At 42.0% G+C, this 50,614-nt stretch overlaps 1 protein-coding gene and 1 pseudogene across 1 annotated transcript; one reads left to right on the top strand and one right to left on the bottom strand.

The window, feature by feature from the left end:
* Positions 1 to 10,558: 10,558 nt before the first annotated feature.
* SLC25A43 (solute carrier family 25 member 43) lies at positions 10,559 to 39,928 on the bottom strand. The gene is given in 4 exon segments (XM_019667833.1): positions 10,559 to 10,780; positions 11,455 to 11,596; positions 36,183 to 36,337; positions 39,676 to 39,928. Coding segments are annotated over 4 exon segments (738 nt in total). The 5' UTR covers positions 39,920 to 39,928; the 3' UTR covers positions 10,559 to 10,583.
* LOC109396197 (peptidyl-prolyl cis-trans isomerase A pseudogene) lies at positions 28,556 to 29,258 on the top strand (annotated as a pseudogene).
* Positions 39,929 to 50,614: the final 10,686 nt, after the last annotated feature.

The following is a 50,614-nucleotide window of genomic DNA, read 5'->3' as shown; positions in this document are numbered from 1 at the left end:
GCCGGTCGCCTGTTTTAGTAACTAAAGTTTAATTGGAGGCCCCAGGCCTGGGATTAGGGTGAGACAGGGACATGCAGCTGCGGGGAACTGGGGGGCCGGGGAGCCTGTCTTTATTTTAAATTTCGATCATTTGTTCATCATGGATTTTTGCATTACTTTTGCCTTCTTAAAATAGTGCATTAAAAATCATTGATTACTAAGTTATTTGGCACCCACTTAAATTTTGCACCAAGGCAAGTGCCGCACCCTAGACCTGGAGCTTTGCCAGTAGGACCAGAGGAAATTGGGGGAACAGCAGAGCTGGGACACTTGTCCACGTGCTCCAGATCGCGGTTTGCAAATCTGCCAGAGGTGGGGAAATTATTTTAGCCAGAAGCCAAATATTGATGTTGTATAGGGAAGGTTAAGAGGCTGTGAACTATTGTAGGTTGGCATTTGGCTCCCAGGACTCCAGGTAAAGTAGACTCTGGATTGATTAGATTCCTGAACTCCAGAAACATTTAGAGGAATCAATAGAATTAGATTGATGGCCATTGTGTCAATGGACAAGTGCTTACTGAGCCCTTTAATCCCTGCACAGTGTAAGCATTTGCCACACATGTCCTTAAAAATCTACTTATTAGTATGAATGCACTCTCTCAGGTTCAGAACAGGAGCCAAGAGTGTAATCACAAAGCCTGTCTAATCACAACATTTTTAGTGTTTCTAAAAATAAGGATAACTGTTGAAAACTGCAATTGTAGCTGAACCCTAGGTGCCCAGTATGCTGAAGACAGAGGGGGCATGTCTCTCACTTTCCTGCCCTCTTCCACCTTCTCCAGATCTTCCTGTTAAAGGACCCAATTCTAGGATTCCTCAAGGATTGTCAGGTCCTTCCTCTAAGTATACTTAGCAATTTGTTTGTTAGTCTTCCCAAGAAACCTAGCATACACCACAAGTGTGCAAAGAAGAGCAAGTTTGAATCCAGTTTTGTTGATCCTGGGGGGTATCTTTGACCTGTGTTCATAAGAGGCTGCTACTTTTCACATTAGCTGATTGTAACAGTGATACGGTTGGATACAGAAATGACCTTGCTATACAGCTCCAGAAAATGATACAGTATATGCTCTGAAAGTGATAGTCACTCCCCTACTACCAGGGAGAGAAGTAACAGCTAAAGCAAAAATCTACAGAGCATTTTATTTAGAGGGAGGTGGTTTTTAGAACGCATTTCAAAATAAAATTCAAAACCTGTCTAATTTGAACCTTGACATTCTGATTAATGCATTTTTGTTCAAATGTTAATTACTCTTTGAAATGCCTGGCTATCACTTATCCTTTTTCTACCTCTCAAGGCCACATCTGCTGCTCCCTTTGAGCATGATGTCCCTATTGTATTCTATTCCAGATTCCTTTTACAGTTTCAAGCAATGCCACATTTATTGCTCTGCCAGATTTCTATCTCGCCACAAAAAAAGATGATCAAATAATTACATAGAATTTGTGGCTTCGCAGTCTTTGGGTATCAAAGTGTAGTTTTCCTGAAGATGAAATACAAGATGCATCATTTAAAAGCAATTTCATGCCATGATTTGGTGTTTTTCCAAATCTGCTGTGAGTTGGAGCTCTCCTAGTTGCTTTTGACCAGGTATACTTCAAGGAGTCAGATGTTCTCAGAAATGTCAAGGTTATGAAAAACAAAGAAAGACTGCGAAACTGTCAAAAATTAAAGGAGACGAAGGAGAATGAGAGCTTAATGCAGTGTGTGATCCTGGTTTGGATCCTGGACCAGAAAGAGGAAATTGGTGGTATTATTGATGAAATATCTGTAGACAGTAGTATTCTACCACTACTATTCTTAGTTACAGTGGTTAGGTAAGATGTTAACATTTGGAGAGCTAAGTGAAGGATATATGGAAATTCTTTATACTGGTTTTCTTTTTGGCAAAATTTTTATGTTTGAAGGTTAAAAAAATAAAGAAGAAAAAAACCAGTAGCTAAAGCCCAGGAAAATAGAGACTAATATTAATGATAATTATGTTGATACTGATATATGGCTAGTCAATTCATTAAAAATGAATGCCTCCAGTGAAGCAGAGTGGGGGCTCTCTCTGTGTTAGTAACTACTGTGTTTTTGGAAGCTATGCAGACCACAAGTGTAATTAAGAAAGAAGAACTAAAGTTCAGGCAGTGCCTAGTAATTCTCAAGAAAAAACAAGGAAGAGGTCAGAAATGATTCTTAAGGCCTCAGCTATCTATGTACCAATACCCAGAATATGGGTAATAAAGTGAATGCAAAACGTTAATACAAGCAAGAAAACACAATTGTATAGGTGTTATTCAAACTTGATGGAAGGGGACTTCTGACTGGCATCTGGAAAAGAAAGGGTAAACCTGTTTAGAGAGATACCATATAAAAGGAGAGCAGAGCAGTATTATATCAAGAAGGTATAATCAGTAAATCATTGACTGGAGGGTGAAAAGCATTCAGTGAAAATGAAAGGGTGAAATTAAAGTCATTGTAGTTGTGGGAGACTGACTAGGTAGATAAAAGCTCTGAGTAGTATTTCATAGAACCATCACATAGGTGAGAAATGGTAAATTTCTGCTGAAAGTTTCATTATTCTGATAGCAACACACTGAACTAATGCTTGACTCTCTTGCTGCTAATTATAGTTCTCAGAGGACTGAAGAAGCAGAGAGGTAAATTGCTAAACTGGGCTTAATCCTGATAATAAATAAGGAAGACCTGGTTAGAAAAATAAAAGTGAGAAGACTCTTGGGGAAACTGACCATGTCATTTGGATCAGTTATGCAAAAGAAGGCTAGGCATGGTCAGATAGGTTAACTAATGTGTGTGTGTGTGTGTGTGTGTGNGAGAGAGAGAGAGAGAGAGAGAGAGAGAGAGAGAGAGAGAGAGAGAGAGAGAGAGAGAGAGAGGGAGAGAGAGAGAAAGAGCAAAAGGATCAGAGAAAAAATAAATATGATCTCCTTGCCAAACACCAAAAGAGAAAGTTAGCTCAGGGATCAAGAGATTCCAAAGATTCAGACCTATGTACAACTTGGAAAAATTCCAATGAGAAATTAAAAAGGGAGAGTGATCTAATAAACTAAAATGTCCTTAAAGATTATTCTCTGATTAGCTCAGATTTTAAAAGTACATATGTAGATGACAGAAAGAGGGCTAGGCTTTCAAAGAGGAAGACAAAAATGTATCACAGACCCCTAGAAACTGAGTCAGAAGGCTAAGGCAGGCCAGAATAAACCCAGGCTTACAAAATAGGAAGGACCACAATAAAGGGTTCTAATGCTCTATTTAGTGCAGGACATTTAAAGATGAAGAGCTAAAGCTTAACGGTAGCATGTGTGCAAACTGGGGATCTTAGTTGACTGTGAGTTGTCAATGCCAAAAAATGCTAATGAGTCTCGAGTTGGGCCAAAAGATTGATGGTGAACAGCTCAGGACTTTCAGTTCCACTTGGGCCTCTGCTGGCCAACCCATAGAGCTTTATGCTTACTTCTGGACGCCATGTTTAAGAGGACATTAACAAACTGGAACATTCAAAGGAGGCAGTTAGGAATGGGAAGTGCCTGTAAATCACATCATATGAGAAATGGCTGAATGAACGAGAGATATTTAACTGGGAAAGAGCTTTGCATGAAGGAGGGATATCCTAACTGTCTTCATAATTGAAGGACTGTCAGTTAGAAGAGAATTAGACATTCTATATGGAATCAACACCAGTTGGTAGAACTTTCATGAGGATAGACTTCAGCTGAACAAGAAATAACTTTCTAAAATATCAGCTACTTAAAGGTAAAATGGGTTGCTTTGAGATGTGGGGAACTTGTCACTGGAAATATTAAGATTTCAAGTGGAATGGTCACCTGTTAGGGACTTCAGAGGAGATAAAAGCTGTGTTGGCTGGGAAGAGTTCTATACTCTTCCAATTCTAAGATTCTATGGCTCTATGCTTTTCTGTTTATAAGACGAATTGGATGTGAGCATCTGAGTTTGGGAATCTGGGACAAAATAAGAAGAGAGAGGCAATCTAGGTCAGTGGTCAACAGGGTAGGTGGGCTCTGGAGCCAGACTGCTTGACTTCAAATACTGGCTCTGCCACTTGCTGTCAGGCCTTGGGTAAGTTACTTAATCTCTTCAAACTTCAGGTGTAAAATGGGAATGACAATAGTACCCATACATTGAAGTACTATAGGGACAATTAAATGAGGTAATATATGTGTAAACAGGGTCTGGTACATAGTAAGCATTCAATACATGTTAGATGTTATTATTTTTTTTACTTTAAAATACATTTATTATATTTTGTATATAATACAAATATGTTTTAAATATTTTCAGCAAAACGTGAAGATTTATCTTATTCAATTTATGAGTTATCTACCAGCTTAATTGTCAAAGCCAGCCTTCATTATCAAACCAATTGCCAATCAGATGTGCTTTTAGATGTTATTAATAGTTAGAAAAATACTAACTTATGTTGACTGACTCTGAGTTTTAATGACCAAATCACTCCACCACTGCTGAAGCAGGGCCAGTTTGCCATCCCTGGCAAGGGCTGCATCTATAATCTAGTGACCATATTAGAGACCATATAAGCAGGATTTGAGTCTCTAAGAGGTTCCCAGATCAAGCATTCTCCGTTTTCAGACCTGTCTTGCATTCGCAATATGGAAGACCTTAACATCACACTTGTGTTTGCAGTGTAATTACTGAGGAGAAAACAGTGCTCATCGTTCGTGGGCCAATTTTGCTGTCTCTAGTCTCTCACTTCAGTTTCCAGAACAATCTTGCTCACATCCAGTTTTTTTTTGTTTGTTTGCTGTTTTGAAAAATTTTATTGGGGAACAGCCATGGTCATTGGTTACACATTGCTTTCATGCTACAATGGCATAGTTGACCCTTTTAGGGAAGGCACAGCTCACTGTGGCCCATGCAGGGATCGAACCAGCAACCTTGGTGCTATCAGCACCAAGCTCTAACCAACTGAACTAACTGGTCATCCCTGCTCACATCCAGTTTTTTTATCACATCACCTTATGCTACTCGAGAAACCAATGACTCCTCTTTGTTTAGAGGACCGAACCTAAGCTCTTCAGTTTAGCATTTGAAGCCCTTTTCTCACTCCCTCCTGCAAGGATTTCATTTCTGGCCCCTCTGGGTAGGCTTAGAAAGCATTTGATGGATTCCATCCCTGGGGTAAGCGCTTTTAAACAAAACAACAGTCTTACTGAGGTATAATTATCACAAAATAAAACTGTGCATATTTAAAGTGTGCAATTGGTAAGTTTTTACATACTATATACCTATGAAATCATCACCACAATTGAGATTGTGAAGATCAATCACTACCCTAAATTTTCTTGTGCCCCATTGTAATCCCTCCCTCTCTCCCCAAGCAACCCCTGATCTGCTTTTTGTCACTATACTTTGTATTTCCTAGAATTTTATATAAATGGAATCAAAGTATGTACCCCTTTTTTTGGGGGGGTTGACTTCTTTTACTTGAGATATATATATATATATATATATATATATATTAGATTCATCTATGCTTTTTGTGTATCAGTCTACTATTTTCAAATGCTAAGCAGTTCCATTGTGTGGATAGATCACATTTTGTTTATCCACTCATCAGTTGATAGACATTTGGGTGATTTTCACTTTTTGCCTATTATAAATGATGCTGCTATAAACATGGCTATACAAATTTTATGTGAACATAGGTTTCATGTCTGTGGTGTATATATCTAGGAGTGGAATTGCTGGGCCATATGGTAGCTCTGCGTTGAGCCATTTGAGGAATTGCCACACTGTAAAATGTACCATTTTGCATCCCCAACAGCAAGGTACAGGAGTTTCAGTTCCTCCATATCTTGAGGCCTTTCTTTAGCCACCATCTGCTCAATGTCATTTTTTTGTTGCTTGCCCCTCCTCCAGGAGTTTCTTCCCATCTACTCCTTTGGTGGTCTCATTCAGTCTCTTGGCTTTAAATGCCATCTATCTGCTGATGACACCCAAATTTCTGTCTCTAGCCACCACTCTCCCCTGAGCTCCAGACTAGTCCCCGTTTGCCTAGGACAGTTCTGATTTATGCTTATTATCCTGACATTATTATTAATAATGTTTTTATATGTTAGTTTTCTATTGCTGCTGTAACACATTACTGCAAACGCAGTAGCTTAAGCAACACAAATTTATTATCTTACAATTATGGAGATCATAAGTCTGATGTAGATCTCATTGGGCTAAAATCAAGTTGTCTGGCCAGACTGCATCCCTTTGTGGAGTTTGTTGGGGAAAGTCTGTTTCCTGGCTCATTCAGGTTGTTGGCTGAATTCAGTTCCTTGTGGTTTTAAGACTGAAGTCCCCATTTCCTTGCTGGCAGTCAGCTGAGGGTTATTCTCAGCTTCTAAAGGCCACCCCTATTATTTGGCTCCTGAGTACCTTTGTCTTCAAAGCCAGCAACAGTGAGTTAAGTTCTTATCATGCCCCATTTCTTCTGCCTCTTGTTCTGTCCCCAAGTCTCTCTGAACCACTCTTCCACCTTCCTTTTCCACTTTTAAGGACTCTTGTGATTAGATTGGGCCCACCCCGATAATCCAGGATAATCTCTCCATCTCAGTATCCTTAACCTTAATCATATCTGCAAAGTCCCTTTTGCCAGGTAAGGTAAATTTTCACAGGTTCTAGGGATTAGGGTGTGGACACCCTTGGGAGGGTGTCATTATTCTGTCTACCACAACTGGTTTGGACAAGTACACAGACCTCCTATGCTCCAGACAACTGTCTACTTGGATGTCTGATTGGTCATTTCAAATTTAACATGTCCAAAAGAGACCTTTTAATTCCTTTCCCACCAAAACTCTGGCCCTCACTAATTTTCCCCACATTAGCAAACAGCAACATCATCTACCTCATTAATCAAGTCAAAAGCCAAAACCTAGGTGCCGTTTTGATTCCATCCTTTTATTCCCTACATTCAATCGCTCAGCAAAACCTGCTGAGTCCAACTCTAGAATATGTCTTGAACCCATTCATTCTTTTTCATCTTTATTGCTACCACTCTAGTCCAAGCCATCATGTCTTACTTGGACTTTGTAATAGTCTCTTAACTGATCCTCCCACTCACAGCCTCATTTCCCTCCAATCTATTATCCATACAGCAACCAGAGAGAAATTTTAAAAATGAAAATCAGATTGTATTGCTTCTCTGCATAAAACCCTCCAATGATTCCTCGCTGCATTTAAAAGTAAAATCGAACTTCTTATTACAGCTCAAATGACCACATATGATCTGGCCCTTTATCCAACCTCATCTCATACACTCTCTCACTCACTCACCACACTTGGGCTACACTCACCTTTTTTCCATACACTGTCTTTTCCCACTACCAGCACCACTTTGGCACCTTTTGTTTTCTCTGCCAGGAATTCTCTTCCTAGTTCTTTGCATGGTTGGCTCATTCTCACCCCCCAGGCTCATCTCAACTGTCACCTCTCAGAGTGGCCTCCCCTGGCTCCATGATTTAAAATATTGGGTTGTCGGAAAAGTCATGACGCCTTTTTGCAATGAAAAACATGGAAAAAATACATCATGACTTTTCCGACAACCCAATATTTCCCTCACTCCCACATATTTCTCTAATAAAGCACCCTGTGTATTTCCCTCATAACATTACAATCTATAATTAGCTAACTTGTTGATTCATTTATTTATTGACTGCTGCTTTCACTAGAATGTGAGCTCCACGAGGGCAAGGACCTTATCTGACTTATATGATTTATGTCTAGAGTGCCCCATAGTTGAATAAATGTATGAAGCCAGTCTTCTTAATCTATCCCAAACATGTTATTCTTGCTTCCATCTCTGTGACACTGAATGTGCCCTGCCTTCAATCTGCAATGCCTTCCAACTTATTCTTGACCAACTAATATCCTCTCACTTCCTTCAAAATTCAGTTCAAGTCTCATTAACTCCCAAACTCCCTGCTCGTTACTGTCCTCTCTCACCTGATGATCCCATTAATCATTGGTACATGGAGCCCCTTAGCAATCTTGTAAACAGCTGTTATTATATTATCATGCCTTTGCTTGTATCACTTTGTAATCATAGTCATTTCATGTATGTAGGTAAGTTTTGTTCCTTAAGACTGTAAATTAATTACTCCTGGGTCAATACCGCCTCACACTTTATCACCCTCCTAAAGTACTTAGTCCAATTTGGTGCATGTTGCCAGCCATAAAGTAGAACACTCCCTTCATACCTCTGAGAAAATGCAAATACATAACTGGAAGTTCATTTCAGGAGCAGAACTAGAGTTTTAAAGGGTTGTTTTGAAATTAGAAAAATGAGGCATATGCTTTTCCCTATTTATTTTAGTTTAAATTTTTTTTTTAAAACTGCAGCTCAGAAAACATTCCCGTGTGTGGCTGTAGCAAGAGCTTAGCTATCTATCTCCTAATACCTGTGTAAGAATACACAGAAGATATGGGTATGATATAAGTAACCTGAGGTTAGGATTTTAGATTTAGTAAAAAAATTAAAATAATTTTGCAGCTTTCATAACTTTCAAAAAGTTGTTCAAGGAAGAGAAAGAGTAGTTCCCATGACGTTTTTAGTCTGGGTTAAGAGTTTGCTGTCCTGCCAACACTAACAGATTGGGCTACAGATGAAATTTTCATGTGTGTATTAACTGCTATTCCTCATAAAACACAATCTGCCACAGAAGTTAGAAAAATGAATTATTTTGGTATACAGTAAAACCTTGGATTACGAGTAACTTGGTTTGCGAGTGGTCCGCAAGACGAGCAAATATTTCTATTAGATTGGTGCAAATGTAATAGCGGTTTGTGCCATTGCTCGTAATGGCAAATACCGCAATTACGTTTGCTCCAACCTAATAATACATTTTAACTTGGTAAACGAGCAATGTCTTGAAATACGAGTAGTTTGTTTCTGGAACTAATTATGCTCGCAAACCGAGGTATTACTGTATTTCAATAGGAAAGTTTAAAGATTTTTGGCCAGTATATATTTAGCCATAGTTTTATTACTCAGATTAGTAATAAATAACCAACTAATTTTTCTTTGGAAAATAAATTTATAGGGAAGAATAATTTCAACATACTGAAAGCCTGTGTGTGTGTATAAATTACCATCTTATTATTAGATATTGTTTTTTAATGCATAGATAGGCACTATTCAAAATTATGGTTATATAAATTTGACATAGAATCCCCAAGGTGGAAAAATCCAAAATTTGATTTTAAAAAAATCTGGTAGAGATGATCGATTAGTCTGAAGTATTTGTTAAATTACATTTTTTTTGGTATGTGTGTCAAATATTCTATTTGATCCTTTCTAGGCAACTGGAACATCTTGTAAGAATAACTTAAGTTGACTAAATAATTTATTTTCAGGTAGGCTTACAAAGCAAGTTAAAAAGGCAGAGAATTCAGGCCACTTAAATTGTACATGACTTCAATTGGAAGAAGGTCTTTTGGGGCATAATTAAGCAGTCATGGTAAAAACTGCCTTCTTGAAACACAAGATTCTAAGCCTGGGATGCTTCAAATTTAAATAAAGGATGGTTCTACTATGATAGTGATAACTTTTAAATGTTAAAGATTTTCATTTAGCTTTTGATAAGGCATAATTTACACTGTGGTGTGCACACTTAGAAGTCAGCAAAGATTATGAGTTCTAGAAAGATTATATTGAGAAGTCTTGGGCCAAATTGAGTGAAACTAGGCCCACGTGGGTTAGTGCAAGCTTATGACCCTGTGACTGAGCACTCGACATGGTCTCTGCTCGGCCACTTCAACTACATGTTACTTTGAGGTGTCACGGCAATGCTCTTTCTTTGGTGTTGTGTAAATGGCACATAACATTACTGCTAGCTTTTGTTATAAAATCTGGAATGCCATCTGGAGATGGTCATGTTGGGAAACTCCATGGCACAGGTATTCCAAGGGACATCAGTTTGGAACTCAGGTGGCATATGGCTGAATCTTCTCATTTCCAAGAGCAGCAGAAGAGGAGTACCCTCCCATCATTCCATGTGTGGGCAATTATAAGCCTATATTTATCTGTGATTGCAACATGCCTTCAGTCAGTGCGCTTCACATTACATTCCATTTTTTTAAAAAGATTTTATTGGAGAATTGGGGGGAGGGAACAGCATTGGGGAATCGGGGAAGTGGAACAGACAAGTTGCTGTCCTTTTTTTTGTTCTTCAGTCTAGTTGTGAAGGACGTCGCTTCACTGGCCCAAGTTGGCACCATCATTGTGCTCTTCCCAGGCGAGGCAGATCAGTCGATCATCGCCGACTTCTGGACGGCTGCTCACGCTGGCTGCTTGCTATACACCGTAGCCCTCGGCAACCCACTGCAGCAGGGGCTGCAGCCTATGCCGTCACTGGTGACATGGCAGCCCAGCTCCAGGTTGAGCTGTTGTTTAGCATCTTAGCTGTAGAGGGCAGTGTCACTGGCCCTCATATGTGGGATCCGAACCGGGGCCCTCTGGCGTCCCAAGCCAGCTCTTAATCAACGTGCCACTCAACCAGCCCTCCATTCCGTTTTAAAGAGTTGGTTTTCTAGATTTTAGCTTTCCAGTTTTGAGGAACTTCTTTAATTCCTGTAAATCCTGGGGCCTCAAACTCTGATCCACCCCTGGGGTCAATTGATAGCTCAGAGGAGACACAATGTAACCATTTTGGTAAAGACAGGTTTTCTTGCAGAACTCAAAGGTGCCAAATATAACTCCAAAATATGGAACTGTTTAAAATTATTAAAAAAATCATGTTAAAATCTTAAAAAGAAAACTTCCATGCAATCAACTTGGATCAGGATAAACTGAGTTAAAGGCTGTGGACAATACAACATGGTAATTCTTTTTGTATCTGGGAAGATGGTGGGTGGGGGGATGAGGAATGGCAGAGCAGTTGAATGTCCCTGAGGACGCATGGGTCTGGCTTAATATGCACATAGACAATCTGACACTTCCTGTCAACATATGCTTCTCTTGATTGGAAACATCAACTAGTGCAAGGTTAGGTCAGAGTTCTTAACCTTTTATTTATTTATTTTGGTCATGGAGTTTTTTTGGGAATATGATGAAAGCTGTGGATTCTTTCCCCAGAGGGAAGCACATATGCACACGCATATGCTTTTTCACATACAATTTTAGGATGGAGGGTTAGGTTCCCCTTAGGAGTCCATGAACTCCCATGGTAGAAACCTCTACACTAAATGTTCAGCTCCTCTGGGATGGAGTATCAGATGCTCCAACACTGCACAGGGACCCCTCTCTTCAGGGCCGACAGCCAGCCTGTGTTCTTGGGTGGGCCTTGTGCTACCATCAGTGCTTGAGGGGGCGTTTCCATGCAGATTATAGAGGGAGTGGCAAAGGAACAGGCTAGAACTAGAGGAGGGAGAGAAGCAGTAGAGACTGACCACTCCTCTCACCTTCAGTAAGTTGGCTGCTCATCCATTCCAGAGCCCCAGTACACCTTGGGCCTTCACTGTCTGCTGGAAGCAGTCCATGGCTACTAAGAAATGGACATCTCCACGTGGGAAGGTAGGGCTATGAGCCTGGTAGGAAATAAAAGATGGGATGAAGCAATTGACTCACCAGAAAATAAATGTTCTAGTCAAATTAACCGGAGTCTCAAGTCTGGACTCTGGACGCCATCCATGCTCCTGGCCAAGATGATGGCAAAGAATGGCTGTCACAGGGCTCTTCTTGTTCCATGGGCTTAGAATGACTATTAACATGCAGTAAAGTTATGACACCTCATTCATGTATTTGTGGCTTATTTTGCTTGGAAGGAAGCAGCCATTTCAGACTCAACTTCGCACTTTCCATTCCTTCTCAACCTACACCCTCTCAACATGATCAACGCACTCCTATGCCCTTGACCTTTTTTAAGTGTCCCCATTTCTTCGTATTAACTGATCCCTCCCATTTCTTAGACCTCTGCTGTGGCACAGTCTATCTGGTACAAGTTATCTGAGTACAGTATCTGGGCTGGCAGCCAGCAAGCTTAGGGGAGCAGGCACTGGGTCTTAGTGTCCTAGCTCTTCAGGATCTAACATCCTTCGTTGAACATATCAGGTACTCAGTAAATGTCAAACCAAATTCCCCTCAATATCAGTGTCACTAGTAGCTTTTCCCAAATACATCTGCAACCAGGCTCAAATAAGTCACATGGATGGTCATAAAGTAAAAAGACGGCCAATATTTTCTGAGTGTTAGGTGTCAGGCATTACACCAAGTGCTTTACATGTTCCAGCTCACTTAACCTTCACAAAAGCCTCATGAAATGGATAGTATTATCGTATTAGCCCTATTTTATAGATAAAAAAATGGAGTCAGCAAAAGGATAAATCTCCAAAATCATAGAAAATAAGAGACAAACTATCAACTTGAATCTGGGTCTGTATGGTGCAGAATGAAGCTCTCCCCCACTAAGCCACTGTTTCCTGATGTCCAGAACTGAGAATGTTATCTTAGGCCTCAACAAGCTTGTTACATTGTTGAATGTGACACAGCATGTACACTGAATGAATTCTTTATGCTACGACTGAAGCTCATGGGGTGGCCTCTACAAGTGTCATACTAAACCAATGTTCAGAACACAAAAGCAAGCATGTATTGTTGGTTGCCCCCTGCTATGAACTGAATGTGTGCCCCCCAACTTCATACGTTGAAGCCCCTATCCCTGGTGGGATGGCATTTGGTGCTGGTGCCTTTGGGAGGTGATTAGGTCATGAGAGTTGAGTCCTCATGAGTGCGATTTGTGCCCTTATAAAGAGAGATATAGAGAGATGATCACTCTCATTCCACCATGTGAGGAGACAGAAAGAAGGTGGCTGTCTGCAAACCAGGAAGTGGGTTCTCACTAGACACTGAATCTGCTGGCGCCTTGATCTTGGACTTCCCAGCCTCTAGAAGTGTGAGAAGTAAGTGTTGTTTAAGCCACCCAGTGTGTGGTATTCTGTTATAGCAGCTCAAACTAATATCCCCCAAAGGAAGAAGGAATGATAAGGCTATATATACCAGTGTTTCTCAACCTTTAGCTGCATATTAGACTAACCAGGGAAGTTTTTCAAAACCATCAGTGATTGGAACCCATCCCTAGAGATTGCGATTTAACTGACCTAGGGTGATACCTGGATGTCAGCATTTTTGGCAAGCTCCCCAGGTGATTCTGATGTACAGCCAGTGTTGAGGGTGACTGGTATAGGCCCTCCACAGCACAAGGCAGCTCAGGGGCTCAGACCTGAGTCTACTAGCCTACTGCTGACACTGGGAGTGCCTGGGGAAAGCACAGGGGCCCTGAAGCCAGACGGCTTGACTGAGTCTCTACTTTGCAACTTACTAGCTCTGTTACCTTGAGCGAATGCCTTGACCTTCCCAGGCTTCAATATCCTCATCTGTAAAATGGGGTATTAATAATACCCACCTTGTAGGATTGTTGTCAAGATTAAATGACATACATATAAACTGCTTAGAACAGCATTTGACATATAGCAAGCACTATATAAGTAACCACCATTATTAATATCATTATTTATTATTTAAACTTGCAGAAGAGATAAGTATGCTGAAGACTAAACCAACCCACTAGACTGGAATGCTATGTTGCCATTTGCCTAAACTATATCTTACTAGTAAAGAGCAATAGACATGTCAGGCTGCTAGTCACAAGGACCTGAACTTAAATACTCACTCCACATGAACCCAGGGTATTATTCCATAGATGTCATTTTCAGATCCATGGCTCCCAGGATGGCCATGCTGCATTATGCAGCAGAGCATCATCTGAAAAAAAAATCAGAGGTGGGCCGGCAGAGTGGCGCGATGGTTAAGAACTCGCTTGGGATGCCAGAGGGCCCCGGTTCGGATCCCACATATGAGGGCCAGTGACACTGCCCTCCACAGCTAAGATGCTGAACAACAGCTCAACCTGGAGCTGGGCTGCCGTGAGTCGCTGGCGACGGTGTAGGCTGCAGTCCCTGTGACAGTGGGTTGCCATGGGCTACCGTATGTAGCCAGCAGCCAGCAGCCAGCAGCCAGCGTGAGCGGCCAGCAGCCGCAGTGAGCGGCCATCCAGAAGCCGGCGACTGATCTGCCTCGCCAGGGAAGAGCGCAATGATGGTGCCAACTTGGGCCAGTGAAGCAGCGTCCTCCACAACTAGATTGAAGAACAAAACGACAGCAACTTGTCTGTTCCCCTTCCCCCAATTCCCCATCACTGTTCCCATCCCCCCAATTACCCAATAAAAATCTTAAAAAAAAAAAATCAGAGGAGCCAGGTCCTAATATTGGCTCTGCCACTATTTTTGTACTTGACCAAGTCTTTTAGTTCTTTGAACCTTAGTTTCTTCAAATGTCTAGTGAGGATATTGGAATTAAATGACCTTGTAGGCTCTTTCCTGATCCTGTGATTCATTCTGCTGGCTCTATTGCATGTTCCTTCCTGCCTCTAAGCCTTCAAACCTGCCATTTCCCCTGCCTAGCTGAGTCTCTCTTATTGATCAGAATAGATATCACTTCCTCCAGGAAGTCTTCTCAGATCCCCAGATGAAGTCAGGAGCCCAGTAAATGCTTTTGTTCACCCTGTACTTCTCCTTCATAGCACGTGATGCACTTTGTAATGATTTGGTGTATAATTATTTCTTAACATGTGTACTCCCCACCACAACCCCGACCTCCCAGACTGTAAATATGAAGGCAGTGACCATGTCTGTCTTGTTTGTGGTTTTAGCCCCAAAGCCTACCAACATGCCTGGCATGCAGAATGTGCTTAATAAATATTGGGGGAAAGAAGGAACAAACTTGCAGTAGATTAAAATGAAAGAAAAATACTTCAAAGCCAAGCACTTGATGTTTTCTGTGATAAACTCCACAGAAGCCTTTCAGCAGAGGCAATATTTCAGGTTGTTCATTCTTTCTATGAGTACTGAAATAAATATTTTATATATAAACTCAAACCCTTTGACCAAAGCAATCCTACTTCTTGGAATTTATTCTACAGATATATTTGCCCAATGTGGGAACTGATGTATTTTATAAGGACTTTTTTTAAAATATTTTTTTATTGGGGAATTGGGGGGATGGGAACAGTGCTGGGGAATTGGGGAAAGGGGAACAGACAAGTTGCTGTCGTTTTGTTCTTCAGTCTAGTTGTGGAGGACGTTGCTTCACTGGCCCAAGTTAGCACCATCATTGTGCTCTTCCCGGGTGAGGCAGGTCAGTCGCCAGCTTCTGGATGGCCGCTCACTGCAGCCGCTGGCCGCTCATGCTGGCTGCTGGCTACACACGGTAGCCCATGGCAACCCACTGCAGCAGGGGCTGCAGCCTATGCCGTCGCCAGAGACTCATGGCAGCCCAGCTCCAGGTTGAGCTGTTGTTCAGCATCTTAGCTGTAGAGGGCAGTGTCACTGGCCCTCATATGTGGGATCTGAACCGGGGCCCTCTGGCATTCCCAAGCCAGTTCTTAACCATCGTGCCACTTGGCCGGCCCTATAAGGATTTTTGTTGCAGCACTGTTAGTAACATAATCTAAATGTCCACCAATAGGGGGCTAATTAAAGAAATAGTACATCATACTATGGAATACTGTGTCACCATTTAAAAATATATGACAGCTCCATCTGGACTATACAGTGCCATCTCCAAGATACATTTTTAGGTGAACAAAATGGTGCAGAAAAGTATACATATATAGTATGCTGCTGATTATTGAAAAGCAAAAAGAACATAAACATACATGTTTATGTGTATCTTTGTATAGACCATCTTTGGAGAGATTTAGATGAGAAACTGGCAAACTGGAAACGCAGACTCTGCAGAGAACTGGGAGGCCAAGGGACAATGTATACTCTTTGCTTTTTTGGATTCTGTATCATATGCATATGTAACTGATGCAAAAAGCAGAGTATATAATTTTAAAAGAGCATTAATCAAGAAAATGAGAAGACAGGTCACAGACTGGGAGAAAATATTTGCAAAAGACACATCTGATGGTTATCCAAAATATCCAAAGAACTCTTAAAACTCAACAATAAGAAAACAACTTGATTTAAAAAATAGGCCAAATACCTTAGCAGATACCTCAACAAAGAAGATATATGGATGGTGAGTAAGCATATGAAAAGGTGTTTCATATATGTCATCAGGGAAATGTAAATTAAAACAACCATGGGGTGGATAGATGGCTCTGTTTGTTAGAGCGTGTGCTCTTAACAACAAGGTTGCTGGTTTGACTCCCGCGTGGGATGGTGGGCTGCACCCCCCCACAACTAGATTGAAAATGGCGACTGGACTTGGAGCTGAGCTGCGCCCTCCACAACGAAGACTGAAGGACATCAACTTGACTTGCAGCTGATGGGTCCTGTAAAAATACACTGTTCCCCAATAAAGTTAAAAACAAACAAACAAACAAAAACCCCACAATACAAACAAACAAACAAAAAACTATGAGATACCAGTACACACCTATTAGAGTGGCCAAAATCTGGAACACTGACAACACCAAATGCTGGTGAGGATGTGGAGCAGCAGGAACTCTCATTTGCTGCTGGTGAGAATGCAAAATGGTGCAGCCACTTTGGAAGACAGTTTGGCGGTTTCTTACAAAACTAAACATGCTCTTTTTTTTAAAAAAATATTAAATTTATTGGGGGGGACATTGGTTATAGATTTTAAGTGTACATTTCTATAATATATCATCTATATATTGCATTGTGTGTTCACCACCCAAAGTCAGATTTCCTACTGTCATCATATATTTGATCCACTTTACCCTTTTCAACTTCCCCTACCCACTTTCCCTCTAATAACCACTAAACTATTGTCTGTATCTATGAGGTTTTGTTTGCTTGCTTGTTTGTTTTTTGTCTTGTTCATTTGTTGCTCTCAGTTTTATATCCCACATATGAGTGAAATCATATGGTTCTCCACTTTTTCCATTTGACTTATTTCATTTAGCATGATATACTCAAGATCCATCCACATTGTCACAAATGGCAGTATTTCATCTTTTCTGAAATGGCTGAGTAGTAGTCTATTGTGTGTATGTATCATATCTTCTTTAATCGCCTATCGAAGGACACTTCCATTGTTTCCATGTCTTGATCATTGTGAGTAATGCTGCAATGAACATAGGGGTACATATATCTTTATGGATATATGTTTTCAGGTTTTTGGGTAGATACCCAGGAGAGGGATTGCTGGGTCATATGGTAATTCTATTCTTAATTTTTTGAGCAACCTGCATACTGTTTTCTATAGTGACTGCATTAATTTACATTCCCTTCAACAGTGTATGAGGGTTCCTTTTTATCCACAACTTCTCCAACACTTATTACTTGTCTTGTTGATGATAGCTACTCTAACAGGTAAACTAAACGTACTCTTAACATATGATCTAGCAATTGTGCTGATTAGATTAGATTTTGGCATTCACCCAAAGGAGTTGAAAACTTATGTCCACACAAAAACCTGCACACTAATGTTTATAGCAGCTTTATTTGTAATTGCCAATGCTTGGAAACAACCAAGATGTCCTTCAGTAGTTGAACAGATAAATAAATTGTGGTACATCCTGACAATGGAATATTATTCAGCTTGAAAAAGAATGAGCTACTAAGCCATGAAAAGACATGGGGGAAATTAAATGCATATTACTAAGTGAAAAAAAACCAATGTAAGAAGGCTACATACTGTATGATTCCAACTGTATGACATTCTGGAAAACTATGGAAACAGTAAAAAATCAGTGGTTGCCAGGGTTTGGGGGAGAGAGGAAGGATGAATAAGCAGAACACAAGAGGCTTTTTAGGGCAGTGGAAATACTCTGTATGATACTATAATGATGGATATATGTCATTACACATCTGTCCAAACCCATAGAATGTACAACACCAAGAATGAACCCTAATGTAAACAATGGACTGTAGGTGCTAATGATGTGTCAATGTAGGTTCCTCAGTTGTAACAAATGTACCCCTCTGGTGGGGTGTTGATAATCAGGGAGGCTGTGCATTGTGCAGGCAAAGGTATATGGGAAATCTCTGTAAGTTCCTCTCAAAAATATTTTTTAATTAAAGTATAGTTGACATACAATATTGTACTATTTTCAGGTGTACAACATAGTGATTTGACATTTATATGCCTTACGATGTGATCACCATGATAAGTCTGTTAACCATCTATCACTGTGCAGAGGTATTACGATATTATTAACTATTTTCTCTGTGTTGTACACACTATCCCCGTGGCTTATTTATTTTATAAATTTGTAACTCTTGATCCCCTTCATGTTTTCACCCATCCTCCACCACTTCCTCTCAATTTTGTTGTCAACCTAAAACTGCTCTAAAAAAATAAATCAATTTTAAAAAGAGCATTTAAGAGGAGAGACCAAAGAAAAAAAAGGAAAGAAAAGAGTCTGTTAGTTGGAGCAAAGAGAAGCTCAGAACCTTTTGCTTGTTATTTGGAAATGACTTTATCTTCTGTGGACATGCAAGATACAAGCCAGAGACCAAGCTGTCCAATTCCCAAACCATCTGAGGCGTAGTGGTGGGAGGCTTTTGTCTTTTGGCAAATCCCCAATAATCAAACAATAAAAGCTAATCATACTGACGTAAAAGGAATTTTCTGTCCTGTGAACCACGTGGCCTAAGTTTCTCTTGGCAGAGCCAGGTCCCTAAGAGCTATCCTCGTATATCTGGGATGCACTCCGACTCTGCAGTGGGAATCTCTACAAAAGTGGGTGTAGGCAGCTGCCCCCAGTATAGCCCACCTGCAAGCTACCCTCCATCTTGGTGCAGTGCTTGCCTCACAGTTCAGCAGCATGCCAGAAGACCCCATCAGCTACTCAGAAAGCCCGCGATAATGGTGGGGGGTAAGGTGGGGGGGGGAAGGAGTGAGCAAATAGACAGCAGGTTAGTATTCTGCCTGGAAAGTGAGAAGAGAAACAGTTCCTGTGCGATGGTGGGGGGTGGGGTGCAGAAACCGAAAGTGCAGCTGGGCCAGATTAGAGAAAGCAATTGAGATGCAAGTAAGCAGAGCTGATTGAGCTGCCCAGGCCAAAGCCATGGGAGCACATGCAGCAGAGACTGGAAGAGCCAACTTTTAGTACATTTTAGTGTCACTTGTTTGGGAGTGAGATCGGGCAGGAAGGGTGAGGAAAAAGATTTGGAAGATGACAATTTTCAGGAGCCTGGGAATACACAGATATATTTAGTACTTGCACGTGGTGGCTTCTTGGTAAATGCCTGTTAAAGGAACCCAACAAATGAATAATAACTCTCCTACCAACACTGCTCACCACTATCTATAGAGATCGAGGGTCTTTTGAAGCTTTGTGACGCTAGCTCATTTGAATATTTATAGCAATCATAGGAACACAGAAACACACCTGGACCAGCTTTTATAGTTCTAATCGAGCCTTCAAATTCCATGCATAGATTCTGAAGAGATGCTTCAAGAACAATGAAAAGAGCACCCCGACTACATTGAACATTTATCATGTGCTTGGTTCTGGATCTGCATTTACCCAATTCAGTCTCCTCTCAGGAGTATATAGGCTAAGGCACCATGCTTTTCTCCATGTTTTACAGATGACGAAGATGAAGCTCAGAGAGGCTACATGACTTACTCAAGTTCATGCTGGACTAAGAGGCAGGGTTGGTGTTCAAAGTCCACATTCCTGACCATCGAGCTACTCTGCCCATTAAAGCTTTAAGATGAACATAGCTATCAAGAACAAGCAACAGCTACGTGGAAAAAAGGAGGTGAAAATTGGTTTCTAAAGTTGCAGTAGGGATGTCCATAAAATTGGGTGTAGGCAGCTGCCCTCAGCATGGCCCACGTACAAGCTACCCTCCATCCCATTTCTAATGTTGGCTTGAGGCCAGCGGAGGAGGGGTCAGCAAGCTGCAGTCATCTCCTTCTGAAAAGCAGAAGCTGCAGATGACTGCTCATGGCTCCTGGTCTTTCTGGGCCGACAGCAGGCCTTTTCTGGGACCTTCTTTCCCTTCCCCTTACCTCTCTCTTCACCCCCACTCTGGAAGTGGGTGGTAGTAGGGAGAGGGGTAAGCTCCCATCTTAGCTGCTGGAGCTCAGAGAAGCCTGCTTAGGATAGGGGAGCCATTTTGATTCCCAGACTTTCTTCTCAGGAGTAAGCCAGCTCAGGTCAGGAGAAAAAGGCGGTGATTTTAGAGTGCAGTGAAGAAGGGTCCTCCCTACTCCCTTCTTGTCTGCCCTCTAGGGACAGTCTTGTTTCCAAGATCAACAATTGCCATCCTTAACATATTTAGGGCACTTTATACCTTTTGAAAAAACAAAGGGGAGAGTTTTCCTTTCCTTACACCTTAACAGTGATGCTCTAAAAAAGCCTCCTCACCTAAGGGATATCCAGACATCTACCTGGAGCTGAAAAGTGTCTGCCAAGGCAATGCTACTGACTTAGGCAGAAATAGTCCCCAAAGGGGCCAGACCCAAAAGTAAGATGACAGTGAGGAGGTGAAAGTGCAACAAACTAAAGGTAATATTCCTGTCCTTTCCAACTACTCTGAGACCTTAAAGCACAGCAGTGTTTGCATCTAAAGACAGATAAGCTGGCTCTGTTGCGAAAATAGAGCTCTGTTCCTACTGAGAATAGATGCCATGTCAACCAAGAAATGTTGAACCAGGCAGAAAACCTGAACCTGTTAGCACCTCCTAGCAGGTGTGATAATCATAATTTCCTTTCCCTTCCTGTGGCTTTGCACCTGCTCTCTCAGGGCCTCAGAGAGCCAGTGGGCCTTTCTTCCCAGTCCCTGTGAGCAGTGTGGGTCAGTTTTTGGCCAGCCAAAGGTCCGTGGCTGCTGAACAAGCTATGCTCCTCATTTTATCTGCCGGCTTCAAGCCCTGGATTGTCAGGCTGCCAGGGACTAAAGCAAGCCCGCTCCCCCACCTCCAGCCCAATTTTCCAAAGATTGTTTCCCTATGCTAACTTGAGTTAACCATTCCCTGGCCAAAACCAGGCTCTTGCCTGTCTGTTTCTGAGCTTGTGCACTATTTTTTTTTCCAACTGCTCTTGCACTGAGGCTGTGAGGGGAAGCAGAGTTTGCCACCCGAAAATATACTTTTTGGGATATTATTTTAAGCTGGTTATTAAGAAACAAAAGACTCATAAAGAACCTTTGACCCTCCCCCCCTTACCTGCCTAAAGGAATTCAGATAGACAAACCGGCTTAAAGGAAGGGAGCATCACCTTAGCATCATAATATAAACTAAATGTGGTACACAGTGAGGAAGCAGCAATCCAGCCAAGTCTGTCAGTTAAGCTCCTCTTTGTGTCACATTGTTTCTGGGTGACTCAGCAAGACTTTGTTTACCACATATTTACTCTCTCATCTACCTGTGAATTGCCTGCTTCCTCCCTTTGAAGTCCCAGACTTCTGCTTCCCTCTCCTTAGTTCAGAATGGCATATCAGCCTCAACTGCCCAGTGTGTCCTCAGGTCTCCTATTCTTAGGGAATCCCCCTATTTACATATGTAATGAATTTGGTCATTTTCTGTTAATCTGTCTCATGTGAATTTTAGTCTCATGTGATTATTAGTCCAGCCAGAAGAATTTAGAAGGGAAGGAGGAAAAAATATTTTTCTGCCCCACACTGTGAGCTCCCAATTTTCAAGGTTAGGTTTTCTTTTCCTTCTTCTTCTACTCCAAAGGCTGGGGGCAAAAGAACTGGGGCGAAAAAAAGAACTGATTACCTAGCATCTAGGAACAAGCCCCTATACTCCTTGTGGATTAAGCATGGGCCTGAAGAAGGCGAGACCTGGGTTCAATCCTAGCCCCACCACTTGTTAGCTATGTGACTGTTAGGCAAGTTATTCACCTTCTCTGTGCCTCATTTCCTCATCTAGAAAATACAATTCACAACAGTACTTATTTCATAGGATCTATAAAGAGGATGGAATGGGATAATAAACTCCCTTGTCCATATTAAATGACCAATAAATAGTAGATATCAACGAAAAAACATCCAGCCTAAGCGAAAGCTTATGAGAGTTTATTTGAGCCAAACTGACGATTGCCAGGAAGCAAAATCTCAATGGAGTGAGGAAATGCTCTGTGAAATGGCAGTTTGCATCTTATTTTATACTTAGAATCAAAGGAGGAGGGTTACATGAAATCCATTGGTGATAGGTTAAGGGGGTGGGAGAAAGCGAGGGAAATATCTGGGATTGGATATAAGTAAATTGGAAAGACAGGTACTTAGTTTACATAGGTGGGTTCAGAGTAGCTAAGAGTTTGCTTTTTACAGCACACAGAGATGGTAATCAGGGGACAAGAATAATAATAAGGGATTCTGTAGTTTCCTGCTCTGATCCGGAAAAAGGGATTACTGATATTCCAAGGGCATGTTATGCTAGATCCAAAAAGACAATAGACAGGCTCACTTAAGGTAGAGATTGACCTTTGTCAAGGAAGCCATAGACTAGATGGGACTTCCTGCCATGGCCCACCTTACTTAGGATTTTTTTTTATTAGTTTCAGGCGTACAAAAAAAGTAATAGTTAGACATTTCACCCTTACAAAGTGATAACCCCCTCCCCCAATCTATTGCCCCTCTGACATCATGTATATCTATTACAATTCCATTGACTTTATTCCCTATGCTGTACTCCATATCCCATGACTATCTCTATCTCTTTATCTATCTATCTATCTATCCATATATTAACTTATAGTTGACATACAATATTATTCAACTTCAGCTTCAGGTGTGCAGTACAGTGGTCAGGCATCTACACAGTCCATGAAGTGGTCTCCCTAATAAGACATGTGCCCATCTGACACCCTACATAATCTTTACAACATTATTGATTATATCCCCCAAACTGTCTTTCATGTCCCCCTTACTTAGGAATTTTTATGTTTATTCCACCCTATGTGATTATTTTCAGTCTCCTGAGCTTCTGAGGTTTAACCTGTAGTCCCTTTTCTGTCCACATAGATATTATTATAATTTTTAAATCTTAGGCAAAGCTCTCCTTTCATTACCTCCTCCTGACATATTTTGTCCCCATCCTTACCCCTAACAAAAGTGCCCCCACAAAAGGAGAGCACAGATTTAGACACATTCTTTTACATCAGGTCACATTTACTGAAATCAAGAAACAAACAAAAACATATTCTATGATGCTATGATTTGTCAAGCACTTTCAGGCACCATAAAAAGTGGTGGGAGGTTGCACTGAAGAGGGGGTGCACATCCAAATGGTGTCATGATTTTTTACTTTGTCTTTTCCTCATATTTGCCTGTCTTTAAATGTTAACCGCTGTTTGCACTGAGCTAAACAGAAGCTGACTGCTAAGGTAGGAGATAAAAGACAGTGCATTATCAGAGGGTTATAGGTAGGGGACAAGCAGGGGCTTCCTTAGAACAGACTGTTCTTACCTTCTGCAGGGGTAGGGACAAGCACACAGGCTTGGAGCTTACCCAGTGGCAGCTAAGGTTCGATTCTGTACTCACAGACAGTGCGATCTCATAAGCCGGCCCTGAACTTCATTCATTTTTCAACAAGTATCAAGTGCCTGCTACATGAGGCTACGTGCTGTGGGGATATACAAATGTGTAAGACATACATCCCAAAGGCAAGGAGCTTGCAGTCTAGAGGGAATAATGACACAAAAGTTTATAACCCAAGCATATGACATGGGCCTAATAGCAAGAGTGTGCTATGGGCATTCATAAGGAGAGACTCCTTCTGCTGGAGAGGTGAGAGAAGACTTCAGGAGGTGGCTTTTACAGGGTTGAGAGACAGAACAATGGTGTAGAGATGGGAGAGTAGGGACATGTAGAGAAATGCTATGGAAATTCAACTGGCTAGGTCAGAGGGCACACACAGGCCAACAGCATCATTTAAAAGGGGTTATTCACCCACGAAGCTCCTGGAACAAAATAACGGTGCCCTTGGCATGGGGTGGCTTTGAAAATGAAAACGTAGCATCTGCAATTATTGATAGAACACATTGTTAGTTTGCTGGCATCTCCTGCCCCAAAATCCCCTCCACAGTAGTCCGGAATACCACCATTGTGGCTCTACAAAGGCGAAACACCTGCCTTTAACCATCCAGATAGGGTAGCTCTTTTGGGAGTGGGAGAAACCAACTCATTTATCAAACAAAAGCGACAGATCTATGCTATTTTAAGTGAGAAAAGACAGCCCCCGCTGAGGCAAACCTCAATGGAGTCTTTAAAGCGATGGAGATTGATGCTCCAGGCAGAGGTGCCTGAAATGTGAAATACGTTTATTCTTTAGGGGGATGAGGGAGGTGGACTAAGATCATTTTGATTGAATTGGAGGGTTGCATATAGCAAAGGTTATAAAAGGGTGTGTTTTCTTCAGCGCAGGCGGTATTGAACTATTTTTATTTGCCAACATTGAAAAATGGGGAGATTTTTACATAAAAATCTGGATTTTAGGCTCCTTTGAAAAAACTGGGCCCACATTTCTAAATGGCATCCATCCTTTGGAGAAGGGAAGCTTGCCACAGCCCCCACTGGCTCCCTTTATTCCTTCCTGCTATTCACATTTAGATGGTAATCACATTGTTAGAGCACAGTGCAGTTAGCTCTCCCAAATGCTTTTGAAAGGCAAAAGCCTTGATGGTTCAGAATGCATTTGAAAGGTTATTCTTTAGGGGGTGAGTATTTTTTGTGTGTTATTTCCAAGTTCCTGCCAGCATTTGATTTTGCAACTTCTGATATAGAGGGCCTCTGTGCCACGAGGGTGGCAAGATTGGTAAGGTCAGCGTGCCAGGCTGAGGGGCAAAAAAGGGCAAAACACAGGCATGTCTTAAGACAATTAGTCTGGAAGAAGCTATGAGTTGGGCTGGAGGGACTGAAGTGAGTAATGACACTGGAGACACACGACCTGGTCTTAAATCTCAGCTCAGTTACTGGGCGGGTGGACCTGGGCAGGCTACAGAACCTTTTGGTGCCTTGGTTTTCTCATCTGTAAAATGAGAAATATGGGACCAGGGATAAAGTTGTGGATTTGAGCATGAGAAATGACGAGCAGGGGAGGAGAGCTCTGGAAGGGACTGGATGAAGCAACAGTGTCCAGTTGAGCAAAGCAGCCCAAACTCTTGAGCATCTCGGTCAGGCTCAGCATCTCTGAAAGGTTGGGGCCTCCCTTCGCTCCTGTACCGTGTGTATTCTGCTCTGTCAGCTGTGCCACTCAGAGAATACCTTTGTCCTTTATTTTATGTGCTTTCAGTTCAAATGCTGACCTGGCCCCATCCTGCTTACCTTGATGGGGTCAAAGTCCCCTGGGGTGTAAAGCAACAGGCTGACTCTTGGTTTTATAGTTGATGAAATGGAGACACCTCATGTGTGCAACAGGCGAGGGTGGCAGGCTGAGTTGTGGGGGACCAAGCTTGTGCCTGCTGTTGCTTCCCTCCTCCCGATCCTCTCAGAAGGCCCCACATTCTCAGCTGCTCCCTGGATTTTCAGGGCAGCCTGTCTCCCTCTCTCCTCCACATGCACCTGTCTAGAGAACCATTTGCTCAGGACTCCCAGGTCCTTATCAAGAGCCCACAGATCAGTCAGATGAATTAATATCCATGAATACTTTACCCTTCCTACTCTTTCAATACACGAAGTGTTGCCAGCTTCTTCAGACCCAGGCTCTGAGCCAGGTGTGGGAGATACGATGGACAGGCCTGGTCATACTTGGAAGACCTTGAGCTAAAATGCACTGAAGAGTGGCCACGGAGATTTCAGGCAAGGTGGTCTTGGGGTCCATGAAAGCGCACCGGGTCAGGGGGCAATTCATTCCATTTGTACAGAGGGCTGACCCACTCCCCTTACCACCAGAAACCACGGCATCAAAACATGCACATACATAATTTATTTACCTCTCCATTCTCGCCAGCCAGGAGCCATGGCAAGAAAAAAAAGAATAAAATGATTGTAAGAACGGTGAAGGAATGGCTCAGTTGGTTAAACAAGACTTCTGATAATTGTCATTAATGTTCAAGAGAGTTTCAACCTGATGTGACATTAAACGGGCAGTGTGTGTGTGTGTGTGTGTGTGTGTGTGTGTGTGTGTGTGTGTGTGTAAAACATATTAGGAGAACGAGACATTCAGAAAAAGTGGCCAGTCAGTGTGGAGGTTAACAAAATTCCCTGTCCAGCGGGTTATCTAACAGACACCTGACGTGGATTTGCTTCCTGCCAGGCAGTGCAAGGAAAGCCAATGGAATACAAGTGTTATCATTAAGTGTGCTCAGGTCAGAGTAGCCTGGCTGCCATGCAAAACTCCCTCTTTACAAGTTCTCCTGGAAAACCTTGCCTACTCCCCTGGGGGGAGACTGTTATTAAAGCTGTCTCTTGGAGAATTTGGATGTGTGCTTTGCAGGAAACAACAACTACAGCAGAATTTAGAGTTAGACTCTTGTCTCTAGGCCCCTTGTTCTCCAAACCGAAGATGTATCTTGAGCAGGGATTAGAAGGTTGATATTAACTGGACAAAGATCACTAGCTGCAAGGCTCGAATACCCTCAGATAATACTCAGATACGCTCCATTTACTGCAGCGACATCTAATGGCCAGCGAAAAGAATGCATGTTTGCATTTAAAAGTATCCTCTGGTTCTGTCTTGGGGTTAATTTTTCTTTTAATTGGGGAATTGGGGGAGGGAAACAGTGTTGGGGAATTGGGAAGGGGGACCAGCCAAGTTGTTGTTCTTAAGTCTTAGTTGTAGAGGGCACCAGTCGCTATCTGGCTGCCCGTCAGCAGCTCGTGGCCTCTAAGCTCAAGGTGCTGTGTTACAATCTTAGTTGTGGGTGGGCATAGCCACCATCCCATGCGGGACTTGAACCAGCAGCCTTACTGTTAAGAGCACGTGCTGTATCCACTGAGCCATCCGGGCAGCAGCTCAGCTCAAGGTGCCTCAGTCTTAGTTGTGGCAGGCGTAGCCCAACATGGAACAGGCAGTCTTGTTATTAGGAGCATGTGATACACCAGCTGAGCCCTCCTGCCCTCGGGTGCAGCGTCATGGCCCATATGGCAATCAAACCGGTGGCCCTGTTGCTCAGAGCGCCCTTTCATAAGCTAGTTCTTAACCAACTGAGCCACTTGGCTGGCCCCTAATTTTTTTTAAGGTAGAGTGGACAAGGTATTATTATGTTTATTAACCCTTCTAAAATAACACTTTGACCACAAACCTAAGAATTCATTTCCTGTATATTTGCATGAAATTTATGATGTTATGCATAATTGGATGCTGATCATACTTTGTGAAAACCGAGCAATTGCCTCTGGATTTTTGTTATTTTTTACAATCACCCCAATCTTGCATTTACTTTGAAGCCTCTTATGGAAGCTCTGTGTACACATTATTTAGAATGTTCTTATACAATGGGGAAGGTTAACAAGTTTACTCCTAAATACCCACTTACCCTAGTGTATCTTACCCTAGTTTATGGTACACTGCTGTACATACGAGGTCTGACAATTAAGTTCACGAAATTGCCACTGTGCTCTTACATTGGCAGCACCGTACAAACAGCTTGGTAAGGTTTCATAACCTTGGCATATCAGTGTCTCACAGCTGTGTTCGTGTTGATATGTGACGGTGTCTTGCTGAGTGGCATTCATTATTGTTGTTGCATGTTTTTGTGTGCCCTTGCGAGAATGCCTGAGCTTGAATTAGAGCAACGAACAAACATTAATTTTTTTGTTAAACTAGGAAAGAGTGGAAGTGAAATCAGGGACATGTTAGTCCAAGTTTATGGCGATAATGCCATGAAGAAAACGGCAATGTACAAATGGATTAAATGTTTTTCTGAGGGGAGAGAATGTGTCACTGATGAAGAGAGGTCAGGGCGGCCAGTAATGAGCAGAACTGACGAAAACATTGCAAAAAATTGTCAAACCGTGCGTCAAAATTGTTGGCTGACTGTGAGAAGCATAGCAAACCAAGCGAACATTAATAGAGAAACAGTTAGGAAACACTTAACTGAAAATCTTGGCATGAGAAAGGTGTGTGCAAAAATGGTCCCGAAGGAGCTCACCAATGAACAAAAACAAAGGAGAGTCGAAGTTTGCCAAGACCTTTTGGAGAGGCAAGACAATGTTTTTTGGGCCATGTTATCACTGGTGATAAAATATATGTGTAGCAATACGACCCTGAAACAAAGCATCGAAGTGCACAATGGAAGTCAGCCAATTCTGCACGACCAAAAAAGTTCCGTCAGTCCAAATCAAGAGTCAAAATAATGTTGCTAACCTTTTTTTTATATCAGAGGGATTATTCATTATGAATTTGTACCAACTGGACAAATGGTTCACTAAGTTTACTATTTGCAAGTGCTGAAAAGGCTGCGTGAAAAAGTTGGACGAAAATGACCTGAACTTTTCACCAACAATGCATGGCTCTTGCATCATGACGATGCACCAACTCACACAGCACTGTCTGTGAGGGTGTTTTTAGTCAGTAAACAAATCACTGTGGCCTTCCAGACGCCGCCGCCCGGGCCTCCTTCCGCTCAACCATGGTCAACCCCACCGTGTTCTTCGACATCGCCGTAGGCGGCGAGCCCTTGGGCCGCGTCTCCGTTGAGCTGTTTGCAGACAAAGTTCCAAAGACAGCAGAAAACTTTCGTGCCCTGAGCACTGGGGAGAAAGTATTTGGTTATAAGGGTTCCTGCTTTCACAGAATTATTCCAGGATTTATGTGCCAGGGTGGTGACTTTACACGCCATAACGGCACAGGTGGCAAGTCCATCTATGAGGAGAAGTTTGAAGATGAGAATTTCCTCCTGAAGCATACAGGTCCTGGCATCCTGTCCATGGCAAACGCTGGATCCAACACAAACGGTTCTCAGTTTTTCATCTGCACGGCGAAGACTGAGTGGTTGGATGGCAAGCATGTGGTCTTCGGCAGGGTGAAAGACGGCATGAATATTGTGGAAGCCATGGAGCACTTTGTGCCCAGAAACGGCAAGACGAGCAAGAAGATCACCATTGCTGACTGTGGACAACTCTGATGCGTTTGACTGGTTTTATCTTAACCAGACCATTCCTTCTGTAGTCAGGAGAGCACCCCTGCCCCATCTGCTCGGAACACCCCATTATCTTTGTGCTCTCGCTGCAGCTCATTGGGTTCCATATTTTCCTTGCCCCCTCCAAGTATAGCCTGGGTTGCAGAGTTAAGTTTATGATTATGAAATAAAAGCTAAACAATAACAAAACAAACAAACAAACAAAAAACAAATCACTGTATTGGAACACCTTCCCTACTCACCTGATCTGGCCCCCAATGACTTCTTTACCTGAAGATAAAGGAAATATTGAAAGGAAGACATTTTGATGACATTCAGGACATCAAGGGTAATATGATGACAGCTCTGATGGCCATTCCAGAAAAAGAGTTCCAAAACTGGTTTGAAGGGTAGATTAGGCACTGGCATTGGTGCATAGCTTCCCAAGGGGAGTACTTGGAAGGTGACCGTAGTGATATTCAGCAATGAGGTATGTAGCGCTTTTTCTAGGATGAGTTCGCGAACTTAATTGTCATACCTCGTATATATTCTAGAGTAGAAAGTAGTGGTGGAAAAATTTCCCCCAGTAAAGGTCATTGTTCTAGCTCTCAGGTGGACAGGAAAGCTAAAAGTTTATTCAGAAGACTGAAACCCCCACCCCATATTTAGATGTCATTGAATTTTATATGAAACTCTTTGTGGTACTGTGATTTATAATAAATATGTATTTGGTCTTCATCCCTGTTTCTGGCACAGAACTCCTAAAACCCTTGGAATTTCCTAGGTGATAAGAGTGATAAAAGTATCTTGCTATTCATAACAGCGCCCTTTCAACCACACCTAAATTAATGTGAATGAGGTGACTTTTGGAATGAACCTAAGGATGGGAGCCAGGGGAACTAACCATGTGATTGAAGGGTTAGAACTTTCAGCCCCACTTCCTTGATCTCCTGGGAGAAGTAAGGGACTGGAGGTTCAATCTGTCACCAATGCCAATGATTTAGTCAATCATGACTATGAAATAAAGCCTCCATAAAAAGCAAAAAGCACAGGTCTCAGAGAACTTCCAGGTTGGTTCAGAATGCATTCATATGCCTCAGTGCCTGTCCCAAACTACATGGGGACAGAGCTTCTTTGTTTAGGGCCATGCCCTATGTACCTCTTCACCTGCCTGTTGATTCATAGCTTTCAATATTCTTTGTAATAAACAGGTAATCTAGTGAATAAACTGGTTTCCTGAGTTATGTGAGCTGCTCTAGCAAATTAAGCAAACCCAAGGATGGGGTCCTGGGAACCTCTGATTCATAGCCACAAGCATAGGTAAAAACTTGGACTTGGGATTGGCCTCTAAAGTTGATGGGGGGCAGTCTTGTGGAACTGAGCCCTGTGGGACGTGATGCTGTCTTCTGGTAGATAGTATCAGAATTGAGTTGAGTTGTAGGACACCCAGCTGGTGTTGGAGAATTGATTGGTGTGGGGGAAAAAAACCTCACACATTGGAATTAGTCCCTGAATCTTATCCTTTCCCGCTGACTACCCCTTACCCACTGGCCCAAGCCCTGGCTTTGGGCAGGCCCACTATGGGGAGAAAGCTGAGCTCACAAAACGTTGAAATATGAATAAGGAAAATTAAAGTATAAGAGGTGGCAGAAAGTGCTGGAGAGATGCCTCTGACTATGCTATTTCAAAAAGTAATCCTTAAAGCATGGAAGCCAGTGCTATAAGTAGTCTTTGTTTCATCCATCTTCTGATGATCAGCCAGCAAGAGGCTATCTTACTCCTATAGCAGGAGAAATTCTTAGGGCCAGGATTTTAACAAATGAATGAAAAGCTTGTGGTATATCATACCTCCTTTCCACCAAACCTCTCCCTGGCTTTTTTTTTTTAAAGAAGCTATCGTTTTTTAGAAAAAGCATAATTACCATACAAAGAAATAAACTTTTAAGGGTTTGAACCATAGGAAATTACCATTTGAATATGTCAAAAAGGTAGAATATTGGCAATTTCATATGGCTCAATCTAAAGAAAGAAGACTGAAACTAAGAGAGACATATAGCATTCCTGAATAAAAGACAATATTTTATATAAATTATTCCAAGTTTACAGGTTTAACATAATCCCAATCATAATCACAGGATAATTCTAAAGTTCATCAGGAGAAACAAATGACAGAATAATCAAGGAAATGTTGAAAAGAAGAACAATGAAGAGGGAGATGCCCTGCAACATATTAAAAAGTTTCAGAGAGTAGGGGAATTGCAATAGTGTGGTACTGGCACAAGAACAGACTGACAGATCAACAGAACAGGATATACAGCCTTGAGATAGACCCTAGAATGTGTAAACATATAGGATGTGGTAAAAGTTGCATCACAAAGTAGTGGAGAAAAGAAAGTTTTTTCCAAAAAATTGTATGTTAAGAAAAATAACATAAACAGAATCACTTTAAAATGGAGCTGGAGCTGCCATGCCAGAGGAACTGCCTTGTACGTCTTATACCCCAAGCCTTGGAATGTTCACACAGGGCAAAATAAACTTTGGATTGGACCTAAAGCAACCTTGTGCCCCAAGGAACTGTTTGCAAAGATAACAAGAAAGCACATAGTATGACTACAGGACTGATGACAACCGGACTGAAAATTTAAAACTTTGTTTAGAATTAACATCATTATGGTATGCTATTTGCACCAATAGAAATGCCTTCCTTCTGCTGATGTAATTGTTCCCCCCTTCCCTTTCTCATAAATACCTACTGTCTTTGTCTCCCAATCAGAATGCTATTTGGGCTTCTGCATGAATCAGTGTGTCCTGAATAGTTAGTCTTTGATCTCCAACACTTGTTGCATCTCACTTTGAAAGGCCTTTTTTTCAGGTTGACATATCCTTAAACAACTGGTAAACTATTTTTTTTAAAGTCAGATAATTACTTCACATCATATCCCAGGTAAATTCTAAATATGTTAAAGTATTAAGTGTAAAAATTATAACAAAAAATATTTAAAGAACTATATAAATGAATAGTCATATGATTGTGGGATGGGATAGGCCTTTTACATAAGAAAATCAAAGTTAGAAACAACAAAAAAAAGTAATAGATATAATTCCATAAAAATCTAAAAATATGTACAACAACAACAGCACATAAACAGCATCAGAAGCCAAATGTCAAACTGGGAAAAATAGGTGCAATGTATGACAAAGGGTTAATATCTTTAACATATAAAGACTTCTTAACAATCCATAGAAAAAGCTGAATATCCTAGAAAAATAGGCAATGGATACAAACAGAAAACTTACAAAAAATACAAAGGGCCAATTGATATGTAGTATATGTGCAATTCGCTTATAATAATGAAATTCAAATTAAAATGATGTAATAGCATTTGTCAGCTATTAGGTTCACAAGGATTTAGAAAGTGATAGTAATTATTGTTGATGAGAGTTGAGATGAACCACTCACACTCACTGCTCATGGAAGTGTAAACTTACAACATTTCTAGGGCACAAACTTCATTAAGAACCTTAGAATTATTTTTATATTGAGAACTGTAAGTCAGTTTCTAGGAATACAGCTGAAAGGTGTTACCACAAATGTGAAAAAATGCAAGGATTTTCACTGCAATTTTATCATACTGAAGAATCAGAAACAGCCTAAATATTAAAAAACCAAGGAATTGTTATTTATGGCCCAATGGAGGCAGAAATTGGAGTTATGCTGCCACAAATCAAGGAAATGTTAGAGCTATCAGAAGCTGGAAGAGACTGGAAGGATCCTCCCCTAAAGCCTTCAAAACGGGCATGCCTTGCCAACACCTTAATATTAAACTACTAGCCTCCAGAACGTTGAGAATACATCCTTGTTATAAAGAAGATATTTATAGGCCAGCCGAGTGGCGCGTTGGTTAAAAGCTGGCTTGGGACGCCAGCTCTGAGCGGCAGGGCCCCGGTTCGGATCCCACATAAGGCCAGTGACACTGCCCTCTACAGCTAAGATGGTGAATAACAGCTTGGCCAGGAGGTGGGCTGCCGTGAGTCGCCGGTGGACGGTGTAGGCTGCAGCCCCTGCTGCAGTGGGTTGCCATGGGCTACCGTGTGTGGCTGGCAGCCAGCGTGAGTGGCTGGCAGCCGGTGTGAGCTGCCAAGAGCTGCTGTGAGCTGCTGTCCAGAGGCCGGCGACGGATCTGCCTCACCTGGGAAGAACACAATGATAATACCAATGTGGGCCAGTGAAGCGACGTCCTCCACAACTAGACTGAAGAACAAAAGGACAGCAACTAGTCTGTTCCCCTTCCCCTAATCCCCCAGTGCTGTTCCCCTCCCTCAATTCCCCAATTAAAAAAAAAATCTGAAAATAAAAGAAGATATTTACAGCATATCCATGTGGTAGAATTTTTTTTTTAAGATTTTATTGGGGAATTGGGGGAGGGGAACAGACAATTTGCTGTCCTTTTGTTCTTCAGTCTAGTTGTGGAGGACATCGCTTCACTGGCCCAAGTTGGTATTATCATGGTACTCTTCCTGGATCAGGCAGATTGGTCGCTGGCCACCGGACAGCCACTCACAGCAGCTCTTGGCAGCTCACACCAGCTGCCGGCCACTCACGCTGGCTGCCGGTCACACACAGTAGCTTATGGCAGCCCACTGCAGCAGGGGCTGCATCCTACGCCGTTGCCCGTTGCCGGTGACTCATGGCAGCCCAGCTCCAGGTTGAGCTGTTGTTCACCATCTTAGCTGTAGGGGGCGCAGCGTCAATGGCCCTCATGTGGGATCCGAACCAAGGCCCTGCTGCTCAGAGCTGGCGTCCCAAGCCAGCTCTTAACCAAAGCGCCACTCGGCCAGCCCCCATGTGGTAGAATATTATGTGATAATTTAAAAAAATGTTCTCCATACTTGATGGCCTAAGGCAATATCCATTATATAATATGTGGAAAAAGCAAGATAGTAATTTTTATATACAGCCGGAACATAATTTTGTATAAAAACCCTTCCATATACATGTATTATGTATATTTATACCTATGCACACACACACATATAAACACATGTACATACATACAAACATATAGAAGAAAAACTTTAGTCATTATAGTGTATAGGTTTTGGGCTTATTGGTAATTATTGTTTTCTTTTTCATACTTTCCTATAATCTCTGTGTAAAACATAGATAATATAAAATTGAGTAGCCGGCCGAGTGGCTCAGTTGGTTAAGAGCTCGCTCAAGAGTGCAAGCTCTGAGCAACAGCGTCGCTGGTTTGATTCACGGCCTGAGCTGAGCTTTCACTGAGCTGCCAACAGGTGGCAGGATGGCTCAGCTAAAAAAAATTTTAAAAATAAAAAATAAATAAAATTAAAAAAATAAAATAAAATTGATATATCCTTTGTAATAAAAGGGTAATCTAGTGAGTAAACTGGTTTCCTGAGTTCTGTGAGCTGCTCTAGCAAATTAAGCAAACCCAAGGATGGGGTCCTGGGAACCTCTTGACCCCATTTTTCAGTGTATGTGCATCCCTTTTAAAATTAGAAATAATGGTTTCTAAATAAGCATGCATTAAAGCAGGCTCTAAACTTGCATCTATATTATAATTACAATAATGTGGCAATTGTTTATTTGGTTTGAGAAAGGACAGGAAAGGAACACAACCTAGACAGCTGAAAAGTTTGATAGACTGGAGCAGCAGAACTGAATGTCATCATGATGTGTATTATTCTGAAGGCAGCTTAGATTGAGATAAGTACCTTCAAGCTTTTTAGTGCTAAGGTAAGTGAGGTCCAGTCCAGCCAAGGAAGCCACGGAGGGGAACCATGGGGCCATTGAGACAGCAGAGGGACAAATTAGAGACGTGTGGAAAAATAAATTAAGCTGGGACTGATCATTTAAAACTGGATCCAACTGACCCCAAATTAATATCCAAATAGCTCTTCAGAAACATATCAATTGTATTGTTGTGGGGAACTCAGACAGAGAGACAGGACACCAAGGCTCAGGAAGCAGCATTTATTGATGCCGGCACAGGCTCAGCGGATTTACATACATCCAGAGGCTGAGCCCCGACCCGGGTGCGACTCGGGGCTATGTACCCTGAAGTTTCCAGGTTGACAGCTAAGATTTATTATTAGGACATGTGGCCATTGTGCCAGTTCCTGACTGGCTCCCAGGTGAGGTAGGAATTTGGAAATATTAAACGCGGAAGTTTTGATGACCCTATAGTCCAGGAATGTGTCTGTCTGAAACCCGCGTGAAATCCTTAGTGACCACATGGTCTGGGAAGGCCTTTGTCTAGGGCCCACTGCCACAGTATAAATCAAGATTGCCCAGAAAAGGCTGGGGAGGCAGACAAGCATGTAGATTAGTTTTAGGGAGCCTAACAAAGAGCAAGCAGGGTTAAGGGCAAATGCGAAGCCTCAGCCTTCTTGATTCTCAGCCCACCTCCACTGTGTAGACCTGCCTGTAACCCCTAACCTTACTTGGACCACTGATTTTTCTTTGATCAAAATTGGCTGATTTTAGGCTAAACCAGTTACTCTGGGATCTTGGATATCATGCTTTTGCCTCTGTGGTCTGTAGAGAAAATGTGAGTTTCCCAGGTAACAATTAGGAAAATTCAGGGCCAATCCCACTAAGACACTGACCCATTTCAAACGCAGTTACTTCCTTAGCAAGGGAGTCAGGGACTATTGGAGTCTGGTTATCGATAGCTCCTGGATTATTTTGGTTCTTTCCAGTCTGTTTCACTGACGTAAGGGGCGGCTATGAAAGCAAGAGTGCCCTGTCCTTGCTGTGTAGGCTGCAGGGAAAGGGAGTTAGGAAGCTGCATTGATGTCATTGGCAGGTGGCAGCGATGAGGAAGAAAGGAAAGAAAAGTGGGCCTCATCTAGAGGCATTGTAAAAACCCTAAAAAAGCAAAGTATGGGAATGGAGCGGCAGCTTGGGCTGGAGCCAATAGCCTTGAGGTTAGTGGCAGAAGTGCCCTGGCATGGGGCTTTGCATATTTGTGTGAGCAGTCATGAGCTCCTTGGAAACCTGGCATCGCTCAGGGTCAGTGTTCTTTGCTGTTGTTACCCATTCACCAACACTTCAAGGCATCATCCACCTATGTCCCTCCTCCAACATCACTCCTCACCTGCATCTTCCTCTTCACTGTGTCGAAGGGAAAGGAGAAGGTCTGGGTCACTGCAGCAGCCAGGCAGACATTGGCAAAGTTCTGGAGGAGAGAGAAGCGATCTCAGGGTCCATTCCAGATTTTCTCCAGGTTCATGTAAACTAGAAGAGAGCCAAACAAGGCCAGGAAGAGGCTGCTGAGGTCTTGGGAAACACTGGTTTGAGAACATAAATGCGTATGGGGAATCCAGGGCAAGTAAATAGGAGCAGCTCTGGGCTTGTTAAAATCACTCCACCCAAAGCAGCAGGAAGGAACTTTCTTGGGTGCTCTATTTTGATAGTGGTTGTGTAATTTATCAAAATGCATCAAATGGGGCTGGCCGGGTTGCTCAGCTGGTTGGAGCGCAAGCTCTGAGCCATAGGGTTGCCAGTTCAATTCCTGCATGGGCCAGTGAACTGCGCCCAAGCTGAGCTGCTGCTGAACTGATGAGAGCACGTGCTCTTAACAACAAGGTTGCCAGTTCAACTCCCGCATGAGATGGTGGGCTGCGCCTCCCCTGCCCACCCCCCACAACTAGATTGAGGGTGGCAAATGGACTTGGAGCTGAGCTGCGTCCTCCACAACTAAGATTGAAGGACAACAATTTGACTTGGAGCTGATGGGTCCTGGAAAAACACAATGTTCTCTTCCCCAATTCCCCAACACTGTTCCCCTCCCCAATTCCCCAATAAAATCTTTTTTAAAAAAGCATCAAATTGTTCATGAAATTTGCTCATTTTATGTTAATTTTACCTTAAAAAGAACCATAAACAAAGGTTGAACTCTAATCTAGTTCATGATACACATTTTAAAGGGTTGAGGAGTAAAGGGTATTGATGTTTGTAATTTACATGGAAATCATAAAACAAATTTATAAGGTGGAGTGACCAGTTAGCTCAGTTTGTTGGAGTGTCGTGCTGATAGCACCAAAGTTGCTGGTTCGATCCCCGCATGGGCCACTGTGAGCTGTGCCCTACTTAAAACAGTCAATTATGCCATTGTAGCATGAAAGTAATGTGTAACCAATGACCATGGCTGTTCCCCAATAAAATGTAATATATATGATGGACTGAGGAATGGCTAGAGGAATGGATACATGGATAGATACATGATAAAGCAAAATGTCATTTTTTTTTGTTTGCAAAATGTTAATTGTGTCTTCTAGATGGTAAGTATATGAGTATTTCCAATTATTTTAATTTCTCTGGGTGTTTGAAATTAAAAAAAATAAAATGTTGGAAAAAAATCACTCTCATAAAGAATAAGTTAGTGGGTGGCACTTAATCAACTTTTGGAGGCTTGGAGAGGCTTGTCTCTAGCTGAGAAAAAATCTTTCTGTGAAAACTGGAAAGTGAGACTGTAGTGGTGAGGAAGGTTACTTGACCTTGCCTTTGGAAATGATGTGACCATATCAGGGTCCAGTAGGCACCCTGCACTGTATGGCAACCTCACCTGTCTAGGAAAATATGGTGAGCAAGGAGTGCAGTAGGTGGCTCTTTCACAGAATTCCAGAAGCCTTGGGAGCATCTTAGTTTTATAGAGGGACTAAATTCCTCCCTCAAAAAGAGATTTAAAAGAGGACATAGCAAAAATGGGGTTGCTTCCTTAGAATAATGTAATATTTATATTTAATAAACAAATTAAAAATGATGTACCAACTCCCCATTTACCTTCATTCAGCAAACATCTGTGGAGCTTATGCTGGGCCTTAGGCCAGGTGCCAGAATACAAAAAGGAATATACTAATTTCTGGAGAAGCTCACCATCTAGTGGTGAGACAATTGATAGGTGCCATAAGGAAGTGGGGGGCACTATACAAAGTGCTTTATGTACACAAGGATCAGAGGGATTAATTTTGCCTGGGGGAATCAGGAAGGACTTCACAGAAGAGAGAACTTCTCAACTGGGTCTTGAAAACGAGTAGGAGTTCATCAGACATAGAGTAGACATGCAGTCCAGCAGAGGGAACAGCATGTACAAAGGGAGTAGTATTTCCAGGAAATGGTAGTATTTCTGTATGGCTGGAGCATGAGTGCAGGTGGAGGCGTGACAGAGAAGGAGGTATAATGGCCTGTTTTGAAGGCTCTGGTAGGCCATAAAGAATTTGTGCTTTTCCCTGTAGCTCAGGCGTCAGTGAAGGCTTTTGAGGAGAGCAGTGGAATGAGAGTGGTGAAACAATCAACTTGCATTTAGAGAGATTTCCACACCCTGGCAGCAGTGCACCCAAGGCTGGGAGCAGGGAGGAGCCTCTTATAAGTGTCTGTGGAAAAGATGGTGATGAGAGCATGACCTAGGACAAAGGAGATGGGGATAGAAAAGGGGCATAGACTTGAGAGATCAAAAGGGTCAACTTGAAAGAGGGAGTGGAGTGAGAGGGGGCGTTGAAGTGAGTTTAGGTTTCTTCTGGCTCAGGCCACTGGGTGAAAGGAAGGCAGTCTCATTCATTAGGGAATACAGGAGGAGAGCAGGTGTGAGACTAATGAGGACATCAGGATTAGTCTTGCGTTTGATGCGCCAAGGGAGCATCAGGTGAGGGTGTCCAATAGCAGGTATTCGTACTGCCACTTGGAATTGGTAGCAGTGGTTAAGAGACAGGGCTCTGGGGTTATAGTGCTAGGTTCTGCCATTTTCTATCCATGTGACCGTGGGCAAGGCACTTAGCTTCCCTAATTATCTATTTCTTGTCTGTAAAATGAGGCTTCAATGAGAAACTGTATGCAAAGCATTTAGCACAGTGCCTGGCACATAATAAGCACCAATAAATGTAATTATAGAGATGATATTGGGGACCATTAGAGTATAATGATGCTTGTTTAAGCCACTAGCTTAGATGAGGCCACCTAGGGAAGGTATGAAAGGTGAAAAGAAAGTTAGAGAAGGAGCTGGGGGAATTGCGATATGTAGAGGGCTGGCAGTGTCAGATGAACCAGAGGAGGCAGATAAGAAAGAGCTGCCAGAGAGGTAGGGAAGACATCCAGGAGATGTCTAAGTGGGTTCCTAGAAGCCAAGTTTCCAGAAGAAGGGGTGATCAATATCATCAAATGTTGCAACAAAGGTCAGATGTTGGAAAAGTCTACTGGATTGGCCATTGAGGGTCCCAGGTGACCTTTGTGTGTGCAGCCCTGGCACAGACTTCAAAGATCACAGAAGCTACAGCTGCTACCTTGGTTGGGCTCATATGTATATGTGTGCACATTGGGACTCCTTCACACAGTCGAATGGGGAGTGTGTGGGATTGTCTTCCTATCAGTTTGTGCAGTCACCTCCATGCTCTGTCCTCCTCCCCTCTCTGGGATGTAAAAGGCCAAAGTTAGGAGTTGGGTGTATGGCTATGGAATAGAATGAAGCTAATTAGCTCTATATGGACTGAATCCATACAACCTTGACCTCAATAAAATGGATTTAACTGGTTATAAAGGTATATAATACCTTTACTCATACATGTGTCAAAGAATGCAGCCTTTTCTTGGACAAGGTGAAAAGTTCATCTTACCTAAAACTGCAAGGGAAACCCCTTGATAAAGGGCCAGGAATCTTTCATGTTGATAAATAGTAGAAAAAGCATGGCGAATCCCCCTGGAAGACGGTTCCAGCATGTTCTGCACAATCAAGCGGGTTTTGATAAGGTCTGTAAGATACATCACAATGGTGGAAACCATGCCTGTGAGACTTCCAGCCATGATGGCGCTCCACTGGGAAATATGGCCCAGGTCATTCATGAAGAGTATGACAAATCTGGAAGTAAACGTAACGGGGAAAAGCCCAAGGGAATCAGCTATGGATTGTGCTAGAGTATTCTATGCTACTCACAACAATTTTCAGCATTTGGAAATGCTTTACAAAGTGAAAATTACTATACTGATGCATTAGGATTAATGAATAACACATTCAATTCTACCATATTCATATAATTTGAGTTAGCTATAAGTAAGAGATGCCCAACCTTCTTATTTATAGCTACCCGAAGTCCTTCCCAGTTTACTTTAAACATTTCCCCCTTTTATCTGCATAACTTTCAACCCTGGCTTGCCTGTGGGGTGTAAATTCACAGAAGTAGTTGGTAAATACCAAACTGGAACGTGCTCCTTTGCTTCTGTTGAAAGTTAAAAGAAATGAAATTGCTTGAAATGATGACTTTGAGCATCCCCGGTAATTGAGTTTTAAAAATATATTGGCTTAATAATTACAAAAGATGAGCCACCCCACTAGTTGTCAGGGGAACGACAAATAAACAATAACAAGATACCACTTCCCACCTAGCGGATTGGTAAAGATTAAAAAGGTTGATAATGTCAAGTAATAATGAGGAAAAGAGGAAACAGGAACTCTCACCCACTGCTGGTAGAAATATAAATTGGTACGGTCACTATGTAGTATCTGTCAAAATTGAAAGCATGTTTATTTTCACCCCAGCAATTCCATTTCTGGGTGAATATCCTAGAGAAATTCTTGCACATGGGCATACGAAGACACATACAGCATTGTTTGTGAGTGTAAAAAAGTTGAACCATCTAAATGTACATTGGTAGAGGAATGGATAAATTGTAGTACAGTCACACATAGTTAAAATGTGTACATAGTTAAAATGAATGAGCTCAGCACTATGTAATAATAACATGGACAAATCAAGAAATTCAGTGAAAAAAGCAAGCTGCAGAGTGACCTATAATCTATGACAAAAATCTGTTTAAATTAATAAACATACCCACAAAGCCATACCTTATATGATTCATGAATAGATATACAAAGGTCTAATAAGTTTGCGAACTTGTTTTCAACGATGTTGCTAACTCTTTTTGATATTGGAGGGATTATTAATTATGAATTTGTACTAACTGGACAAACAGTTCACCAAGTTTACTATTTGGAAGTGCTGAAAAAGCTGCGTGAAAAAATTAGACGAAAACAACCTGAACTTTTCATGAACAATTCATGGCTCTTGCATCATAACAATGCACCAGTTCACATAGCTCTGTCTGTGAGGGAGTTTTTAGCCCGTAAACAAATCACTGTATTGGAACACCCTCCCTACTCACCCCCAATGACTTCTTTCTTTACCCAAAGGTAAAGGAAATGTTGAAAGAAAGAAATTTTAATGCCATTCAGGACATTAAGGGTAATATGATAACAGCTCTGATGGCCATTCCAGAAAAAGAGTACCAAAATTGCTTTGAAGGGTGCACTAGGGGCTCACATGGGTGCATAGCTTCCCAAGGGGAGTACTTCGAAGGTGACAATAGTGATATTCAGCAATGAGGTATGTAGCAATTTTTCTAGGATGAGTTCGCGAACTTAATTGTCGGACCTTTGTAGGCACATATAACAATGTGTAAAACAGACCTCCAGGAAGGTGGAAGAGGTGATGGACTGGGAAAGAGAATTAAGATGACTATACCTTTGATCTGTAACATTTTGTTTCTTGTATTAAAAAAAGATACTTGAAGTATCTTTTATACTATTATGCTGTCAATTCTGGATGGTGGGTGTTTGCTAGATTATTCATTGTGTTTCTCTGCAGTTTTACAATATAGTAAAAAATAGCTTTGGGTGGACTTTTGAAAATGCAAAACAGAAAGCCAATCTGTAGCAATCCCTCTTTTTGGAAGCAGTGCATGTCCAGTCATGAGGGCCTTCCTCAGCAGAAAGTACTTTAAGGGGACTTTTACAAGACACATGTTCCCTGGTCAGGAAGCAAAGGAATTTTACTCCTTCTTGCTGATCAGAATACAATAAAAAGAGGCTTGGAAACCAGGAAAAATAATATTTTCTGCCAGAGAGTGGAGAGGGAGAGGGATAGCAAGGGTTTGAATAATAGGAAAGGGATTAGAGCTAGGCTAAAATAAAAGTATTGCATTTTTTTAAAAGATGAGAGCATTCCCCAGTTCTTTGGCTTTCAAACGTCCAATGAAGAAGTGCTTTTCCTCTTCCTTCAGTTTGGCAGGAAACCAAGGCCTTCTGTGTGATAAATAAGACAAGTGGGTGTTCAGATGCAATCGTTTAAGGGGTCCTAGGATGGCTCCTTGCTTCCAAGTAAACACTCATTGATTAAAACTTCTCCTTCAAGCTGTAGGAAAATCTTGACTTCATTTTGTTAATATACCTTAATTACACCAACTGAAACAGTCATTTGAGTTAACCAGCTACCTTTTACAGTCGCAGGTAACTAAAGCTGGCATTCACCAAAGGGCCATTTGTCTCAGTTTCACTGCCTGTACACTTCCTTGTTCCTCCCTCCTCTCTTCTCTGGCCAGTCAACTTGGAGGGGAACCTTAGAAGGGGAAGGGGAGACACAGGAAATGGAAATGCTTGACTGGAGGAGTGGTCCACAGCAGGCTGGAACAACCTAGAAGAAGATGAAGTTTGAAATGTCAGAAGAAACACCATTCATTCTCATTGCCTCACTCTTTGCTCCCCCTCGAGCCGTTGTCCCAGCTGAGGCAGTTGGTCTCTGGCCGCCGGCTCACGGCAGCCCAGCTCCAGGTCAAGCCATTGTTCACAATCTTAGCTATAGAGGGCACAACTTACTGGTGCAGCTTACTGGCCCATGTGGGAATAGAACTGGAAGCCCGGTTGTTCAGAGCTCATGCTCTTACCAACTGAGCTATCCAGCCACCCTCATTGCCTCACTCTTATTCCCTTTCCCATTTGGCCACTTCCAAGGCATTAACTAATTCATTGCCCATTTACTGAACATCTACAATGTGCCAGACATTGTGCTTACACTCAGCATGGATCATATGAGGTGTGATAAAAAAATAAAGTGAATGTTTAAATTTAAAAAAATGATTACAGTAAAAGACACATTGTCATTAATCCACCTCACTTCAAACACACTTATCCCATCTTTCTTGCCACTTTCTGAAGCAGTTCTGGAAGTCCTCTTTCATGAGTGTCTTTAGTTGCACTGTCATGGCTGGCTTGATGTCCTGAGTTGATTAAAAACATTTACCTTTCATGGTCGTTTTGACTCTGGGGAAGAGCCAGAAGTCGCACAGTGCCAGACCCAGTGAATAAGGTGGATGAGGACACACCGTAACGTTTTTATTTGACAGAAACTGCCATACCAGAAGCGATGTATGACACGGAGCCTTCCCGTTGTGATCACAAAATATGGTTAATGATGTTGCCAAGTGCCATCCAATGGAAAGGCAGGGATCTTCAGTACAGAAAGTGGTGCATCGAACCTTAGTAACTGTGTGTGACAAGTTTCAACTTGTTTAGTGCTGTCAGTTGGGTGTTGAGAGAAGGTGTGCTTTAAAGTGTGCTGTAAATCATCCTCCATTATGACAACGCTCTGTGTCACACATCGCCTCTGGTATACAGCAATTTCTGTCAAATAAAAACATTATGGTGTGTCGTCCTCCACCTTATTCACCGGATCTGTCACCACACGACTTCTGGCTCTTTCCCAAAGTCAAAATAATTCAGTACATTGAGGCAGCCATGATGGCACAACCAAAGATACTCACGAAGGAGGACTTCCAGAACTTTCAGAAAGTGGCAAGAACAATGGGGTAAGTGTGTTCGAAGCAAAGGGGGAGTATTTTGAGGGAGATTAATGGCAATGTGTCTTTTACTGTAATATGTTTTTTAAATTTAAACATTTACTTTATTGTTCGATCACACCTCGTAGGAGAGTTCAATAGCCCTTCTAAAGAAATTACTGATAAAGGCAACAGGAGAGAAAATAGGTCCTCGGTTAACTGAATGACTCGATGAGCTAGGAAGATGAACTCTGTCTTATATTAGATTGCCTTATAAAGTTGGGTCTTACTATGAAATATACAAAATTAAAAAGAACCAAAGGAAGTCCTTGCTTCTCAGACTCTGACCATTTGATACAGAGACAACGACTCCCAGTTGTTCCCCCTTAGAATCATAGTCAAGGCACGCAACCGTGACAGTCTATTGATGATGTCATCCTGGTCTGCACATCTTAAGCTCTTGTCTGGTTGGCCAGGGCAGCAGTGTTCCCCTTTATGTTCATCCCCCACCCCTGCACATGAACAGTAGCTTTTTCCAGTGAGGCTGGATAAGCTGGTGAACAGTAGTAGTCTTCTTTTCAGCCACACGGACATTATACACAACCTGGATATATGGAGTTAGAGCTGCCAACACTTCAACCTAACTCAGGTTAGCAGCCAAACACAAGCTCATGAAGTGGTTACACAACAAGGAGTTGGTATTTGTTATGAACAATGTCAGAGCTGCAGGGACCCACACCAATGTGTATACAGCTAGACAAGCAGTGGAATAAAGTTGGGTGAGGGTCTGCTATTGTTTGATGTATTTGAAAGCCATCCATTGTATTAGGTATTATTTGTTTATTACAAGGACCTAGTTTATAATAGACTCTCCTAAGTGGACTCCTTTGATCACAAACCCAAGTAGGCAGACATTTCAGTATCATAATAGTGGGCAGAACCATGGACTATAGAGCCAAAAGACTTAATTTCAAACTCCAGTTCTGCCATGAATTATGTTTGTGGACAAGCCATTTAACCACTTCATTCCCTGAACATTTGGGATATTTATGCTTTGCTCACACCCATGACCATAGGCTGTACCAATACTCCCAGCCAAATAGTTTGCAAATTCATGGTCAAGAAAGAGTAGAGGTCATTGGGGGAGGGGAGTTGTCACCTCGAGGGGTAAAAAGTATAACTATTGCACTGTGTTGTACAGTTGAAACTAATTCTAAAAAATGTGTATTTCACAATAAAAATTTTTAAAAAACAGAGTAGAGGTCAATCAGTATAATGATGGGCAAAAGGTATTGTCTTTATTTAGGAAGGGAGGCACCATGATTTATCAAACACTTTGCTTTCTATCTATGCCTAGCCATTCACTGAAATCCTTCCTTTTACTTTCCAGAAAGAAAATAATCATGCAGGAAAAAAATTTTTAGCAAACCTAGCCTGGGTAACTATCTGTTCTTCCTATCCCACACATCAAATCTCCACTCCCACTGTCACCTGTCTATTTCAGCTGCCCTCAGCTGTCACATGGACTAGTGAAACAGGTTCCTAACTGGTCTTACAAACCTAGCCCCCACCTTTCTCCTCTCTAGTCCTCCAACCCTGCCTCCAGGTGACAACAATTCCTGTTGAGTTGCTTTAATTATAGCACTACCTCCCTCAAAAATCTCCCACAGCTTCTCATGCATATCAAGTAAAGTCCAAACTCCTTAACCCTGACCTCCAAGATCTGATTCCAGCCTGCTTTTCTGGCTGAAATTTCCCATTACTGCTGTAGGCATACGTTATGCTCCAGTCATGCTACATGCCTTCTCACCCCTGTGCTTTTGCTCATGACATTATCTGCAATATCTTTCTCTCTATCTTTGCCCAGCAAACTCCTACTCATTCTCCTAAGACCAAACTCAGATGGTGTTTCTCCTTTGTGAGGTCATCACATTTGTTCCTCCTCATCCCTCATCAGAAGTGTTTATTTCTGTAGCACTTCAACCATGGCAATAACATGCTACAGACACACTAGTCTTATTCTTTCATTACTCTGTAAGCTCTGGGGTACAGGGACAATGTCTCTTTCAGTCTTGCCTCATCCCCAGCATCATGCACACAGTGGGTACTTAATGAAACCTCACTAAGTTAATGTCAAATGAAGGAAGAGAGAAAGGCAGTGTGATGTAATAGAGTATGGGATTTGAAGTCAGAAGGCAGGTAGTAAAACTCAGCTCTGTCACTGAGTGGTATAGCCAGTCTGAGTCCAATTCTGCATCTGTCAAATGGGTTTGTTTCCCACCCTATGGACCTTACAGAGCAGGAGATAGGAGGAAGTGGAGTGTTGGCATTGAACAGTTTTGGAAGCCTTCGTTGGTTCAGAGACAGTCTCTAAAAGTTCCTTATTAACTTCCTGATGAGAAGCAATTTTATCTGAAAGTTCAGACACAGTCTTTAAAAACTTCTTATTAACGTCTTGTAAAGGAGGAAGTTTATCTGTGCTCCTTTTAAAGACTTCTATTTTTTAAAAATATTTTTATTAGATAATTGGGGAAGCGGAACAGTGTTGGGGAATTGGGGAAGGGGAACAGCCAAGTTGTTTTCCTTCAGTCTTAGTTGTGGAGGGTGCAGCTAGCTCAGCTCCATGTCCGGTTGCCATCAGGCTGCCCATCGGCAGCTCACCGCTGCTCAGCTCAAGGTGTTGTGTTCAATCACAGTTGCGGGTGGGTGTAGCCCACAATCCCATGGGGGAGTCGAACCGGAAACCTTGTTGGTAGGAGCACGTACTCTCATCAGTGGAGCCATCCTGCCACCTGTTGGCAGCTCAGCTCAGGCTCAGCTCACTGTCCCATGTGGGAATCGAACCAGCAGCCGTGTTGCTCAGAGCTCACACTCTTAACCAACTGAGCCGCTCGACTGGCCCTACAAATTCTATTTTTCCAATCAAGGTAAGTATTCTATTCATTCAGTCCAATTTTAGAGCCTGCTTTTTCCAATTGAGCATACAAAACAATTCATTTAGAGGCATTAAAACAGCCCCATTTCAGCCATTTTAAGCTGACATCAGTTTTAGTTAAATCTCCCCATTTCTACAGACACTTAGAAGTTGAGGCTCCATACATATTTTATATAAAACTTGCTGGAGTATTAAACAAAGGCTGACTGTTGTGGGGCTTGTTGGCCTCGGAGGCACAATTTTCCATTTAAGATTTTTTTGAGCCAATTTTAAAAAGCTGAAATTAAAAACAACCACTTAAGAACATCTCAAATAAAGTCAGGAACTGCTACCTGAAACAAGTGGTTTTGGGATTCCAAGAAAAGGCTCACCTAAGTTCACTTGATGCAAATTGGGGAGCTGGTGGCACACAGTGGGCCTCTGTTTATACTTAGCACCTGGTCCACATCTGTGGGGTGGTCCTGGATGGGCTTCTTCAGAATCCTGCCAACTATATCAAGTAGATGTCCATGTAAGAAATGCCAAAACCTGTATATAAGAGTTTATTTGAGCCAAACTGAGGACATATGCCAGGGAGCATGATCTCAAATGCTCCAGAGAATAACAGTTTCCCGTTTCTTTTATGCATTTGAGATTAAGGGGGGAATGTAAGGAAGATTACATGAAGGTGGGAGAAACCAAGGCGGGGATCAGATTACAGGGTAGTTAAGATTATGTGCTCTTGGGCCTGCCCAGTGGCTCAGTTGGTTAAGAGTTAGGTTAAGAGCATGAGCTTTGAGCAACAGCGCCACCGGTTCGATTCCCACATGGACCAGTGACACTGCACCCAAGCTGAGCTGCCGCTGAGCTGCCAACAGGTGGCAGGATGGCTCAGCTGGTGAGAGCATGTGCTCCTAACAAGACAGCCTGTTTGATGGTGGGCTACGTCCGCTCACAACTAAGACTGAACTCGGCACCTTGAGCTGAGCTAATGCCCAGATGGCTCAGTGGATAGTGTGCGCTCTTAACAACAAGGCTGCCAGTTCGACTCCCACATGGGATGGTGGCTATGCCCACCTGCAACTAAGATTGAACACAGCACCTTGAGCTTAGAGGCCACCAGCTGCCGACGGGAAACCAGATGGTGACTGGTGCCCCCCACAATCCACAACTAAGACTGAAGAACATCAACTTGGCTGGTCCCCTTCCCCAATTCCCCAACAGTGTTCCCCTCCCCCAATTCCCTAACACTGTTCCCCTCCCCAAATTCCCCAATTTAAAAAAAAGTGTATGTGCTCTCTTGAGGGTGGTCAAATTTTAGAAGGCAGGGTCTGAAAGAGGACATTTCTAAGATGCATTAACACACAGCAAAAAATGGGCAGAGCTTGCTTCAGGCTAAGAAAAGCCTTTTACTTAAGAAGTTATATGCCTGGGGCGTGACCCACCATGACCTGCCCAGTTAAGAATTTATGATCAGATCACCCTGTGAGGTTACTTTGTATAGAACCCCTTTTTCCTCCACAATCTTAAACAGAAATCAATCCCCAAGGGTACCCTATATTTGGATGTGACTTTTAGACTCAAGCTAACCTTACTGCTTCCTATTCCCACTTGTTGAAAAGCCTGAAGAACATAGTATGCAAAGGATCTCCAACTTTGGAAAATTCACATCATGTGAAACTGGGGTGCTATGTTAAAAACAAATGTATGATAACTAAAAAGAAAACAAAAAGAAAGAGACAGAAAAAAATATCTTACACGTGGTATTGTGATATAAGGAGAAAAGTGGCTGGCTGATTCAAGCCGGCTGGCAACCTCTTGTCACCTTGATCAGGCCTTGAGAGATACTAACAGTTTTTAATTCCCCAACTCTCATTTTTCAGTTTCTATTCTCACTAGGTGAAATCTTCTCTCAGGCTATTACCTTAGTTTAACTTGATAATGTTCATCAGATTATACTGGATCTTGCTATATTTATGAGGTCTGACAATTACGTTCACAAACTAATCCTAGAAAAAGTGCTACATAACTCATTGCTGAATATCACTATGATCACCTTTGAAGTACTCCCCTTGGGAAGCTATGCACTGACACTAGCACCTAGTCCACACTTCAAAGCAATTTTGGAACTCTTTTTCTGGAATGGCCATCAGAGCTGTCATCATATTACCCTTGATGTCCTGAATGCCATAAAAATGTCTTCCTTTCAATATTTCCTTTATCTTCCGGTAAAGAAAGAAGTCATTGGGGGCCAGATCAGGTGAGTAGGGAGGGTGTTCCAATACAGTGATTTATTTACTGATTAAAAACTTCCTCACAGACAGTGCTGTGTGAGCTGGTGCATCGTCATGATGTAAAAGAGCCATGAATTGTTGGTGAAAAGTTCAGGTCATTTTCGTCTAAATTTTTCACGCAGCCTTTTGAACACTTTCAAATAGTAAACCTGGTTAAGTGTTTGTCCAGTTGGTACAAATTCATAATGAATAATCCCTCTGATATCAAAAAAGGTTAGCAACATTGATTTGACTCTTGATTTGGACTGATGGAACCTTTTTTGGTCTGACTTCCATTGTGCACATTGACGCTTTGTTTTAAGGGCGGGTTGCTACACCCATGTTTTATCACCAGTGATAACACAGCCCAAAACATTGTGTTGCCTCTCCAGAAGGTCTTGGCAAACTTCGACACTCCTTTGCTTTTGTTCATCGGTGAGTTCCTTCTGGACCATTTTTGCACACACCTTTCTCATGCCAAGATTTTCAGTTAATAGTTTCTTAACTGTTTCTCTATTGATGTTCACTTGGTCTGCTATGCTTCTCACAGCCAACCAACCATTTTGACGCACAGTTTGACAATTTTTTGCAATGTTTTCATCAGTTCTGCTTGTTACTGGCTGCCCTGACCTCTCTTTGTCGGTGACGCATTCTCTCCTCTCAGAAAATCATTTAATCCATTTGTGCACTGTCATTTTTTCATGGCATTATCCTCATAAACTTGGACTAACATGGCCCTGATTTCACTTCCACTCTTGCCAAGTTTAACAAGAAATTTAATGTTTCATCCTTGCTCTAATTCAAGCTCAGACATTCTTTTTTTCTTTTTTCTTTTTTTAGCTGAGCCATCCTGTCACCTGATCCACTTGGCCCGCCTCAAGCTCAGACATTCTTGCAACGGCACAGAAAAAATTCACACAACAACACTAATGAACGCCACTCAGCAAGACACCACCACACGTCGACAAGAACACAGCTGTGAGACACTGATATACCAAGGTTTTGAAACCTTACCGAGCTGTTTGTACAGTACTGCCAGTGTAAGTGCACAGTGGCAAGTTCTTGAACTTAACTGTCAGAGCTCATATACCAATGTTGGTTGATTTTTGCTTTCTCAATTTATCTTTTATTCTTTAACTTTCTGAAATTTTGTAAATTACAAAAGTAGTACAGACCTGTTGTGCCAAGACAAACAGTACAGATGCATATTAAAGAAAGTTAAGTCCCCCTGCCCATGTTCTGAGGTAACCAATATTAAGAGCTTGGTGTGCGTGTGTACATCCTTCCTCAATTTTTTTTCATACTCAGACAAATAAATACTCATTTATATGATTTTTTTCTTGTTCTTTCTTTCTTCCTTCCTTCCTCCTTCCCTCCCTGCCTTTCTTTTAAATAAAAATGAGATAATCCCTTTGGAAGGATATCTAAAAAATGATAATGAGGTTATCTCTAGGAAAGGAAACTAGGAGACTTGGGAACAAAGGTAGAAGGGGGATTGACTTTTGACTATGTGCCCTTTTGTACTGTTTGCTTCCCCTCCCCTTTTCTTTTTAGCATGGGTATGTATTATCAATTAAAAAAATATCTCCTCCATTATTGATTTTCACTGAAGCAGTCCTATTAGGTGCGGTATTTTCTGTGACATGGCCTTGCTATTGGGGAGCTGTTGGTTTGGAAATGTTGACCAACTCTTGGTGAAGTTCTGAATGAGACAAAATATAATATGGTTTTTTTTTTTTTTTT

This window comes from Hipposideros armiger, unplaced genomic scaffold (genome assembly GCF_001890085.2).
Source record: "Hipposideros armiger isolate ML-2016 unplaced genomic scaffold, ASM189008v1 scaffold_508, whole genome shotgun sequence".
In the NCBI taxonomy this organism is placed as follows: Eukaryota; Metazoa; Chordata; class Mammalia; order Chiroptera; family Hipposideridae; genus Hipposideros; species Hipposideros armiger.
This window is presented reverse-complemented; position numbering and strand designations above follow the sequence as displayed.